The sequence below is a fragment of the Calonectris borealis genome, chromosome 22 (assembly GCF_964195595.1).
Source record: "Calonectris borealis chromosome 22, bCalBor7.hap1.2, whole genome shotgun sequence".
In the NCBI taxonomy this organism is placed as follows: domain Eukaryota; kingdom Metazoa; phylum Chordata; class Aves; order Procellariiformes; family Procellariidae; genus Calonectris; species Calonectris borealis.
Window position 1 is genome coordinate 2,890,465 of NC_134333.1, and position 71,655 is coordinate 2,962,119.

General features: G+C 46.4%; 3 protein-coding genes and 1 long non-coding RNA gene across 9 annotated transcripts in view; 3 read left to right on the forward strand and 1 right to left on the reverse strand.

Moving 5' to 3' along the window:
* The first annotated feature begins 2,643 nt into the window (after positions 1-2,643).
* On the forward strand, positions 2,644-3,479 carry LOC142091755 (olfactory receptor 10A4-like). Its single transcript, XM_075171129.1, is given in 2 exon segments — positions 2,644-2,920; positions 2,923-3,479. Coding segments are annotated over 2 exon segments (834 nt in total).
* A 13,612-nt stretch (positions 3,480-17,091) lies between these two features.
* On the forward strand, positions 17,092-18,900 carry LOC142092072 (olfactory receptor 6F1-like). The gene has a single exon (XM_075171809.1). It carries the CDS (start codon positions 17,930-17,932, stop codon positions 18,881-18,883), a length of 954 nt encoding a protein of 317 aa, XP_075027910.1. The 5' UTR covers positions 17,092-17,929; the 3' UTR covers positions 18,884-18,900.
* Positions 18,901-31,185: 12,285 nt separating this feature from the next.
* On the forward strand, positions 31,186-50,841 carry LOC142091604 (uncharacterized). 6 transcript variants are annotated; one of them, XR_012676862.1, is made up of 5 exons: positions 31,186-31,242; positions 39,710-41,207; positions 46,568-46,628; positions 47,921-48,108; positions 49,684-50,841. It is a non-coding gene; the product is annotated as an uncharacterized LOC142091604 (long non-coding RNA). The 6 variants fall into 6 exon arrangements; XR_012676865.1 differs by having other exon boundaries at positions 40,357-41,207; XR_012676864.1 differs by lacking the exon at positions 31,186-31,242 and having other exon boundaries at positions 38,564-40,422; positions 41,037-41,207.
* A 20,024-nt stretch (positions 50,842-70,865) lies between these two features.
* LOC142091756 (olfactory receptor 6C74-like) overlaps positions 70,866-71,655 on the reverse strand; it is a 960-nt gene continuing 170 nt past the window's right edge. The window contains exon 1 of the mRNA XM_075171130.1: positions 70,866-71,655. This exon is cut by the window's right edge and continues 170 nt beyond it. Within this exon, the coding sequence (XP_075027231.1) occupies positions 70,866-71,655 (790 nt within the window).

A 71,655-nucleotide genomic window follows, 5' to 3' on the forward strand; every position in this document is an offset into this window, starting at 1 on the left:
TGCACATGCAGCTTTTGTTTTACCTATTAAACTGTCTTTATCTCAACCCATGAGTTTTTGCACTTTTACCCTTCCGATTCTCTCCCCCATTCCACTGGGGTGAGTGAGCGAGCGCTGTGTGGTGCTTAGCTACCTACCAGGGTTAACCCACAAAAATTCTTTTTGGTGCCCAGCATTGAGCTCAAAGGGTTCAAGATAACATTGGATTTGGTTGGAGTGTGCTAGACCAAATGTATAGCTGTTCAGCTATTAATTGGCAGGCTCCCGTGCTTGTTAGTGGATTCTTTTGCTGTTTGCTGTACTGCTTATCATGTTACTCTGCTGTGCCTGGGAACATTTTGCTAACAGCCTGGCATGGCAGATAGCCAAGGCATCGCTGCTGTTCCTGTGCTGCTGTACTGGACAGGCTGGAACTCCAGTGTGAACTCGAGTCGAAGGGACTGTGACCTGTGGCTAAGTCCATGTTGGAGCAAGTACACCTTGAAGTGTCTGTGGCCATGGATAAGTCCATGCCGGAGCAAGTACACCTCAAAGCGTCTGTGGCTGTGGGTAAGTCCAAGCTGCAGCAGGTGTGCCCCTGAAGAGACTGTGGCCCATCTAAAAGGCCACACTGGAGAAGGCAGACCCCTAAGGGACTGTATTCCGTGGATAAGCCCACGCCAGAGCAGGGGCAAGGGGAGGAGTTCATTGCAATGATAAACCCTGTGGCCTGGTCCAAAGGGGGCAGGGCTGGAAATTGTAACGGATATACTTTTAAGTTGTAACCCATGATTTGAGTTGCATGTTACAGGAAGTACCATAGCAGGAACCACCCAATAGAACAGACGACTAGCCTCACAAGAAGCAGGGCAAGTGCAGCAGTGACCCAATCTGAGCTGGCTTTGGTGACTAACAAGTCCACAGAACACACCGACTCTCTGACCTGAGCAACTGTCATAACACACAGAATTCAAGCCGTGGACTAAATGAACTCAGTGGCCAATTTATGGACATGTTACGGACATTTTACAGGGGTGGCCGATAGACTAAGGGAATGATATCTATGTATAAATCAACGGACAGGAAAGGGGGTGGTGATTAATGAGGGTGTATTGGATAATGTGGGTCCTGAGTATGATGTAAATGGTATGGAATAAGGGGTGGAGACTGCAGTCGGTTTGACTGGGGTGGAGTTAATTTTTTTTCATAGCAGTTCGTATGGTACTGCCTTTTATGACCAAAACAGTATTGATAACACACAATGTTTTAGCTATTGCTGAACAGTGCTTCCACAGCATCAAAGCCTTTTCTTTTTCTCACATTGCCCTGCCAGCGAGTAGGCTGGGGGTGCACAAGAAGCTGGGAGGGGACTGTCCTGGTTCCGGCTGCGTGGTGTTTAATTTCTGGCTGGGGTTAAACCACGACAGGGACACAACGAGGACAGCTGACCTCAATTGACCAAAGGGATGTTCCATACCATATGATGTCACGCTCAGCAATAAAAGCTGGGGGAAAGAAGGAGGAAGGGGAGGATGTTTGGAGTTATGATGTTTGTTTTCCCAAGTAACTGTCGTGCATAATGAAGCCCTGTTTTCCTGGAAAGGTCTAAATGCCTGCCTGCTAATGGGAAGTAGTGAAACAATTCCTTATTTTGCTTTGCTTGCATGTGCAGCTTTTGCTTTACCTGTTAAACTGTCTTTCTCTCAACCCACAGGTTTTTGCACTTTTACCCTTCCGATTCTCTCCCCCGTCCCACTGAGGGGGAAGTCAGCGAGCAGCTGCGTGGTGCTTAGCTGCCTGTTGGGATTAACCCATAACACACTGCCTGAGCAGAGGAGGTTGGTCTAGATGATAGCAAGAGGTCCCTTCAAATATCAATGATTCTGTGTGATTATGTGCTACCAAACTGCTAACTCAGCAAGAGCATTCTGTGGAAAACGCTATTTCCTTAAACCCAGAATAATGCCTTTTGAATGCTGATACTCATGTTGGAATTCCAGCTGGAATTCAAGGATCTTGGTTGTGGGCACTGGATGTGCTGAAGCTACTACTTCATGGACCCTGGCTCTAGCATATTTGCCATACCTGTGGTGTGGAGTGCCAAAGCACCATGAAAAAAATGTTTTCATGACAAAGAGCTGTCATTACACACACAGACTGGCAGAGTTGTGCGGCTTGCCACAAGAAGATAGAAACATTTTACAAATGTTTTTGCATTTGATAACTGACATGCTAAACATCCTCTGTGCTGTTTTCCAAAGGAACTGCATATTCACTACATGTTCACTGATTTTGTGCTCTACTGCGTGTTCACTGATATTGTTGGGCCAAGAACAAAAGGACTTGTACCTCTGCCACACACACCAGCAAAGAAAAACGCCTCCTTTAATTTCATTTTTCACCTACAGCCACAATTCAAGGCAACCACACTGTCAGTGTGTAAGTCCACACTTTAGGATATCTTCATATGAATTCGTCACAGCAAACAATTAATCAGGGAAAAAACACTTATTTGCCAATGAAGATGAGAAACAGCTGAGTGCACTGACTTATGCGCTTTCCCTGACCAGAGCGTTTACCTTCTTTATAGCTAAATCAGGTGCAAATGGATGTGGTTTAAAAGGAGTTGCAAAGTGTGGGTGTCTCTTTTGTCTGGTACTGCTCATGTACCTCAGTACTTTGGTGGGAAACATCCTCATCATTATGATCACTATGGTAGATGCTGCCCTTCACTCCCCCATGTATCTTTTCCTCAAGAACTTGTCCTTCCTGGAGATTGGCTACACTACATCCAGAGTCCCCAAGATGCTGGTGAACTTCGTCACACAAAGGAAGGGCATATCCTTTCTGGGCTGTGCCACACAGATGTACGCCTTCACCCTCTTAGGGATCACAGAATGTCGTCTGCTGTCTGCCATGGCCTACGATTGCTATGTGGCCATATGGATCCCCTGCGGTACACGACCATGATGAGCTGGAATAAGTGCTTCCTGCTGTCAGCTGTATCTTGGCTTATTGGGGTCTTGGTGGCCTCAGGACAGACAACTTTCATCTTTACCCTCCCATATTGTGGGCCCAACAGAATCAATCACTTCTTCTGCGATCTGCTGCCTCTGCTGAAGTTGGCTTGTGTGGACACCTACAAGAATGAAATCACCACCTACATAATAGCTGTCCTCTTCATCATGGTCCCCTTCTTACTCATAGTTGTGTCATATGTCCAGATACTGCACACCACCTTCAAGATGCCGTCAGCTGGGGGCAAGAGAAAAACATTCTCTACCTGCTCATCTCATCTGGTGGTGGTCACTCTGTTTTACGGATCTGGCATTGTGACCTACTTGAGACCCAAAGCTTTTTATTCAAGCAGCAGTAACAAACTGCTTTCTCTGTCTTACACACTGATGTCTCCAATGATGAACCCCTTGATTTACAGCTTGAGGAACAAAGAGGTGAAACAAGCCTTGAAAAGGCTGATAGCCAAAGATATAAATATGTGACATGTTTATGAAGTATATGAAATTAAACCTAGCAGTAGCTTTGATATTGTGTGCATTACTGCAAGGACAACATGACTTGCCATCACTTACCAAAAATTCATATCTACCTTGTAGCTCTGAGTCAATCCTCCAGATAATTTCATTTTTATTTTGGGGTTTGTTTGGTTGGTTTTTTTAAGAGGTATTTTCCAGATTATTTTTCATGTCATTTTAAGGTAGGTTTGGCATACAGATCAAGTGAATTCCATGCTACTGTATCCTTTATGTTCTGTCCGTCCACACAGAAATTGTTCTGTACTTTGCAGATCTGCCTACCTATGGTAAGATGAAAGTCACAATATTCTCTGAATATTGTGAAAACATTTCTGTGGAGCTTATCTAAAAATAATTACACAGTGATGAGGGCAAGAAATTATCAGAGAAGAGGATAGTGGACCTAGTAAGAAGCACCCCACAAATATCTAAGACATTAGTCTTCTGGTGAGGTCTGATTAAGATATTTCCCAGATGAGCTCTTCAGCTCTATTCTGTGAAGAAAGCTTATGTGAAGGCCTGAAGGCATAATGATTTGCTTTCCTTCAAATATCTTGAACGTAAAGAACTATGGCTGGGCTGATAACCCTATTCTCCACTGGTATTGAATGGAGTGAAACAGGCAAAGTAAAAACAGAGTTTACATGTTCTAAACTAGATTTCTGCTGTAGTAAGAGACAAACTATCACTTAGACATCTCCATTGCTGTATGCTGTTTGTGTGTGAAGTCAAAACAATAAGGTTATGTAAACATATCTAAGGCTTCTGAACTGAGAGCAGATGAAAACAATGTCCCTTTTTGTGCAACTAAAAGGTTGATTGTGGAATGGAAGAAGCTACTTGAGTGTTAAGGAAATGGGTGGTCATAGGAAGTTGGTTTGAGATCTGTCATTTTAAAAAGGAAGGTTAAAACTTCATTTATTTTTCCTTTTTTCCTCTGGTTGTGGTATGTACCCATCTGGAGGATTCATGGGATCCTAGTTTACCTCTTCACTCTTCTCGTTTTCTTTGCTACACTAAGGTAGTGGATGTGAAATTAGTCATTAAGCTGGGAGAAGCATAGGAGGTTGTTTTGCACCAGGAGTTGCTAGGTCATCATGATCCCAGTAAGACGGACACACAGACTGTGTCAAGTATCATTTAAGAAGCTATTTATTAGAGCTAACACTAGAGAGGAGAGGATAGTATAGATAAAGCTGCATCACTTCAGATACCGGGAGCCCCAGGTTGTGAAGCATCAAATGGGCGTCTGATCAACACACAGCATGCCATGTATGTCCCGTCAATGGGAGGGCTGCTCCATTTTGGTCATTTGCGTTAGTATAGGATTTTTTAAAAAGAAAACAATTATATTCATCATTTCTACTGACCAACAGAAAGGATTTTCACATGAGAACTTCTTGCTGCTCTGTTAGATAAAGGCAAGGCCACGGAGGTGGTGTAAGCGCCCGTACAAGTGGGAGCTGCCCACAGGCTCCTCCGTTAAAATGAGCTGCTGAGTTTATCCTGCAGCCAGGGGATTTCTGCAGCACAACACGCACCTGAAGACCACACTGGATGTGCCACGTAGCACAGCGCTACAGCCTGCGCTAACTCCTTGATGTGCAATGGTCTGCAGTCAAGATGAGTGCAGAGGTTGTAAAGGGGTATTAGGAGTGGCCGCCGCCTCCAGCAGCCCAGCCCAGTTCCCAGGGACCCGGGATCTCTGACCAGTCTGAGGGACGCAGCCGCCACTTTCCCCTCCGCAGGTTCAGCCAGAGGCGAAGGCGAGCACCTATCCCGGAGACACACGGACATGCCCAGACAGACACACGCAGAGGAGGCTGACACGGCCAGTCACACAGACTGCCACAGCCAAGGCTCTGCTGTCAAAAGCAGCCACACACAGGACCCACACCACACGCAAGCACAGGCAGCCCTGTCTCCTCCTCCTCCGGGGCTCGCAGAGACAGGAGGTCACTAGTGCAGGCACACAGGTGACATTCGCTGGGTTCACAAGCACACGCACACTCGCGGATCCCCCAAGCATCAGCACGGCACCTCTGCCTGCCTGGTACCCCGACTGGATCCTGGCCTCTGATCCCACCCCACGGTCCCTTACGTGCTGGCTGGTCCAGCTTGATGCGCTAAAAGTCCATGGGGGCCTCTCCAAAGCTGTGCCTGGAGTTTCTTAATGGCCCGTTAATTAGCTGCTGGCGACTTGCGGTCTCTGCCATTGTCTCCGTTACCTCTTGTCCACCAGGGTTGTGTCTCTGTCTTCTTGTTTATCTCTTCTCCCGCTACTTATTGTCGCCTTTTGCATTGAAAAGGTCCTTGATCAGATAACCCTAATGAAGCAGATGCTCTCACCTCCCACCTACCCTTAGAAGCATCATATTATCAGGTTGTGTTCTGGCAGGCTGCGGTGCAGAGGTATGACTATGGGGGGCAATTCAGACAGGAACAAATGCAAACCCAGCTCTCGCTTGTTTATTTGTGTCTGAATTACAGCAGTATCACATCTGTCTGCAATTCGGTTTGGGATTAAGATGCCTATATCCAGGCACTGAAACGTGACTCTGCATGAACTAATAATCTGAACTCCTGTTACAGACAGAACATACCTCCTTTTTTTCCCCAGAGATATCGGAGGTAAGTGTTATGCAGGGGGTGTGCCCACTCTATGCTAGCGAATGACAGACTGACGCATGGACTCCAACAGTAATCTGCAAAGACTGCAGAGAACTAGTTTGTGATATATGATGAACAGAACTTATGCAGGGTACCATTATTTTCAGTAGGTTTTCTACAGAAGACACCAAGACAATGGTGGTCCAAAATATGAAGTATGTTGAAAAAGTGGGTTACAGACCACATGCCGAGAAAAAAATACTCTCTACGTCATAAGTAATATAATTCTTGTGATCTCCTCCTCTGAAACAGATTGTAACAATGTTAATCCATTTTATTTATCTGACATATACTTGTCAGACATATACTGTGCCTTTTTGTGTGCTCTTCTTTTTCAAAATGCAATAGACAAGCATTATAAGGCTCATCCAGCAGGGGGACAATGACAGAGGGTTGGGTTGTTTTTAAATGTTTATTCTCAGTTCTCTTTTGCTCTTTTTTACATCTTTAAAAAGTACATGTCGCACAATTCCGGGGAAGGGAAGCGGGAGGGGGGCACACAGAAAGAAACAGTAAAATAGCATGGAAACATTTTGTAATGTTTTTGACCTTGGATTCTGAAAGACTTATGGTTGTGTGAAAACTATTTATACTATTAACTGTGTTGTGACTCCATATGAAACTGAGTGTAACACTCATCTGCCTAACTCTACATCTAATTTCAGATTTAGAAATCTAAATTTATCTCGAGACATTATACAGAAATGAGAACATGCAGAGAGCTAGTTATGTGGCCTCTCTTAACTGCAAATTTTTGAATTAAAATAATGGCTCCCTAAGGGACCTCTCTTCACTACCTATAAAAGAAGACTTGAGAAACATGTACATTGTAGCTATCCTATATTAGATGACATGAATCCTGCTTTACTTGTATAAATTCTGCATCTTCCATGCAGTCCAGACACTGGTGAGCCCCTTTCCTAGGCAGACACAAAATTTCAGTAAAATAAAATTTTACTTCAACTTTGTAACAGGCTATTGATTTCATAAGCAAAAGTGATACTTTCAAGCTAACAATTAATTTTGTCTTTTTGATTGTGGTATTTGGAGATGACACATATTTTAAATCATCAGACTAAGTGAGGCATGTGATTCTTCTTCATCAGATGAACAACGTTTCATTCTTGCAAGGCCAAGAAAACTTGACAGGACTTCAGAACACTAACTACTAAACCTTGGCAGAGAAGAAATCTTTCTTTTCTCATCCATCAAGGTTGATGCAGACATTTTGCCTTGTAGGGAATTTTGTCAATTAGGTGAGAATATTACATGGATGGCATTAATCTGATCAAATGCAACTACCTATAGGCAGACATCTGCAGCTGAGTTAAAATCTCCTCATAGGCAGCAGAGAGGAAAAGAACTTCTAGGACATCATTTGACTGACACATGTCATAGACATAACATCTAAACTATGATTCTATAATTATCTGATTCCATGAGGATGATGTTTGAACTGTCCAATGACCCACATTCTACAAATGACTGTTTATTTTCATGAACTGCCCATGTTCATGGTCTAGGCAGCCTAGTATAGATATACATGCACACATTGCTGACGTCTGTTTTACATTAGATTAACACTCTTCCCTCTCACAAGTGTGTAAATCATGGAATCATAGAATCATAGAATCATTAAGGTTGGAAAAGACCTCTAAGATCATCAAGTCCAACCGTCAACCCAACACCACCATCCCCACTAAACCATGTCCCTAAGCGCCTCATCTACATGTCTTTTAAATACTTCCAGGGATGGTGACTCAACCACTTCCCTGGGCAGCCTGTTCCAAGGCCTGACCACTCTTTCAGTAAAGAAATTTCTCCTAATGTCCAATCTAAACCTCCCTTGGCGCAACTTGAGGCCATTTCCTCTCGTCCTATCGCTTGTTACTTGGGAGAAGAGACCGACCCCCACCTCGCTACAACCTCCTTTCAGGCAGTTGTAGAGCGCAATGAGGTCTCCCCTCAGCCTCCTCTTCTCCAGGCTAAACAACCCCAGTTCCCTCAGCCGCTCCTCATCAGACTTGTGCTGCAGACCCTTCACCAGCTTCATTGCCCTTCTCTGGACACGCTCCAGCACCTCCATGTCCTTCTTGTAGTGAGGGGTCCAGAACTGAACACAGGATTCGAGGTGCGGCCTCACCAGTGCCGAGTACAGGGGCACGATCACCTCCCTACTCCTGCTGGCCACACTAGTTCTGATACAGGCCAGGATGCCGTTGGCCTTCTTGGCTACCTGGGCACACTGCCAGCTCATGTTCAGCCGGCTGTCAATCAGCACCCCCAGGTCCTTTTCCTCCGGGCAGCTTTCCAGCCACTCTTCCCCAAGCCTGTAGCGTTGCATGGGGTTGTTGTGGCCGAAGTGCAGGACCCGGCACTTGGCCTTGTTGAATCTCATACAGTTGGCCTCGGCCCATCGATCCAGCCTGTCCAGGTCCCTCTGCAGAGCCTTCCTACCCTCGAGCAGATCAACACTCCCGCCCAACTTGGTGTCATCTGCAAACTTCTTGAGGGAGCACTCGATCCCCTCGCCCAGATCATTGATAAAGATATTGAACAAGACCGGCCCCAAAACTGTGAGCCCTGGGGAACACCGCTCGTGACCGGCCGCCAACTGGTTTTAACTCCATTCACCACAACTCTCTGGGCTCGGCCGTCCAGCCAGTTTTTTACCCAGCGAAGAGTGTACCTGTCTAGGCCGTGAGCCGCCAGCTTCTCTAGGAGAATGCTGTGGGAGACAGTGTCAAAGCCTTTACTGAAGCCCAGGTAGACCACATCCACAGCCTTTCCCTCATCCACGAGGCGGGTCACCTGGTCATAGAAGGAGATCAGGTTGGTGAAGCAGGACCTGCCTTCCATGAACCCGTGCTGGCTGGGCCTGATCCCCTGGTTGTCCCGCACATGGCTTGTGAGCGCCCTCAAAACGCACTGCTCCATAATCTTCCCCTGCACTGAGGTCAGGCTGACCCGCCTGTAGTTCCCTGGATCCTCCTTCCAGCCCTTCTTGTATTTGGGCGTCACATTGGCAAGCCTCTTGTCGTCTGACACCTCCCCTGCTAACCAGGACTGCTGGTAAATGATGGAAAGCAGCTCGGCAAGCTCCTCCGCCAGCTCCCTCAGCACCCTTGGGTGGATCCCATCCAGCCCCATAGACTTGTGATCGTCCAGGTGGCGTAGCAGGTCGTTAACTGTTTCCTCTTGGATTATGGGGGGTTTATCCTGCTCGCCGTCCCTGTCTTCCAGCTCAGGGGGCTGAGTACCCTGAGGATAACTGCTCTGACTACTAAAGACTGAGACAAAGAAGGCATTAAGTACCTCAGCCTTTTCCTCGTCCTCGGTAGCAACGTTTCCCCCTGCATCCAATAAAGGATGGAGATTCTCCTTGGCTCTCTTTTTGTCACTAATATACTTGTAAAAACATTTTTTGTTGCCTGTCACGACAGTGGCCAGGTTGAGTTCTAGCTGGGCTTTTGCCTTTCTAATTTCCTCTCTGCATGACCTAACGAGATCCCTGTACTCTTCTTGAGTTGCCTGCCCCTTCTTCCACAGGTGATAAACTCTCCTTTTTTTCCTGAGTCCCAGCCAGAGCTCCCCGTTCAGCCAGGCTGGTCGCCTTCCCTGCCTGTTCTTCTTGCGGCACATGGGGACAGCCCGCTCCTGCGCCTTTAAGACTTCCTTCTTGAAGAACGTCCAGCCTTCCTGGACCCCTTTGCCCTTCAGGACTGTCTCCCAAGGGACCCTCTCGACCAGTGTCCTGAGCAGCCCAAAGTCTGCCCTCTGGAAGTCCATGGTAGCGGTTTTGCTGACCCCCCTCCTTACTTCACTAAGTATCGAGAATTCTGTCATTTCATGGTCGCCAAGCCCAAGACGGCCTCCGACCACCACATCTCCCACCAGTCCTTCTCTGTTCGTGAACAGCAGGTCAAGCGAGGCACCTCCCCTGTTGTATTTCTGTGTTGTATTTCCAGCAGACATCCGGAAAGTTGAAGTCCCCCATGAGAACAAGGGCTAGCGACTGGGAGACTTCTGCCAGCCTCTGATAGAATACTTCATCTGCCTCCTCATCCTGGCTAGGTGGTCTATAACAGACTCCCAGCAGGATATTTGCCTTGTTGGCCTTCCCCCTCATCCTTATCCACAAGCACTCGACCTCGTCATCACTACCATCGAGCTCTAGACAGTCGAAGCACTCCCTAACATACAGGGCTACCCCACCGCCTCTCCTTCCTCGCCTGTCCCTTCTGAAGAGCTTATAGCCATCCATGGCAGCACTCCAACCTTGAGACTCATCCCACCATGTTTCCATGATGACGACTAAGTCATAGCTACCCCGCTGCACAATGGCTTCCAGCTCCTCCTCTTTGCTGCCCATGCTGCCTGCATTGGTGTAGATGCACTTGAGCTGGGCTGCCGATTTCTCCCCCGACATTGGCGTGCGGTCCCTAGGCTCTTCTCTAGTGAGCCTGGTTTTTATCCCCTTCTCCCTTCGAACCTAGTTTAAAGCCCTCTCGATGAGCCCCGCCAACTCATACGCGAGAATCCTTTTCCCCCTGTGAGACAGCTGAACTCCGTCCGTCGCCAGCAGGCCCGGTGCCGTGTAAACCTCCCCGTGGTCAAAGAAGCCAAAATTTCGCCAATGGCACCAGCCCTTGAGCCACGTGTTGATCCGATGAGTTTTCCTGTTCCCTTCAGTGTTCCGCCCTGCCACTGAAGGGATTGAGGAAAACACTACTTGTGCTCCTGATCTTAATATAAAATCCTGATCCTAATAACATCTAAGAAACTCATTTTATATTGTACTTCTTTAAGAGTCAATAATCAGCCAATGGAAAAGATCTATTGACAGAAACAGACAATGTAGTATTCCCTGTTTGTACATTTTCCCCACTAGACATTAATTAATTAAACAAACAAATAAAACTCTGTCAAAAAGAGATAACACACGTCTTTCTGTCGCGAATGAGTGGTTGAGAGGCTGCTCATAGAATCACTGTCGAAAGTGTTAGCAGAAAGTGATTTTAACAGAAATTTATAAAAGCGCGACAACAGAGTTCGATGGCAAGGTTCACTCTTATCACTTACTACACGGATGAAGGATACAAAAGGAAAGAGCATGGAAGCTGAAAAGTCCTTGACTAGTGTATACACTATTTAGCAACAACTAAAACATCAGTGTGTTATCAACCTTATCCTCATACTAAATCCAAAGCACAGCACTGTACCAGCTACTAGGAAGAAAATTAACTTTATCCCCGCTGAAACCAGCACATCGTGTTAGAATTGCATAGGAATGATTTATACGGAGACCGAGGACAAAAAGGTTAAGGGACACCCTCCCATTGAGTCCACGGGGTTCAGAGCAGGCCCAGCTGGATCTACCCCTAGTCCCAGACTTGGTCAGTGGTTTATGTTTAAGGGATTATATGTGTTTAGCAGCAGTTCTAAGGTTCTAAGGTTCATTCCCAATCTTAAGATAGATCATGAGATTTTAGCAGACTATATTTGCTAGCGGATACCTCCATCAATTCACACACACACAAAAATAGATAAATATACAAAGGGTACCTGTTAAAAATGCCCTTCAAGTTCAGTGAAATACTCACATCAAATGTCTTGGCATTTCTCAACGGGCGAAGGGTTGAGCCTCAAGGAGTGTTGCAGGCCAGGTCCCATTGGACGACAGTCCTCCGAATGTCACAGACTCGAGAGTTCACGAACTCTGAGAAGCATTCCACTCAGAGGGAGATTCTGGGCACAGCCCGCTGCGGTCCAGGAGAGCTCAAAGCTCCCCTCACTTGGGACCGCTGTTTATAGGGTCGCAAGAGGATTGACTTCAGTCATCCGTCAAAACTCTCAAGGTTTCAGAAACAATAGTACCGTTCCACTTGAGCTACCACTCAGATAAGGGTACCAGGGGATGGCAATTATCCCCGCACTCGTCCTCCACTTGGGCCAGGCAGTGGAAGTTTCTGGTACGATCGGTACATTCCCCAATCTCAGCTATGCAAGAGTTCCTGATACGGTAAAGGGACGCTTCACTGCCTGACTCGTTACACCAAGACCAAGGTTTAATGGGAGTTTCTGAGATCGTGGAGCAGTCCAGGAAGGGGGGGAGATGCATCACCACACACTCAAAATAGAAGCAGCTAAATAGACATTTAAATTTCGTATGGGTGAAGTAAGGTGCACTGTTTCCCTCTTAGAGCAATCAGGACCACCAAGACTTTGGGTAAATTTTGTCTTTTTTCCTGACCTTTATCATCCCAACGGTGGGACCTGTTTCTGACAACAAGCACTGTCATCATCCGCCTTTGAAATATTGGTGCTGGCTGCTAGCTGTTAGATAGAGAAAACCAAAGAACAACAACAACAAAAAAAATCCTCAGAGAAAATAAAACATAATTTTCTGAAGGACTTTCAGTGAAGAGAACATGTTGTGCAATGAGGGTATCACCATTCCCCTGATATCAAGTGCTCTGTCTTTCTGACTAGCAGTGCAATGTGTAAGGACTGTGGTAATTGATAAACTGTTGTTGATAGGAAGCCCATGGGGCAACTGGAGGGGGATGTGAAATAGGCCTCTTGGATGAAGGATTCACTTGTACTTCACAAACAAGGGATGCATCTTCCAGTAAATGTGAAGCTCTACAATGCAGTCCTAAAAGAGATCAAGATGGCATTATTGCTAATCACAATTTGCAAAAGATGGAGTGTGGTTTTTCAGTATAGTGGAATTCTACAGCTGGCAGAACTGGGTGTGGATTGATGAGGGTGTTTGTTTTGTGAAGTCTAATGATACTTAGAATTTCCTCTGTTTGAAGCCAAATGACCAATGATTTCAGTAGGAACTGACACATATAAATACAAGTTACGCACCTGAATGCCTCTAACTTCTTTAAAATGACTCCTGTGGCTGCTGAATCACACACAGGTGGTGAATTCACTCACTGAAATCCACTTCATCATAAAACAGACTTCTAAGAGAAGTCCTGTTGAGCTGCCTGTGTATCTCCACTGATGGGAAGGGGAGCTCACATTTACATAAATGATTCAAAGTAGGTAAAATAAGATGAAAAAAATCTCTGTTTAGAGGTATTTATGTTTTGAAAGTGTGGTGGTGCGTTCCTCTCCCCGTCCTGGGCCGCCCCACGATCTCAGAAACTCCTGTTAAACCTTGGCCTTGCTGTAACAAGTCAGGCGGTGAAGCGTCCCTTCACCGTATCAGGAACTCTTGCATGGCTGAGGTTGGGGAATGTACTGATCGTACATCGTCCCAAGTGAGGCTCTTTGAGCTCTCCTGGACCGCAGCATGCTGCGCCCAGAATCTCCCTCTGAGTGGAATGCTTCTCAGAGTTCGTGAACTCTCGAGTCTGCAATATTCGGAGGCCCGTCTTCTGATGGGACCTGGGCTGAAACTCTTCACTCCTTGAGGCTCAACTCTCGCCTGGTGAGAAATGCCGAGACATTTTACGTGAATATTTCATCACTGATCTCGAGGGGGATTTTTAACGGGCACTTTTTATACATTTATATATATGTATTTCTGTCCCTGTGTGTGTGTGTGAACTAATAGTAAGCATAATTTGTAATTAAGTCATGATTGTAGTAGACTGCTAACTTACTTTGTAAATGTTAAATTAGTTGATGATTAAGTGCTGCAAAATTTTATGATCTACCTTAAACTGTGAATGAACCTTAGACTGCTGCTAAACACATAGAATCGCTTACCCTTTTATACCCGACATAAACTGTTGTCCAAGTGTGAGACTAGGGGTAGATCCAGACAGACCTAGACTCTTCTCTGAGAAGGAGTTTAGAAAGCAAAGGGGTCTACTCTGAACCTCGTGACTCATTGGGAGGGTCCTCCTTATCCTTTTCATCCTCGGTCTCTGTACAAAACATTCTAGCTCAATTATAACATGATTTCCCTTTGTACACTTCATCCACGTAGTAAGTGATAGAGTGAACATTGCCATCGAACTCTGTTAAGTTGCATTTTTATAAATCTCTATTTCTGCTAATAACTTTGACCTTTAAACCACTCATTCGCAACACAGTGGAACAGAAGTCTTTCCATTTAATGGACAGTTTGTACTAACTCTTTAGATATCCATCTTAGTGTGTCACCTATACTCCCTTAGGGTTACCAATCACTGAAGTGATTAATGAAAGTAACTAAAAATACTTAGTGGTAAAGTAGCATTTGGAAGAGTAAAGCTAAGAGAGCTGGCAAAACCATCCGTTTTCTGAAGATGTTTTGTCACTCATTGAGTAGATCCAAGAGCAGTCTGGGTTAGTAAAGATTATGGCACAATCTGGGGCAGAGGAATTTGGTTGCTGTAAGTGTGCCGAATCGTGATTGGATTAGGAGTTGTCCAGATGGAGATGTACCTGAGGTGATTTGTAGTGTTTGAAGGCTTAAACATTTGTAAAGCCAGCCATGAGAAAACTGGGATGGAATGGTAAGATGATTTGTTTGTTGAGCTAAATTATTCATAAATTCAGATTTTAGAGAACCTATATGAGAATGCCTTTCTTTAGTTAGATGAATTGGTTCCCTTGTGCTTGTGTATTGAGTAAACCATTGGTGACTCAAGTTTAATTGCTCAAAATTTCTCAGAACCGTTGAAAATGAATGCAATTATTTAGATGATTAAAGAAGAATTAATTCCCTTTCCCAGCATAATCATTTTTCCATTTGTCTTATTTTTTACAGACTGCATTTCATGGAACTATGAAGGTGAATGAACTCAAAATATGTTAAACAAACAGCAAAGGAAGGAAAAAATACCTTTATTTTGTAAAACTTTGTGTTCACTTTGGAAATATTAGGTGGTCTATATTGAAAAAATACAGTTATTGATAAAAAGAGTAGAAATTGCAGCTTCACACTTCATCTGTCAACAAAATTTATGTCAACACTTTGTCGGAGGGCTCTATAAGAGAAAGAGCTCTATCCCTCAGGTTAACGGACACAATAACTGCATTGATTCTGAACAATAGTTGATCCATGATATTATACTATGACTTGTGCATTGCAAAGTGGACAAAATAAAGGACTGAAACATCTGGCTGAAGAATTAGTAGATGCCTCCTCAGTATTAAGCAACACATATTAAGCAGTGCATAAAATTCTATAAAAACCCAATGATATTACGAATGGATCCAAAATGAACGTGCTAGAAAGCAGGCCTCACAGCTAGGCAAGAGAATAAGGGCAATGACACTCCGTCTTGAGATGCTGAAATAAAGTCAAAGCAATGGAAGGAAGGAGCTAGCTACAAATCCTCTGAAACGTTCAGATCCTCTACAATCTGGATGGTCATCCACCTCACAGAATGTTGTCCTTACCAAGTTGCACAGGACAGGAGTTGGATGGCCTGATCGTTTCACAGCTTTGATTCAGTCTCGGACAGGCACATGTTTTACTCACAGAAGTCTTATTGCTCAATAAACTGGCAACTTTCATCTAAAAACTATAGGCTTATGGGACTTAAGGTATCAAGATTTTAACAATAAGGATAGATGACACTTCTTCCTAAGAAGTGTTTTGCATTGGTTCAACAGAAGTCTTCAGAGGAGGTTATGACGCTCAAAAGAGCCCAAGATAAAGAGGCACCAAACTCCTTTACACGATAGAAAATACCAGCTAGGTACATTACAGTATTTTCAGTCAAGCTGAAATGTATTTACCTCAGTTTTCTTCAGCAAGTGCTCAAAATTTAAACCACAGATGGAATTCATCCCATTTAATTTTTGCTACCTAGACGTCAGACATATCATGGTAGGCATTGGCTCCACTGTTAATCAATGAAGTAATTCCCCAGATTGTTCTGGAGAATGATTAACTACCAAGGTAAATTTCTAAAGAGGTCAAATGAAACGTTCTCAAAGTTCTTGTTTTTTCCAATAATTCTAGAGAACCACATGTAACTGTATCAGATATGGGCAAGCAAGGTTTAGATGGCTAAAAATAGGTGAGAATAACTTAAACCCTCACATTTAAGGATACTACCAAATCCAGGTCAACTGTATACATTTATAAAAGATCACATACTGATTATTGCTTTAGTCATATTTGCTGCAAATCAGAACTTAAAGTAGAAATAATGTTAAACCTTGAAGATAAATATTAAATTTAATTTGGTCAGCACTATTTTTGAATATATGTTCTACTTATGTACAATACTAGAGTTTATTTTACCTTTCTTTTTTTTTCTCTGTACCAAAAATATATTTTGAATTTTTATTGAAAATATCCTGAAATTATATTTTAGTTCCTCACAAAAGTTAGTGAAAGGTTCATCTAGACATTCAACAGCTCTCTGATTATGGGAAACAAGAGCAAAACAATGTACAAAATCAAATTTACTTTCATGATTCAAAGTTGAGTGGAAATATTTTTCTTAATTGAGCAGTAATTGCATGTTTTCACAGCAACTGACTGTGAAAACCCTGGGGACTTTAATTCCTTGGGGAGGGGCCAGTCCAGAAAATATTTGTACCTTGGAGCTATGCTAGAGTCATGCTTTTTCTCCCAAGGTAAGTGGCTGAAAAGTGGGCTTCAGAAAAGCTCTGCTTTTTCACAGAGATATTTGTGATTTCAGAAGAACAATACTGGTTTGGCACTTATCGTTGTCTCTCACCATGATGTAGAGCTTTTTAATACTATGAAAATGAAAGCTGAATGCTCTCTAATTCTGTTTGCCTCTGTTTTGTCTCTCTGTCACTGTATATACGTTCATTTTTCTCTTCCTTTATCCATCCCTGTGCATGTAAAGCCCTGGAATTGTAGCTGACCTTTCTTCAAGCAGGCGGTCCTCCTGAGATCTCTTCCAATCTGAATTTTTCTCATTTTATGTGTATATACTACCTCTTTACCTTTCTATTTATCTCTTCATTCTGATGCAAGGTTTTGTGTGCATGTGTGTGTGTGCATTACACCCATCTTTATTCTTTGCTGTCTGTTCTCCATTTATTTCTGAGCTTATGTGTCTATTCTGTCTATATAACTGTTCATCCATCCTGTATATCCTGCAGTTCCTCTCTTTCTTCTTCCCTCCTCTGTATATACTTCATTATCATACAATTCTCCACTCAGTTGATTGACTCGATTTCTAGATGTCAATCTTTCTGCCATTATTCCTTGCTTTGCCTGTCCAGGGACACAAGCTGGGATTCATCCGTCCAGCCTGGCCTCCATCTGTCAGAAACATACAGATCTTGCTTGTTTTCTGTGTCATATTGAAATATGCCAGACTTAAAATTATGTCAGGGGGAAAAAAGTTATCTATGTATAGACAACTGAATAAAACATCAGATGCCTTATTTTCAGAAGTCTGAAGTGGATGCAGATGAATCCCAGTTTAAAATATTGAGCATTTTTCAAAAATCAGACTTTTAAAATGCGTATCAAGTTAATTGACTCAAAGAATGAAGTGACGGGATGGACCCTTCATTTCTTTTGGAATTCTCTTCCTTTTTAGTACTGTGAATATTGGTGGCCATGCTCATAGCAGTCTATTTATGAGAGAGAAAAACTTTGCCTTGGAATAGTTTAAAAAGCAAAAAAGAAAAAATGAAAAAAAAAAAAATTAAAAAGCTTGACTTTCCTTGCACATTATAAGGAATATTTTTTTCGGTATATTTTTGGGCAATCTGGGTAATGAATTCTGGTATGTAAGGCAGCAAATAAGTAGCAATGCAGTGAACAAAGCTCTGTTCTTTTATTGTCTTTTGTTACTTAGATGAGTCTTTCGTCTGATGTTCAGAGAGGAAACCATAGTGGCACACATGTATTCATCCTCCTGGGTTTTCCTGGCCATCAGTATCTGAAAATGTCTTTGTTCATGCTTTTTTTCGTCATGTACATCTTGGCACTCTTGGGAAACTTTTCCATCATGGTCTTAGTGAGAAGCAATCCACAACTTCATACCCCCATGTACATTTTCCTCTGCAACCTCTCCTTCCTGGAGATCTGGTACACCACAGCTTGTGTCCCCAAAGCTCTAGTAGTCCTCTCGGGTGGAGACCCAACCATTTCCTTTGCCAGTTGCCTTCTACAGATGTATTTTGTTTTCGCTTTGGCCTGCACAGAGTATTTTCTCCTGGCTGCCATGGCATATGACCGTTGTTTGGCAATCTGTTTCCCTTTACATTATAACTCCATCATGACTCGCACCCTTTTAACTCAACTTGTCTTTGGATCATGGCTTTGTGGTTTCTCGTCCATAACTGTACCTATATATATGATTAGCACATTTTCTTTTTGTGGCCCTAATGTTATTAATCACTTTTTTTGTGACGTAGGCCCATTGATCATTCTCTCTTGCACAGACACCAGCCTCTTTGAGTTAGTGGCCTTCATAATCGCAGTCATTTTCATCCTTGGCTCATGCATAGTAACCCTGCTCTCTTATATTTACATCATCTCTACCATACTGAGAATCCCATCAGCTATAGACCAACAAAGGGCCTTTTCCACTTGCTCTTCCCATCTCACTGTTGTGATTATTTGGTATGGTTCCACCATTTTTCTCCACATCAGACATTCCCTAAAGGACAAAGTAAATTTGACTAAAATTGTCCGTGTACTTAACACTATTGTCACACCTTTGCTGAATCCTTTCATTTATTCTCTGAGGAACAAAGAGATGAAAAAAGCTTTTAAGAGAACAGTGCAGTTCAAGTCCTGGGCTTGAGCTGGGATTGTCACTCAAAAGACGATACTATGTTTCGGGGATTTTTTTGTTGCTTTAAATACTGAGTTTATCTTGGAGAGATGAGTGAGGTTGGAGCACATATTACAGAAAACTATGTGGACAAAGTGTGGACCTGGGAGTCATGGATTTCATCGCCAGCTGTATCATAGACTTTCTTGCCTTGCACCTCCACTTCCTGTATTTGTAAAATGTGGACATCACACAAACCACTGTTGTCTGGTTCTCTGAGAATTAGGTGTGAAAATGTGTAGATAAGTCCTTGGAATTATTATTTGTTCCACCAATTTCAGAAATCTGTATGAGGAATTTCACCATCTGAGACTTCTTTAATAGCTGTAAGTAAGTGACAGGCACCTCCAAAAACCCATCTGAGACTTAAGAGTTCATTCATCTTAGAGGTGGACCCTTGGATGACCCACATGACCAAGATGCTAATTTTGATGTGTCTACTTTGATGTCTCTACAAAGACTACATGCGGGCCTTCATGTCCACTTTTATTCCAGATATGGGGATTGGTTCTACTTGGGCATAGAACATATAGCGTTCATTTAAAATTCCTTGGGCTTCTAAGGATATACCCATGCTATGTAACTAAACAGTGCCAGGGAGTAGCCCTGGGCACAGGAACGTGATCTTCTATGTTGCAGAATCGTTAGAAAGGTTCCTGTCATAGCATTGGGTTATGCCACCTGCTATTATTGCAAACATTCTTTGTTATTTTCAAGGAGTTTTTATCAGCCAGAGACTATTTCTGTGGATGGCTTGCATGTGTCTTCTATGACTTGCTTCCTCTCTCTCTCTCTCTTTCTTCTCCTCTCTCAGTTCTTTTCATTTGGTTGGTTGTTTTTTTCCCTACGTCGATATCTGCAATGACAGCCTCTTACCTGCAAAATTTTAAGTGTTTTTAAAGGAAAGGTTAAAAAAACCTGCCTTGTTCTGTGCTCATTAAAAGGATCTCGTCTTCATGATCCATATGACATGGTTAGTAAAACACACTTGTTTGAAGAAGCAATTATTGAAGAGAAAACATTGTCTGTCATTATGTGCTTTCTCACTAGCACACTTGCCATAAAATGAAATGTTCGACTGTCCATTTAATACCTGCAGTTCTATGAAGAATTATGGAAAACTCATTTTGACTCCCTGTGATTCTACAACCACTCAAAGAACTGGTGCTGACTCACCAAGACCAGAAAATCTGTGGGAGAACGGGCAAGCTGCTCAATGGATTAAGGATAACAGCAGAACCACATGACTTTTCGTGTAAATTGATCTCATCATGAGCTACTACAATGGAAGATAAGCAGGAAACAGACTTCAGCAGTTATCTCAGTGTGGGAAATTATTCAGAAATTCAGTAAGTCATGGGAACAGAATGAACAGGTCTTGTATCAAATCTACATCACAGATGAGGTAAGAGAAGTGCAATAGCACCCTAGCTTTTAGGTGGTCCTCTCTGTCATACAATTCCTGGTAGACAAAATGTTAGGGAGGGGCAGAAGGAAAGACAGGAGAGGCAACAGTGAGCAGCCATTAACTGCTAGGCCTCAGTGACAAAGAACATCACTCCTAGCCTACCCATGACCTACTCCATCCAGTACTGGAGCCACGGCACCATCACATGTTCACATATTGGTGCAGGCCTGGCTTTCTGCCCCCATCTCACACTACAACCAATCTCCTTGTTTCCTTGTTTCCTTCCTCCCTCCCTTCCTTCCTTCCTCTCTCTCTCTTGTTCTTTCTTCCTTTCCTCTATAACCTAAAATCATCTGTGGCTCCATCTCCCACTATTTTCACTTCTCTGTTCAGGTCAGAAACCCGGTGGCCAAAAATAGATACCAAGTAATTTAAGACATCCCAGTAAGGGAAGCTGAACTCCTACTGATGAACTGACTGCACCACAGTGAAAGAAAAGGAACATTCAGTGTTTGATTCACCACATCACCTGTAAAAGGGGTGAGAGAAGTCGTAGTATAGGTGTGCTTCTGTCTCTTCAGAAGAGATTTCTGAAGAAAGAAGAGAGAAATCCCATAGCACACTTGGTGGGGTGGGGGTGAGGGCATCTGACTTAAAAAGTGACAACAACATCTCTGCAAAAGGCATCTCAAGTAAATGCAAAGAACTAATGAATAAATATGAGCCTTTGCACCCTGCAACCACATTCTATGTATTCCCTGTTGTTGGAGAAGAAACTGCTGGAGACATCCTCAAGTCCTTCCCCAAGAGACCTCCAGAACAGTGCAAGCAATGGTGCTGAATGTGAGAATTAGGCCCTAGGATTAAGTCAGGAGAACAAATGGATGTCTCACAACAGGCCTGTATGTGCTGCTCTTGCTTTGATGATGTGTCTTTCTCTATGTGCTGTGATCTGTTGACCAGGTTCCATGTGCATACAGTGGAAAAGGTGCTTCCCTCCTCTGTCCCCATATATGGACACATTTCTGCTGGCAAAATGCATTCTGTGCCTTGAGATTTACTACTGTAGTCCAGGGGTTGGTTGCTTCTTTGGTAAGACAATAGAACGCAACCTGGCCACTGTCATAAGAGACAACAAAAAGTGTTTTTACAAATATATTAATGACAAAAAGAGCGCCAAAGAGAATCTCCATCCTCTATTGGATGCGGGGAGGAACGTTGCCACCAAGGACGAGGATAAGGCTGAGGTACTTAATGCCTTCTTTGCCTCAGTCTTTAATAGCCAGACCAGTTATCCTCAGGGTACTCAGCCCCCTGAGCTGGAAGACAGGGACGGCGAGCAGGATAAACCCCACCGTAATCCAAGAGGAAGCAGTTAACGACCTGCTACGCCACCTGGACGATCACAAGTTTATGGGGCCGGACAGGATCCACCCGAGGGTACTGAGGGAGCTGGCGGAGGAGCTTGCCAAGCCACTCTCCAGCATTTACCAGCAGTCCTGGTTAACCAGGGAGGTCCTGGACGACAGGAGGCTTGCCAATGTGATACCCATCTACAAGAAGGCCTGGAAGAAGAACCTGGGGAACTACAGGCCGGTCAGCCTGACCTCGGTGCTGGGAAGGTTATGGAGCAGTTTGTCTTCAGGGCGCTCACAAGCCATGTGCGGGACAACCAGGGGATCAGGCCCAGCCAGCACGGGTTCATGGAAGGAGGTCCTGTTTGACCAACCTGATCTCCTTCTATGACCAGGTGACCTGCCTCGTGGATGAGAGAAAGGCTGTGGATGTGGTCTACCTGGGCTTCAGTAAAGGCTTTGACACTGTCTCCCACAGCATTCTCCTAGAGAAGCTGGCGGCTCACGGCCTAGACAGGTACACTCTTCGCTGGGTAAAAAACTGGCTGGATGGCCGAGCCCAGAGAGTTGTGGTGAACGGAGTTAAATCCAGTTGGCGGCCGGTCACGAGCGGTGTTCCCCAGGGCTCACAGTTTTGGGGCCGGTCTTGTTCAATATCTTCATCAATGATCTGGGCGAGGGGATCGAGTGCTCCCTCAGGAAGTTTGCAGATGACACCAAGTTGGGCGCGAGTGTTGATCTGCTCGAGGGTAGGAAGGCTCTGCAGAGGGACCTGGACAGGCTGGATCGATGGGCCGAGGCCAACTGTATGAGATTCAACAAGGCCAAGTGCCAGGTCCTGCACTTGGGCCACAACAACCCCATGCAACGCTACAGGCTTGGGGAAGAGTGGCTGGAAAGCTGCCCGGAGGAAAAGGACCTGGGGGTGCTGATTGACAGCTGGCTGAACATGAGCTGGCAGTGTGCCCAGGTAGCCAAGAAGGCCAACGGCATCCTGGCCTGTATCAGGAATAGTGTGGCCAGCAGGAGTAGGGAGGTGATCATGCCCCTGTACTCGGCACTGGTGAGGCCGCACCTCGAATACTGTGTTCAGTGTTGGGCCCCTCACTACAAGAAGGACACTGAGGTGCTGGAGCGTGTCCAGAGGAGGGCAACGAAGCTGGTGAAGGGTCTGCAGCACAAGTCTGATGAGGAGTGGCTGAGGGAACTGGGGGTGTTTAGTCTGGAGAAGAGGAGGCTGAGTGGAGACCTCATCGCTAAAGGAGGTTGTAGCGAGGTGGGGGTTGGTCTCTTCTGCCAAGTAACTACCGATAGGACAAGAGGAAATGGCCTCAAGTTGCACCAGGGGAGGTTTAGATTGGACATTAGGAGAAATTTCTTTACTGAAAGAGTGGTCAGGCCTTGGAACAGGCTGCCCAGGGAAGTGGTTGAGGCACCATCCCTGGAAGTATTTAAAAGATGTGTAGATGAGGCGCTTAGGGACATGGTTTAGTGGGGATGGTGGTGTTGGGTTGACGGTTGGACACGATGATCTTAGAGGTCTTTTCCAACCTTAATGATTCTATGAAATGCTGTGAGGGCTGGAACACTTGTCCTAAGTTGGGGTTGTTCAGCCTGGAGAAGGGAAGGCTCTGGGGAGACCTTACTGCGGCCTTTCACTATAGTTAGGGGGCTACAAGCAAGACAGAAAGACTCTTTAACAGCGTCTGTAGTGACAGGACAAGGGGCAACAGTTTTAAACCATGCTCACTCTCCTGGTGAATAACAAATCCAGGTCCCATGTGCCTATAAACAAAGAGATTTAGGGTGTATTTCATCCCTAAATTTAGACTACTAAACACAGATATCTAAGCCTGAGTAACTTGTCTGACTCCCTTACGGTGAAGGAAAGATCTCAAGACAGCATTTCATCTAACCCTAGTCATTTCCGTTAGAATGAGATTAATCAGTCTTTGGAAGTGTTTCTTCTATATTTTGAATATCTCGGAAATACAGGACTATTTTGTTTTGTCCAGCAAAGCTGGGATTATCTGACGGAGTCACTTTCACCTCTCTTAGTAGACAATGTAGAAAAATAGATTCTTCCAGAGGAGAAGCTGGAGTGCCCTACTTTAAATGTAACCTTAGGGTGGGGTGAATCACATCTATTGCTCTCCAGAGACAGGGGACGCATTTACTTTGTAGTAATGCGTATGCATTTACTTTGTAGTCATTTAAATTTTGTGAGATTAGCTCTGCTGTGGACATCTCAGAAAGGATTCATCAGCCCAGACTGAGCATCCACATTTTGTCACTGACCACCAAGCCTGTCCAAAGTCACATGAGATTACTTTCATTGCTTCTCATGACTTTTAAGCCTCAGTCCAGGCATGGACAAGATGAGGATGGTAGACAGGGATGCATTTTGGTCATGGAAAGGAGTGGTTTCATGACCCTATCTCAAGACGCTACAGAGATCCTTGTGTCTTCTACAGAGATCTTTAAAGAAATGTAAGGTCCCAACGATGCTGCATTCGAGCAGCTCGGAAAATAAAGAAATTTTCATGGAGTTAATAATCTGGAGTCCCCGCCATTTCCCAGGATCATTGGAAGCCTTGCAGCTGAATGATATGAAAGGTCACAGCAGTGGCAGCAAAAGAAAAGATACTGCTTTGGATGTTAACAAGGATAAGCATCTGGGGTAGGAAGGTATGTCTGAAGCTGAGCCATGACTGAGCACTGACCCACCAGAGTGAACATGTGTAATTCAAGAGATGTAAGATAGCAGATATGAAGAATATGATAGATGATTGCACTAACAGAATCACAGAATACTTGAAGCTGGAAGGGACCTCTGGAGATGGTCTAGTCCAACCTCCGTGCTCAAAGCAGGGTCAGCTAGAGCAGGTTGCCCAGGACTGTGTCCAGTTGGGTTTTGAAGAACTCCAAGGATAGAAGCTCTCTGGTCAACCTGCTACAGTGTTTACCACCCTCATAGTAAAAAACAAAACCAAACCAAAACCCAAGTTTTTTCTTATGTTCAGATGGAGCCTCCTGTGTTTCAGTTTGTGCCCATTGCCTCTTGTCCTGGCAGCGGGCTGCTAGGCCAAAGGAGCATCCCACACCCAGAGCAAAGCTGCAGCAGAGGACTGAGGGATGGCGGAGAGCAATGCAGCTCAGTGTGAACGTGGTGAAGGCTGCAGCTGCACCCTGCTGCTCCCTTCAGCTTCCATCACTACACTCAAAGGGGCTGAAAGCATCAGATTGCACGCGCAGAGGGACATGGCATGGAAGACGAATCCCTCTTCTGCAATCACTTGCCCAGGTTGACAACTTCTCTCACAACCAGGTGGATTTTGCACAGATTCTTGTAGCAAAAAGCCAAAAGTTTCTTCTCAGTAGCAGCACACAGACGTAAGCAAGGGGAGTCACTTGTGTCCTGAGATTTTTTCCAGGATAAGAGTGACTTTGATGCTGGCTTTTTGCCCTCCTCAAGCTTGAATGCACTGGGGGATATTTTTATCTTTGCCAACACTGTGTGTTGCTTTTTATTCTCTGGTTGTAAATCCGTGTTATGTGTTTTACACATGTGGGATACTTGTTCTTTGTTCCCTTTGCCACCTCTAAAACTGGTTCTACAAGGCTGCATTTCTTTAGTGAACAGTAATTGACCAATGGTTCCATGGCCTGCAGTGTGGGTATCTGCTCCACCGTGGTCCTCCACGGGCCACAGGGGGACAACACGTTTCACCATGGGCTTCTCCATGGGCTGCAAGGGAATCTCTGCTCCGGTGCCTGGAGCACCTCCTCTCCCTCATTCTTCACTGACTTTTCCTGTCTGCAGTTTCTCTCACCCCTCTCTCGCGCAGCTGCTGCGCAGTGTTTTTACCCTTTCTGAAATATGTTATCACAGAGGTGCCACCAGCTTCACTGATGGGCGCAGGTTTGGGCAGTGGTGCGTCTGTTTTGAAGCTGGCTGAAACTGGCTCTGTCTGACATGGGGGCAGCCCCTGGTCTCTTCTCACAAAGGCCTCCCTGCAGCCCCTTGCCACATAAACCTTGCCAAAAAACACAAACCAAGCCAAAACCTTGCCACATAAACCAAATACACTCCTCTTCATTTCTTTTTTATTCCAGGGTCATAGATAATTCAGTCTACACAAAATAATAACTAGTTATTATTATTTACTCATTACAGAAATGTATCAACATTATTACAAGCATCACTCCATTGCCCAAAGCAGAGCCAATTCTAAAAACAGGCTAGGTAATAATCACCGAGTCATTCTCCAAGCAGAACAAGACAAGTCCCAAGGCTTGCAGTGCTAACACAAAGTCTATGGCTTGCCAATTGCAATGCCAAGACCATACTTCTTCAGCTGCAGCACTGTGCCAACCACTCCCCACGTCAGGACTTGCAGTATAATTGTGGTCTGCACAAAACTAGCTTGGCTGCCTGCAGGCAGGACCAATTACCTCTACCTTGGAAATACTTATTTATGGAGACTGAAGAACTGGCATTTGCTTTCACACCACAGTAAATCCAGAGGCTCCCCCGACAAGAAGCAACCAGGGATGGATTCTCAACTTTCTCCTCTTGTGTAAATCCAGACTCATGCTCGGATCATAAGGGGTCTGGAAATGGGCTGGCTTCCAGCCCCAAGGGTGTCCCCAGCACAGCTGTCCTGAGGCAACTGGAGATGGGGTAGCCGCAAGCACGGAACACCACCACTCAGTGGCATACGTTTTAGGTCCTATTTACCAAGCAGGATGGCTATAGCAGGTGGACACTGATTTTTATTCATACAAACACATGTCTGTGCAGAGCATGCACCACTCAAGGCTTCTGGTCCAAGCCCCCTGTGCGAACGTGCTGGTTTTGGCTAGGATAGAGTTAATTTTCTTCATGGTAGCTAGAATGGGGCTATATTTTGGATTTGTGCTGAAAACAGTGTTGATGACACAGGGATGTTTTAGTTATTGCTGAGTGGTGTTTACACAGCGTCAAGGCCTTTTCTGCTCCTCACACCGCCCCACCAGCGAGTAGGCTGGGGGAGCACAAGGAGTTGGGAGGGGACACAGCTGGGACAGATGACCCCAACTGACCAAAGGGATATTCCATAGCATAGGATGTCACGCTCAGCAATAAAACTAGGGGGAAGGCTGGCCACTGCTCAGGGACTGGCTGGGCATCGGTAAGTTGGTGGTGAGCAATTGCTTTCATTTGCGTCACTTGTCTTTCTTGGGTTTTATTTCTCTCTCTTTGTTATTTTCCTTTTCATTACAATTTTTTATTATTATTATTATTTTATTTCAATTATTAAACTGTTTTTATCTCAAGCCATGAGTTTTGTCACTTTTACCCTTCCCATTCTCTCCCCCCATCCCGATGCGGGGCAGTGAGCGAGCAGCTGTGCGGTGCTTAGTTGCCAGGTGGGGTTAAACCACCACAGTCCTTTTTGGTGCCCAATGTGGGGCTTGAAGCCGCAGCCCTGAGATTAAGAGTCTCATGCTCTACTGACTGAGCTAGCTGGGGAACGGGACAGGGGCCGCAGCTGTTGGAGGTGTCCAGACCTGGCTGGTGAGCTGGCCTTTACATGTAGCGGTTCCACTGCGAGGACAGGCCTGGGCACAGTGCTGGGTGTAGGCGGGCGGTTCCCCAGCAGGTTATTGTTTCCACTATTTAAAACCTTCTAACAGAGACATGCAACATAAGCTGTCAATGGCTTCATTGGTTGCATCACCTCAGGTCAACCGCTGAGAGTTTCTTCACGTCCAAAGCTGCCATTACCTGGGTTATTATCACAGCCTGGTCTCCCTCTCCAAGTGTGCTAGAGAGGTGTGAAGTTGTGAAGAGTTCATCTGTGCTTCCTCGTTTCTTTTCTGCTCACTCAGGGCCTTGCAGCATGTCAGGTACAGCCCAGAGCTTTCAGGTAACCCTGTCCTGTAGCATGGATCTGTGCTTGGTTTGTCTACCTAGCACTTAACAGAATCATCTGGTGAGCGAGAGCTGGGCACATGAAGTTCAAAACGGCCAAGCCAAGGTCCTGCACCTGGGTTGGGGCAATCTCCAGTATCAATACAGGGGATGAACGGGTTGAGAGCAGCCCTGCGGAGAAGAACTTGGGGATACTGGTGGATGAAAAACTGAGCAGGCAATGTGCACTTACAGACCAGAAAGTCAGCCGTATCCTGGGCTGCATCAAAAGCAGCGTGGCTGGCAGGTCGAGGGAGGTGATTCTGCCCCTCTACTCCGCTCTGGTGAGACCCCACCTGGAGTACTGCATCCAGCTCTGGGGCCCCCAGTACAAGAAAGACATGGACCTGCTGGAGTGGGTCCAGAGGAGGGCCATGGAAATGATCAGGGGGCTGGAACACCTCTCCTATGAAGACAGGCTGAGAGAGTTGGGGTTGTTCAGCATGGAGAAGGGAAGGCTCTGGGGAGACCTTACTGCGGCCTTTCACTATACACAGGGGGCTATAGGCAAGACAGAAAGACTCTTTAACAGGGTCTGTAGTGACAGGACAAGGGGCAACAGTTTTAAACTGAAAGAAGGTAGATTTAAACTAGACATAAGGAAGACATTCTTTACAAAGAGGGTGGTGAGACACTGGAAGAGGTTGCCCAGAGAAGTTGTGGATGCCCCATGTTTGGAAAGGTTCAAGGTCAGGTTGGACGGGGCCTTGAGCAACCTGATCTAGTGAAAGATGTCCCTGCCCAAGGCAGGGGGTTGAAAAACGTGATCTTTGAAGGTCCCTTCCAACCCAAACCATTCTGGGATTCTATGATTGTCACGTACCCAAGCAGCGTTTTTGGGCAGGCTTTGCCCCGTGACAGAAGCAGAAGTGTGGGGCTCCGTCAGGTGCTGGCGCTGGGGGTCTGTTACGGGTTGGCACTGACTGCTGGCATGTTTCTTTTCCCATCACATCTTGTTAGATGGACACAGTGTGGTTGTGAGGAGGACGTGAGAAAGGGCTTGCTGGATTTTGTCTTTCTAGGAAGTTCGACCCAGTGAAATACCATGAGACAGAGGGAAGTGGGAGGAAAACACAAGTTTGAGACATATCCCAAGGTCCCTTGCAGCTGCCTTGTTCCGACAGTTTGCAATGAAGGACCGACCAGGCTGCACCCAGGTACTCCTCTGCCCTTTATGGAGGAGTTAAAAGGAGAACGCGTGTACAGCCTGCCAGCACCTCCAGCTGACATCGCCACCGTGACCCGTCCAGCCGACGGAGGCTGAGCAGACCACACTGCGTATGGAGAGTAGCTCCAGCTCACCCACCCTCCTGCCAGCACAGGCCAACAGAAACCAGCTGTTCATCTCCACCTTCCACCCTGTGAACCACAGGGATGCCTCTTCCTGTGCAAATAATTCCCGCTCTTTCAGATTTCCAGCCAGCTCCTCCCAGAAACCCAGCTCCTTCCTTGCTTAACCACAGGACTTGCCAAACGCTTCTATGCGCCCGATGGCAGGGGGTAAGAACACACCGAGCGGGGCATGGGGGAAGGAGGACAGATGGGCGGACGGGTGGAGCGATGGCTCCGGGTGTATGCGCAGACAGGATGGATGAGCCGGTGGACTGAACTGCCGGCAGGTGGGTAGAAATACCTCCAGCGTTTGTCCCTGCTTCGGAACAGCCACCGGCGCGCAGAGGTCCTGCCTGCAGGCTGGTGCCACCCTCTGCTCTGCAGACACAAGGCGGCAGCAGCCGGCAGCACAGGCAGCTCGGCGCGAAGCGAAGGCTGCCCCAGCTGCCTGCGGGCGGGCACTCTCGCCTCTCAACGCGCCCTCCGCCGCCTCTCGGGAGAGACGCCTCCAGTCCCGGGGCAGCGCCGCGTCCCCGGGGCAGCTGCTTCTCCCGCGCCCTGAGGAGACGCGCAAGAAGGTCTCCAGAGGGAGGGGAGGCTCCGGGTGGCGAGAACAGCCCCGGCCTAATTCCCACCGGCAGAATCCTTCGTTTTCGGTCAGAAGTCCTGCAGGCCGCGTCGCTGGCATTTGTTTCAGCTCCGTTAGCGACTGACTAACGGACCGCCCCCACGAGTTCCTCCGAGCCGCCTCCCCACCCCTCCGGGCAGAGGCGACCCGCGCCCCCCTCAGCGTTCGCACCGGAGCTGCCCGCCCCGGCCTCCCGCGGCCCTCGCCCGGCGGGTTCCCGCCCCGCTGTGCAGCTCCTCGGGCTGTGCTCCTTCCGCTCCTTCTCCTCTGCGTTTCGGGCGGTTTTCCAGCACGTTTCTAAGCGGCCGCCCGCGCCCGCCGGAGCCGCCACCGCCTCCTCCTGCCGCCCGCCCGCCCTGGCCCTGCGCGCTGGCGCGGGAGGGGTTAATGCGCTGGGGCGCGCGGGCCCTTTCAGCGCCCGCCGCGAGGGGGCGCTGCCTGGCGCGTGCGCAACCGGCGCCGCTGGCGCGTGCGCGGTCGGGGCTGCCTGGCGCGTGCGCGGTCGGTGCCGCCTGGCGCGTGCGCGGTCGGTGCCGCCTGGCGCGTGCGCAGTCGGTGCCGCCTGGCGCGTGCGCAACCGGCGCCGCTGGCGCAGGCGCCGCCGGCCCAGCGATGCGGGCGCTGGTGGGTGAGTGCGGGCCGGCGGTGCCCCGCGGGTCGGTGCGCGGAGGCCGCTCGGCAGGCCGCGGCGGGGCGCGGCGTCGCTCAGGGGCGCTGGTGCGGGTGGGGGGCTTCAGCCAGGCCGCTGCCGGCAGCGGGGCGGGTGCGGGAGGCCGCCCGGCGGAGGGGGCTGGTCCTGAGTGGCGGCCCCAGGGCGCCGTGGGGCGCTGCGCACGGCAGCTGCGTGCGGGGCTCTGTGAGGGGGACGTAGTTTTGGGGGGGGCGGGCCTGGGTTGAGGGTGCTGCGGGGAGAGTCCGAAGCAGCCCCCCTCTCCGCCGCCCCCCGGGGCTGGGGGGTAGGACGTGGTGCGTGGCGGCCGGGCCCGGGGGGTGGAGGCCCTCGGGGCTGGGGTGCCGTGCGGGGGAGCTGGGCGGCGGGGGGCTCTGGGCCCAGAGTAACGTACCCGGGAAGCTGGCCGTGGTAATGGGGACGCCTGTGCAGGCCTCGGGATGCCGGTCCGGGTAGCAAATCTGCAACGTCCTGTCTTTCTCCTAGGTGGTGGGACTGGCTTTGTGGGCAGAGCCCTGACCCAGCTGCTGCGGAGCCGTGGGCATGAAGTGACCCACGTCTCTCGACAAGGGGGCAAGGGTCGGATCCGCTAGGTATGAGCTGAGAGCGGTCACAGGAGGGAGAACGTGTCAGGGCTGAGGAACAAGCCCGCTTGCCCTGGCCTGCCACGGCATACAGGGGATCTGCAGTCTGGCTCCTGTGGACGTGCTCTTGGGCTGCTGGGTGCTCCATGGGCCATGGTCATTGGGATGGGTACTGCTGTAGCTCCAAGGAGCAAAACCTTCTCCATTCACGCTTGTGCTCCAGGCAGTGTCGGGAAGGAGCTGGCTGGGGTTCTGAGGAGCCCGCCCTTGGTTGTTGGGAGGGCTCGAGCAGAGGGGAGGCTGGGTGTGTGGTGCCTCTGTTACCCCTGCCTGGACTGGCCTGTGCGACGCCGTGGTGAACTTGGCTGGTGAAAATGTCCTCAACCCTTTCCGCAGGTAACTTGATCTCCCATAGTGCTGTTGGGACAAGGTGAAGGCAAGACAGCCCAGTGTCGTCAGAGAATGTGGAAGGGATCTGGGGAGGAAACAGGGTGTCCGGCAACCACTTCGGTTCCCTAACTGTTGACATCAGGATTGTCTCCTGGTTGTAGGTCTGGGGGTGAAGGGGTCTTTTGTCCTTTGGGGAGGCGGTCCTGGTCTCACTGTGTTCTCCCCACAGGGGTAGTGCTGGGCTGAGGTGGTGGTGCAATCTCTCAAATGCTCTGGCCTTTCCGTCTGGGACTAGGAGGCCGCTTGGGCTCTGGGTTCCAGCCCTTCCCATGGGTCCACATTCGGGACCTGGCTGGGATCGTGTGTCACGCCCTGGAGAGTGAGAGCCTGCAAGGCGTCCTCAACGGTGTCTCCCCGTCCTCCCCTGACACCTCCAATGGCACCTTTGCTCAGGAGCTTGCTGCCGCCCTGGGGCGCCCAGCCCTGCTGCCAGTGCCTGCTTGGGCAGTGCGGGCTGTCTTTGGGGCAGAGCGGGCCGTCATGCTGTTGGAGGACCAGAGGGTGGTGCCAAAACACACCCTGGAGAGCGGCTACCGTTTCGTCTTCCCTGACCTGTCTGGAGCTCTGAAGGACATTGTGGCTTGAGGACTCCTCGGTTGAGCTGGGTTGGGCCCTGTTTTCTGTGAGCTCCCTGGCTCACATGCCTTCCCCTGGGTGAAAGAGGGTAGCCCTGCCCATTCTTGACACTTCCCCATCCCCATACGGAGAGGGTGAGCAATCTTTTCCCCTTCTGTGTCCCTTTGTGCATCCCCCATTTAGGAGTCATCCCTCTCATTGCCATCTGCAGTCTCCACATTACCTGCTTTTGGCGAAGGGCACAAGCCCCTCTAAGGATTGTGACTGCTGAATCTGCCATCTTCCCTTTTCCACAGTGTGCACGTGAGCTGCTTGCAGAGCAGCTGCGGGGTGTAATGTCTCCTCCCCTGAGAGACAGGGGTGGCAGCAGAAAGGGGTGTTCAGGTGTTGTAATTCGCCTGCATGTTACTGGAAGTCCCTCTTCCTGTTTGTCCCCACGTCTTTCCCCCATGGTCACATAGAGACCTAGTTACGCTCTTCTGCTTTGCCTTTCTCAGTCTCATAGGCGATGGAGTTGTGCTTCTGGGAGGAGATCCATGTTGAGGGGGCGCAAAGGGTGCTGGATACGGATGGCTTGGAGACTTTGCCGTCTCCTTTCTTGTGGTGGCTCTGTGCCGGTCCCAAGCTGCTGTGTCAGAACCTCCAGCTGAGTCTAGGCCCAAGAGTCGCACCCCTCCAGGGCTGCGTAACCCTGATGCTGTGGTGGGGATGAAGGAAAACGCTGCTTTGCCAGCCTGTAGGGACAAGGGTGGCGGTGGGACTGTTGCCCCTGGACTGCTCTTGAGGCCTTTGGTAAGTGTCGACTACATCTGAGCTTGTGCTGGGGAGAAACTGGGTGGTTCATCTTGGTGTGAGGTGGTGCAGGGCACTGCTTTAGTCCAAAGAGAGCACTTCAGCGATTGCCTTTGTTGTAGTTATCTAATCCCAGACACGGTGGTTTTCCCTTATCCGTCCCGTGAGGTGGCACTTGTGTTCAGGGGTTCCCACTGACTGGGCAGTGAGAATGTCCAGGCTGCCTGGGCTGCCTTGGGAAGCAGTACCTCTTCTCTTGTGGAGAACACTGCAATTTCATCATCTCATACCGTAAGGGGATGTATCCACATGCTTCCCTTAACCCATTTTCACATGCCAAAGTGGGTTGCGGGATGTCAAATCTACAGAGCAGCTAAGTTCATTATAGCACTGCTTCTGGAGAAATATTCCTCGTTTGATGTAATTTTGGGCTAGAAAAATATATTAAAAACCGCTTCAGGCAGTTAAAAAGACCTGCTCCATTCCTGAAATAAGAAACCATCCAGAACAAGGAGCGGTGCATGTACTTCTGGTCAATGTAGTCACAGCAGCTGAAGGGTCGATCTTGGTGGAGTCTAGACTCCCCACGCACCGGCCTCTTTGCTCAGTCCATACTGGAGACAGAATGGCAATCTGCTGACTTTCCGGGCAGGAGATGTAGAGTGGGACTGTCCAGCTGGAACTGGAGATAGTCCTTGCAGTCAGTGTGAGCACAGCCAGGTGAGCTGGGACTTTGGGAATAGCTGTGAAAGCAACATCGACTGAGGTAAATGTGGCTTGCTTGGATTGTGTCTGTGCTGCCTGTAAGTTAGCTGCAGATTCCTTCCTCTTCCCATGTGCCTCAGTTTCCAGTCCTCGAGAGCGGGCTTACCCACTCTGAGTTACAGGCCCAGTTCATTGTGGGGCAATACAGCGGGGACAATCAGCAGTGCTTCGTCTTTGGTTACTCCAGCTACCTTTTTAGAGCCTCAGACTTCGGTCTGCTTCCCCGGATGTTGTGGGCTACAGCATCCTTCTGTCAGGCAAGTTGGTTAGCCAGCCCCGTTAGGTTGTTTCTGTACCTGCATGTACTTTGACGATTGCAACAGCTTTGGGTTGCGATTGGAAATAAAGACAAGTACAGCTGGAGAAGCACCGGCAACCTGCAGGTCTTCTGAAAGAGGGTTGCATGTCCCATGAAAGACCGCCCCTAAGCAGAGTTTCCAGGCCTCGGACTCCCTGCCTGGATGTGTAACTCACTCAGGATTTTGAAGGGTTGCCTCTGCGTGATGTGTGGCTTAAACACATGTCACAGGACTTAAATGAGCTTCTGACACCTGAATCCTAGTGTGGGATCTGAAAACACTGGCTGCTGGGTGCAATTAGGACTTTCCGTCATGACAAATTCACACAGGCACCATGCCCCTTTGTCTACTGTGGAGCCAGAAAACATGCGTATTAGGGTGACAGCAAGCCGAGATCTAGATTGGATTTTGGACCAGTGTCTGTTTTTGATGACCACAAGGAAACCCCGGCCCCCAGGCTGCAAGACTTTGTGATCCTAAGTACAGGTCTTGTGGTATCCCAAGGCTGGCACAGCCAGCCCTGTAGTGCTCAGCGTCGGCAGAGTGTTTCTGCAAGCGTGTCTGAGCCAGCTGCAGTGCCCCAGATGTGCTCTGAAGATTTCCTCTGACTTGGGGCAAGTCTCTCTGTTCTTTTAGAGGTGAATGCTTATGATTGTTCAGACATGTCAAGAGTGGCAGCCCCTGCCCAGGACCCTCCTGCCTGGCCACTGGCCTCCCAGCCTGGTGCCCAGGTACCCAGGCTCTCTGCCCAAGCTGCGGACGCAGCTGCTGCTTTCCTCTTTGCAGGTTCAATCAGCCCTGAAGCTGAGCACCTATCAGAGGCATGTCCACACAGACAGACACACACAGAGACAAACGACACACGGACAGATGACACTGGCATGGCTGGTCACGCAGATGCCCCAGCCAAGACGCTGCTGTCAGCAGCACCTGTGCATGGGACCCGTGTAACACAAGCCCAGCCAGCCATGTCCCTCCCACTCTGGGGCTGGCAGACTCACGTGACACCCTCGGGGTTCACAAGCACGTGCACTTCTGAGTCCTCAAGCACCAGCACGACCCCTCTGTCCGTCCAGCACCCCTACCTGGACCCCAGCCCTCTGACCCATCCCACAGGTCCCCTACTCGCCGGCTGGTCCAGCTTGATGCACCGAACGTGCAGCACTCACACACTTGCAGGTACCCCCAGGTACCAGCGTGGACCCCCTGCCCACCTGATACCCCTGCCTAGACCTGGGGCCTCCTACTTGCCAGCTGGTCCAGCTTGAAGTTTGCTGGTGGATGCACATGCACACCCCATGCACACCCGGTTTGTGGGGGATACAGATCCTCACCTCCCCCAGCATCCAGCACCAGGCACACAAGCTGTGAGCTGCTGTCCCACTCCAGCTGCTGGCACGGAGCCCCTCACTCATGCTGGTCCCCCCAGTATCTGGTTTTGTGGACACTCAGTTAACTGCTGCAGTGGCTGTAGGGAGAGCCCCCCCTGGCTCCAGTAGCTGACACCACAGGCCAGGGGTGCCTGCTCCCCCAGTCTGACTTCAGTAGCTGGCACCAAATCCACTCACGCTGATCCCCCGGTAGCTGGCACTTAGTCCCTGCAGCACACGTACACACGGGGTAGAGTGAGATTGTGCAGAGTTATGAAAAGGTTTAATAAGAAGACAGGACAGGCTGTGCTGGTGAAGTGCAGAGCTCAGCCAGACCAGCAGTGACTGGCCCAGGTTGACACCCGACCAGCCTCTTCTATACCCCTTTCCTGCCTACCCCCCTCTTTGTTGCTCCCAGCTCCCCTGCACATCCCCTCAACAGCTGGCACGGTCCCACCCACTCCATCCAACATCCTGGACACTCAGGTTTGCATTCACCAGTTGCAAAGTCCTGGTTGCCTATAGCTTCTTGGGAGCTCATCAATTAGTGTGACTGACGATGTCTGTTTCTGGGTATTGTCTTTGTTAATGCTAATTGGTCAGGTTTTATGACTCTGTGTGTTTGTCTCCGTCCCTTTCCTCATCTTGCCAACTGTAAAAATAAATGTTCTCAGACTCGCTCCACACATCCTTACCAATCAGGGTGACTGATCAGATGTGTTCTCATCACAACCTCCCTTATCATGTGTCAGGTTTATCTCTGTATGTTCTTGTTTGTGGCTCCTTTGACCAGATGTCCTTAAAAGAGCGGACACGCTCCTGCCACATCCCCTGACACTCCCCCGCTGCCCGGTGATATCAGCAGAAGCTGCCCCACTCCTCACTCCCATAGAGCCTGAATGGGCCCCGCTCTGGGCTGCACACATTGGGGCAGGAGCCTGACTCCTCTGGGCATTAAGCGGGGGCAGGGGTGTGCGTGTGCAAGGGCTGCGGTTGCTGGCCGCCCCCTCAGAGGTGTTAGACATGAACATATTGAGGCACTTGAGATCAGTAACAGCTCGGTAAGCGTTGCGATTCGTATAGGCAAGTCCAGTTGTTTGGCTTTGATAGCTGCATCTCTCCAGGCACCAGGTCATGGGATGTCTGTGTCCAGGTGGATCCCGCAGTTTCGGTCTCGTTCCAGCAGAGCTGAGTGATCTGCACTGGTGACCTGCCTCGGGGTTAGCTCTGTGCCGACTGCTGAGTCGCATCGCAGTATCAAAGGCAGCTAGGCTTAATTCTTAGTTTTTGGAACCAGTGGTAGTTCTGCACCATTTGTAACGCTAGTCCATGTTACACATTCTTTCACACATTGTAAGACATTGCCGTTCTCCTAATTAAGGTTGGCATTTCCCTTCCCGTACCCCTTCATTTCCAGTGAACCATGGCTCAGACTTGACTGGGGCAATGTTCTGAGATTTTAGGGGCATGTTGTGACTACCGCTCCTATAGATTTCCCGGTCTAATCCAAATGTCCCTTCTCACAGCTTAAATTGTAAATCAGAAGCTGGAATCCAAGACGAGCAAGTACTTCCCAAATTCCCCAATGTAGTCTCCAACCACATACACACAGCCTCCTCCCCTAGACCTGCACGTAGGGAGCATGCATTGGTTCAACACACGCACACACACACACACAGAGGTTTTTCATACTTGGTAACATGCTTATCTGCACTCATGGTTCATGGGTATTTGGTGAAGGTTAGCGTGGACAGGTGTATATGTTGTTCCTCTTTCTGGACTCCCAGAGCCATTTTACCTGCAACTTACGCCCAACCGTCCCCTTTTATACCCCTTTCTGTCAACACCCCGTCTCCCCTTCCCCTGTACATCCCTCATGGGTTTGTACAGCTCTATTCCCACAGCCCTTCCAGCCCGTGTCTGCATCCAGGGTCTCCCCCGTTTCACAATCTTAACAGTTGCAAAGTCCGTGTTGATCTTCCTGGAAGTGGCGCCTGTGGTTTCGTGGTAGCCCATCAGTTAGTGAGTGGTGAGGTTTGTTTCTTGTCATTGTCTCCATGTTTGTTTTGTCAGGTTTGTGTCTGTATTTTGGCTTATTGTCTCCATTTTTCTTATCATCCCATTTGAGGAGGTCCCAGGTCAGATAAACTCGCTGGACTAAACATTCTCACACTCCTACATGCCCTCATCAATTAGTGTGACTGACCAAGTTTGGTTCTCATCACTGCCCGCCTTATTTGTCAGTCAGGTTTGTATCCCTGTATGTTCTTGTTTATGGCTTTCTCCATGTCTTATTATCTCTTTTTTTGCATTGAGAAGGTCCTTGACGAGATACCCTTAAAGCAGCAGACACTCTCCTTCCACGTAGCCTTACAGAAGGGACCTGTGTGAGTGAGGCAAGTGAGGGGCTCAGCGCTGGCAGTTGGAGCAGAACCGTGGGTCACAGCCTGTGTGCCTGGTGCTGGATGCTGGGGGGGCGAGTGTCTCTATCCCCCACAAACCGGGTGTGCCCTCCTAGTCCAAGGACAGCTCCCATGCTTACTGACTGAGCTAGGTACACAAGATGGGAGGGAACATAATCAGGACAGCCAGCCCAGCTGGCCAATGGGGTATTCCATACCATGTGACGTCATGCTCAGTATATAAATGGTAGGCGTGGTCCAGGAAGTAGCGATTGCTCCTTGGTTATCGGTCAGCGCGGGTGGTGAGCAATTGCATTGTGCATCACTCATTTTGTATGTTTTATCATTGTCATTATTATTTTCCCTTTTCCGTTCTATTAAACTGTCTTTATCTCAACCCACGAGTTTTTCTCACTCTTACCCTTCCGATTCTCTCCCCGTCCCACGGCGGGGCGGGGGGCGGGGGGGGAGTGAGCAAGCGGTTGCGTGGTATTTGGCTGCCTGCCAGGTTAAACCACGACACAGGCAAAACAGACTTGACTTGGGGAAAACTAATTTAATTTATTACCAATCAAATCAGAGTATGATAATGAGAAATAAACCCAAATCTTAAAAACACCTTTCCCCCACCCCTCCCTTCTTCCTGGGCTCAGCGTCACTTCTGATTTTCTCTACCTCCTTCCCCCTGAGCGGCACGGGGGGATGGGGAATGGGGGTTGCGGTCAGTTCATCACACGTTGTTTCTGCTGCTCCTTCCTCCTCACGGGAGGACTCTTCACCCTCTTCTTCTGCTCCAGCGTGGGGTCCCTCCCACAGGAGACAGTCCTCCACGAACTGCTCCAGCGTGGGTCCTTTCCATGGGGTGCAGTCCTTCAGGAACAGACTGCTCCAGCGTGGGTTCCTCACGAGGTCATAAGTCCTGCTCCAGCCTGGGCTCCTCTCTGCACAGGTCCACAGGTCCTGCCAGGAGCCTGCTCCAGCGTGAGCTTCCCACGGGATCACAGCCTCCTTCGGGTGCATCCACCTGCTCCAGCATGGGGTCCTCCACGGGCTGCAGGTGGATATCTGCTCCACCGTTAACCTCCATGTGCTGCAGGGGGACAGCCTGCCTCACCATGGTCTTCACCACGGGCTGCAGGGGAATCTCTGCTCCGGTGCCCGGAGCACCTCCTCCCACTCCTTCCCTGACCTTGGTGTCTGCAGAGTTGTTTCTCTCACATATTCTCACTCCTCTCTCCAGCTGCAATTGCTGTTGCGCAGCAACTTTTTTCTCCTTCTTAAATATGTTATCACAGAGGCGCTACCACCATCGCTGATGGGCTCGGCCTTGGCCAGTGGCGGGTCCATCTTGGAGCCGGCTGGCATTGGCTCTATCGGACATGGGGGAAGCTTCTAGCAGCTTCTCGCAGAAGCCACCCCTGTAGCCCCCCTGCTACCAAAACCTTGCCATACAGACCCAATACAATGGAATCAATCAGCAGTAAATAATAGCAGCAAGCAATCATGTAGCAGCAATCAATATAACAGCAACAACCAATAACTGCAACAGCCGAGCAGGTATATACTATGACAGGTTACTACAAACTTACCGTTAGTGAAGCAACTTACCAACAATAGAACAACAGATATGACACATTACTTATATGGATATATATCGGTATCAAGTGAAGCAGACAGATCTCAGAAGGGGCCAAACTGTCCCAAACGGAAGGACAAACCGATCCCAGAAGGGGACCAACCATCCCAGAGGTGGGAGGACAAACTGAACCAATCCCAAAACTGGGCCCAAAGTGAGACCAATAAAACAACAGAGTCTCACTTCAAAGATGACCCATGTCAGAGTCTGGTGTCGGCCAGGTGTCCCCGGTGAGAGTCCAAGATCTCGTAGAAAGGTCATGTGGAGAATTCAACCTGTTTAGGAAAGAAGTACGTGCAGCACTTCTCAGTGAGTTCTTAGTGAGAGAGGCTCCATTTTGGATAAAAATTAAGTCCTTTTTATATCATAGAGACATAAGAGAGCATAGGACACCTTCACTTTGAGCAGCCAATAGATGCTGTCGATTTCTGGTTTTCACCTGTAGCAGTCAATAGGTGGTGATGTTTTCTGTTCTTGCAGACCAGTTTTATTTTCCCAGACTGTTTCCACTTTTTCAGACAGTAAGTTGTTGTTACCGTTTCTTGGTTTTTGTGCTTACCGATTTTATCTCAGGATGTCTCCAGTTTCTTGGTACCCAGCTGTACTTCGAAGAGGCCAGCTGCAGTTCCAAGGATGTTTCTGCTTCCCAGGCCTAGTTCCCAGGCTCACAGTTCCAGGCTGGTAGGCATTTTCTTTTGGTCAGTGATTTTACCCCTCTAACCAGGTTGCCTTTCCGGCTGCTTACATCCCTCCATTCCTCCGTCTACAACCACTTATGGATCGCTAGGAGTGAGACTACACCGTATCTGATACATCTCCCTTGCTTCCTGATGTGTGAGGTGGAGGAGACTCATGTCTGATCAGGTCCAATGTTCTGACTTCTGGGAGGATTTGTCTGTTGGCACACAAGTATACAGAACCAGCCTGGATGAAAGAGGCACACAGAGTGATTTGATATGAGATATCGTAAAGGAAATAAGTTTTGTAATATTGGTGTCTCCATGTGAGTTACACCTCTACACTTCAAATATACTCGCTGGAGAGCAAGAAAATGAAAGGACGTGAGGGAGACTTTCAGGTCCCCCTAGCAAGAACACCTATATTTGATCAGCTGAATCATTCCTTTGGCTCCACTGATGGTTCTGACTTTTGGAGGCCTGACTCACCAATAAATACCAGGATTTGGGTGCCCAGACGTAGGTCTGTTAATCTCTCCTCAGGTCAGCTGTGAGGAGTCCCACCCAAGAACATCCGCAGAAGGTCAGACTGAAGCCTTGCCTTGCTCGGTAACTTGATTCTTTAGATAACCGTGAGTGAGCGTGTCAGCAAGACTATAGGAATAAGTCAACATATTTTGCTAGGGCGATGGAATATTTTACTAGGCTCCAGAAACTTGTGCAGGGGTATATGCTGTCGTTCTTAGACACCATTTAATTTAATTTAATTTAATTTAATTTAATTAATTTTATTTAATTAATTTAATTCCTGTGGCTGTATAACTGGACCTGCATGGATAATAATGAAGATTTAAATGCCCAATTTACATCTTCATTTGGATACCTAGAGTTAAGTATCCTCGTCTTCACCTGATTCTTGCCTGTGCTGACTACACTGAATCATGCTGTCCCCTGTAATGAAGAGTTCTTCACTGACTATAAAGTCACTGCAGGTATTTTGAACACATGAAGACACCTACACTGGGGTGTCTTCACCAGCAAATGGAAGCTAAGCATTGGGTTTTTTAACTAAAAGAACCAGAAAAGGAAAATGTGTTTTGTCTTACTCCCCCATTCTGGTGAAAATAGGTTCTTTCCTACAAATTCTCCTGGGGTTTGTCTTTCCCAGAAAGAAATGGATTTTCTGTAGTGCTGTCAAATAACACTCCTTTTCACCCTTGGAGCCAGGTCCCCTGAATATCCACAGAATAGAATTGACTGTTGATTACTTGTCTCCATCTTCACTCTGGAGTGAAACAAAAGCATGTTTATAGAGTAGATCCCTTTCAAGAGGCAACATGAATAAGATTGGAACGGGTTCTGTTCTTTCTATGCAGTCATCCAACACTACCTAGGTAAGCTCTGCAGTGTCAAAGACCTGCAGTGGCTCTCAAGAAATAGCCCTGGTGCTACAATGCAGACCCTCAGATCCATGCTTTAGAAGTTTGGGGGTTTGTTGGTTGGTTGGTTTTCTATGGTGGTTGGGTTTGGTTTTGTGTTGCTGGGTGGGGGTTTTGGGGGTGTTTTGGGTTTTTTTTGTGGGTTTTTTGCGACTAAACATAGCCCTCATAATAGTTCAGGATTTTTGAACAGGGGAAAAAAAAAGGCCTACACAGGCACACACATAAATGTAGGGCCACAGACACACTATGTGATACTCAGAATAGATGCTCAAACAAGTGCTACACAGTTTGGACACATCAATCTTTACTCTGAGAAGAGATGGTGTCCCACCATGCATGTCTTAGCGGGTGGGTCATTCCTTCCTGGGAACTGTTTTGTCAGTTTGAAGAAGGTATTAGCTTTGCTACAGTGAGAGCCCATTTAATACAATAGGAGTAGGTGGGTGGGTCAAAACAGTGTGTGCTCTGCTACTCGAGAGGAGATGCCACTGTACAAAGTGAATGTGCAAAGGGTTCGTACAAAGTGAAACAGTTCATGTCCATCTAAGCTGTTCCATAAGCTGAAATAATACAGTTAGAGGGGATAATTTAGAGATTCTCTTCTGAATCACACCCCTACCCCAAAGCAAACCAGGACAGGTAGACACTGCCACTGCCTGTGCTGGGAGAAGTCCACCACAGTAGCTTATCTTTAGTCATCCATCTTCAGCGAAAAGAACATGACCAAGCATCTTTTCTATTTACAAAGACAGAAATGAGGGAAGACTGGAAAAAGTGAGTGCAACAGAGGTGTTGGAGCTGAAGTTTCTCCACTTCTTCAGCTGTATAAACACAACCTGGTTTCCTGCACAACAGGAAAAGGATTGTTACTAACCATTCCTATCCACAAGATAGGAATCTGGGTTGCACTAGGAGAATGAGTCAGGTGACAAAATGTAGGTATCTAGGGCCACTGGACTTGCCTTGGGATAGCCAAGTGGGCCTCTACGTGTCACTCCAGAAGAACAAAAGTCCTCTTTCTGCTCCTTCTGGCCCGGCCCCATTGGGTTGTCATCAGGTATCCTGAGACATCACAAAGGGTATCAGGCACCTCTCTGTAGGAAACCTACCTAGGTCTCTTCTCCCAAGTAACAAGCGGTAGGACGAGAGGAAATGGCCTCAAGTTGCACCAAGGGAGGTTTAGATTGGACATTAGGAAAAATTTCTTTACTGAAAGAATGGTCAGGCCTTGGAACAGGCTGCCCAGGGAAGTGGTTGAGTCACCATCCCTGGAAGTATTTAAAAGATGTGTAGATGAGGCGCTTAGGGACATGGTTTAATGGGCATGGGGGGATTGGGTTGACGGTTGGACTCAATGATCTTAGAGGTCTTTTCCAACCTTTATGATTCTATGATTCTATGAAAAATCTCACGTAGAACCTAGATAGCTGTCTCTGAAGTAGAAAACTACCTGCCAGTCAGAAAAACCATGCCTGGAACTCAGATGGCTCTATTGGCTGGACCTCCAATGACTATTGGGAAATGTGCTTATAGATGCCTTAATGTAGATTTCTTCTTTCTGAAGTAAATCCTGCCCTTGAAGTTCTAATCTGATGAATTCCACCCTTTCTGAACTTCAAACAATGCTGTAGGTCCCCAAATGCAGTTTAAACATTGTGCCTGTCAAAGGCATCAGTGTAGGTCCTAAGAAACGAGCATTGGGTCCAAAACAAAACCAGAGAATGAACACAGACAATGGAAAATACAACTTCCCTGGTTGTCCCCCAACAATCGACAAGTGGCATTTCAGCATAAAGCAGGCAGTTTCTAATTATCTTGTGTGATATACAGTCTGCCTTCATCATCTGAAGTGCACACTGCTGAGACAGGTTCAACACCTCGTTCACCAGGCCTCCAGCCTGTCCTCGGGAGGGGGCTTATTTTGTCCCAGGCGCAGGACTTTGCAAATGACTAGCTATACTGAAATTACAACAGGCTCTCGTATTATGTGAACACTGTAAGAAAGGCTTTTGGTGGATTTCAGCTAGATCCACTAAATTCACTCAAAATACACTCAAGTCCAAGCTGCCTGTGTAGGCTCTCTCAAAAGTCAGTCTGCTGAGAACATCAACTGGAGTCTTGTGCACTTTTCTAGAAATGTCGGAACATGCAAGGCTTGGAGAAGAAAGCTACTTTCGTCCAGCCCTGAAATAAGTACTGATACCCAAAAGTGAAATGTTATGAATGCTTTAATAATAAAAGCAAGAAACGAGCAATAAACTTCAGAAGGAAATACTACTTCACCAAAAGATTTTTTTTTTATAATCCATACATTTTTAACTGTAAGAAATGTTGCTATTTACCTCTTTCCCATCTGTCTATTGTTTTGCTCGTGATTATATTTTTGGTTTGTTTAGCTGACAATGGTTCTTAACATTCTTTTGGCTATAAATAGTATATGAATTTTAAACAAACAGTTCCAACAATTAGTTTGACATTTCTAAAAAAATTCATCCCTCTATTCCAGCTGAATCCATTGTTCACGTCTGAAATTTCTTTGTTATAACTTCCCATGTTCCCATCATGGAAATGTTGAAAATGGTGTTAACTTTAGAGAAGAAAAGCCATGCCAAGCAAATGCTCCTATCCGTAGCTCTACCTCATTAACTCTATAATTCCTGAACCAGTCAATCAAGTCGATACCCGGATGTCCTGTCCATCTGCTAAGTTATCTGGCAAGCCAATGACATCCTCTTCTGCATGTGCATTCAGTTTTTCATAATGTATTTCTGTTCATTCCATTGTTTAAACATTCCTTAGTCTAATTGTCCCTGAAAATTTCTATCACCTGTCCATCTCTCCACTGAGCCAGCTCTTTTCAGGGTTCACGTCCTGAGGAAACTGAAGTTCAGTGGGACCAGAGTAAAAGACAGGACTTTTTTTTAATTAAGATTTTTTCTTTCATTAAAAAAGGCCTTGAAATTCTTTTGCAATGGTGATGAATATTCTTCCTGTTTCTGTGCATAGTTAGTACAACAGGTAAAGACAGTGCTAATTAGAGCAGACAAAGGCTTTGCAAATAAAGCCTTTGACACTGCTGTGGGCTGCAGTGACAAGAGAATAGACTGTAATGAGAACTGTCTTACTCCCAGAGCATGAATCAAAGTTTAACTCTGGCCACTCGTTGCTTGACCACAAAGATACTTCTCCTCTCTCTGCTGATTCCCACTAGGATATAAGCCGGACTAATTTCCTTTCAAAATGTCTTAATTTCCATTCTTCTTGTCATACATAATTAAAACAAATGACAAACAGAAATTATGCTGTACTTATTCATTGAAACACATCTGAGAGCTCCCTAATTAGCTACACAATGCTTACAACTCTCCAGGGAGCGGCAGAAAACCAAACGCAGAGCTCATTATGGCTGTCAGCATTTTAACGAGCCCCTTGAGGAATGTGGTACTACCTCCCCGTCACTTTGTAGCTGTGGCAAAATCTGGCAAGGTGCCTTGAAGAAATGACAGGCAGAAGCAGAAAGAAAAGTTACTTGGAGTTTTAATGGAGCCCAGTGTGAGATGCGAGACCAGAAACCTACTTGGACAATGTGTTCCCACCGGGGCTTATTAGAGCAGAAACTCACAGACTTCGATTACAGGCAGCACAGAAAGCCATAGACTTCTCCTGTATCAAACTTCCCTTACAGAAGTCAAACAGCAAACCCCAGGTACCGGGAAGGTGGTCCTTTCAGTCAGCGATCCCCACACACGGCATGTGGAAAGGAAATGCCATGGACCCACCTCTCCAAACCTGCTCTTCCAAGGCACTGGCAGATGCACAGGTCCTGCTCTCCAGGTTTCAGTTATAGTGATCAGCCAAGACACTGTGACTGCAACACACACTGCTGACACATTCATGAACCACAAGCCTGCTGACAGGCTCCATCCTAACTCACAGCTCCCTCCTTCCATCCCGATCTGGGTCATCTCTGGATTCAAACACCTACGGGCTTAAATGTTGCACCTCAGCCCCCACCCTCTGTTACATTAGGCCTTGAGCACCTCCTTCTCTGCTCCATGAGATCAAAACCATGAGCTTAATGGCTTCTCTTGATGTCCATGTATCCCACTACCTCTTGCCAGAGCTCTGGTAATGCTCCAAATAAGGAACTACAATAGCCTACCTTGTGACTGATGTAAGAACAAATTCCAGCAATGTTCATTATCTCCTTCTTACAGTGGAGATACAAAACCAGACTGAACAAAGGACCCTTTGGCACTGCCCCTCTGCTTCCCAAGTTCTGCTCCTTGCCACTCACGGAGTACACTCACACAAGATCCCCTCTCACCATCGCTGAATCAGCATTTGTTTACTCTTTTGGAGTGAAACACCAGATCTACCTCAAAAAATCTGCCTCATCAAATCTACATCAAATCTACCTCAAAAGCAGAATACGGGCTTGCAAACAGTTTGAGATGCCCTGGAGTATCCCACCTGGCATCCAACTGCCTGTTCAGAAGAGTGTGGTTTTCGTGTAGTTTCTACATCATATTTAGTGGCCTGATGAGAATGTCCAGGTACCCCAGGGCACCTCAAATGTTTGGACAGGTGAACTGAGCTCTGTACAGCTGTATTAGGCAACCCAAAGACGGGTATAATGATTTACATGAATTCTAGAAGCTGAACAGAGTTCATTCCATCCTGGCTGCCGGAATGGTCACAACTAGACCACAAGAACTGGCCTAAGGATTTTCTTTTCAATCTGTGCTACAGCAAAGATGATACATAAGTCTGAAGTAGTCATGTTGACTCTAGCTACAGTCCTGGAGCGAGAGGAACACCTCCAGAAGACAGCTCTTTCCACAGCTCCTTGAGACATCCCTTGCCACCACACTCATCAGGCACGCTTTTCTCTGCTACATGTCTAGATTTGCAGCATTGTTATTTTTTAGCTGCACTGTGGCTGACCTTTACTTGTCACATTCCAGAGTCCCTCTAGATGCACGGGGTGCAACCAGGGCGTGAATCACGTAAGTTTTCACTCCATTCCTGAATTCCAAGTTCCGACTGTCCACAACGAGGCAAACTTCATTCACTTCTGGGCTCCCATAAATCCACAAATTCCCTCTGTGTTGTGGTGGGACGCTCCAGCCTGTTTGTTCCGGGGACCACAACCGCAGACAACAGGAACAAAACCGCATCATTTGGCTCCCTCTACAGTTCTCCATCAGTACCGCAGACAGTCTTGCAAATCCAGACACCGCTGTTCACATTTACACATATCATAATTGTTAAAACAGTTTCCCACATTTTCCTTTTTCTTCCTTTTACAGCTAATGTAGCAATAGAAGTTCTTCTTGCGCCCTTGACATCCCTTGCAAAGCTGAACTTGAGGTGAGCGCTGGCTTTCCTAACACCGTCCTTACATGCCCTGGCAATGTTCCTAAATCTTATTTGTAGCCTGTTCCTGCTGGCCACATCCATTTTCCCAAACTCTGCTAGCCGCCAAAATTGAGATGCCCCACCCAAATTGCCTGCTGGGAGTAGACTTTGGCTCATGCTAAATTCTGACTTGTTCCTGGGGGTTTCCCTGGGCCACTTACCAGACTGCTGACAGTTTAGGAGTGCAGACCCTTGTGTTCCAGCGCATGGGAGTGTGGAGTTACCACTGCAGCAGCAACTTCCGAGGTGAATTCTTTTTCACCCTGGTCCTAGGGCCATCATTAAGATATTGCCTTAATTACGTCTATTTACACAAGTGAAAGTATGGGTCTTAAACATGCAGTGGGAAAGACAGGAAAGCAAGAGAAAAAGCAAAGAATTCAGGCAGTATTCATTTGGTCTACAGCTACCAGCACTCCAGAAGGGCACGTTTCCTCTAGATCATATGTCATAGCTGCCAGCCCCATGCAGATGTCTTCAATACCCTAAAATATTGTTCAAGACCTGTGTTTAGGGGCTAAAATGGCACTCTAGGTATGCCTAATGTGGTGTGGGTGCCTAAACTCCCCTTCTAGTCATGGGAGAGCTTCCAAACACAGTCACTGCAGTTGAGGGTTGTTCAGCACTGCCCAAGCAGACAACGTCTGGCTGGATGAACTGTTCTCTGAACTCAGCCATGGCAGTGACTAAATCCCCATGGACAACACTCTGAATTCAGATTCCGTGGCTGCCATGGAGATTCTCTCATGAAATGTGCGCATTGGATGTCCTTACACGGTGCTAAATGCTACCGAAGACACTGCCGTGTCCTTGTTGGAAGGAACCTTGGGATTGTGACTCACTCAATAGTTATGAGATGGAAAAGGCTTCCTGCTGAAGGCAACTGGGTTTCCTCTGGTACTCTCAGGTTCTCTGGGCGTTGGAGACATGGTCCTGATTCCTGATGCAGGGTTGTAGGATTCCTTCCCAAAGTCCTTCTGGAACTCTGGGTACCGCCCAATGTCCTTAAATGTCCCTAGTTACAGGATTGGGTAGGGAATACCTTGTGGATGAGTAGCCCATTCCAACCGCACTGCCATTTTCTGATTTGCCGTCACCATTTTTGGCACTCTCAATGACCTTGATATGGACACAGAACATGGAATTATGAAGCTTCTTGTGGCATCTTAGACACAGGGAGACATTATTGTATTTTTTTTATTGTTTTCTCTTATGCAAATTTTGTAACAAAATTGTTTCCTTAGGTTTGGAAAGTATCACACAGAACTGCAGCAGGATGTTTCGATGACCTAGACCATACCAGACCAATACAACCAGTGGAAAACTGTAATATTCATTTTCTAAGAACAGGACAGATTGACGAGTGTTTGTGGGTACTGAACTTGATAAAAAACTGAAATATCCAGAAGAATATTGAGGAAGATGTTGAAAGGTATGGTTTATCTCACTTGGCAATATTTTTGGAAACCTGCAGGGTCAGAAAGTGATATTCCAGCCTACAGAAACAAGCAATGATTTAGAAACCCCCAGTCAAAAGAAGAAAGGAAAAGAGAGGAATTCTTTGAATGACCATTTCATCACCCAAGATGACAAATACCCGACCTAGGAAGTATAAGAGATACTGAAGGAAATCATGAGAAGAAATGTATTTTTTATTTGAATGATGCACTGATAGTTATTAAAACAATCAATTTCTTTTCCTTCCCTCCCTCTCTTCTCTCCTCTCCCCTTTTTTTCCTTTCTTTCTGTTTTTAGGGGTTGGGGTTTTTTTGTTCTTTTTTGTTTGGGTTTTTTTTGGGGGGGTTCTATCTGTTAAAGAGTTCCTTCAGAAGCTAAAAGAACACAAGGCTGAGGAACAAGAAAGTGATCTGCCAGGGACCTGGTGTTACTTGTTAAATTAAATATTGTTGCACACACAATTGACCTCAGTGTAGACACACATATCTGGACACATTAATCCCACAGTCAGGGTTCAAAGTAATTGAGATGAACTATAATGTAAGAGGATTTCTCTCTCTCTCTCTCTCGACCACAGACTACTGTCTCAGTTCTGGACAATCGTACTGAAATATCTTTATTTCATTCAGATAGAATATCCAAAAGAGTAACACTTCAAAAGAGAATAAAAATTATTCCTGTTTCACAAACCATATTTCAATAGAAAAGATCAGGGAAATTTTCCCACCTACCTTGCTGCAGGACAGTTTGCATTTGTAATTCTTACAGGCAAACTGCTAAGGCTATCAGTAGAATTTCTGTCCCTCTTATCCCAAAATATACTGTACGAATGGAAAGTAAAAAAATACCTAAGGAAATTTGGTATCCAGTTACACTACAGTGAATATCTAACAGACTGACAGCACCCCTGTTTGTCTACCTATTCATCCTGCCTGCTGTAATTTTCTTCATATCCTTTGTGCATTAATGTCCATCCTAGTATCTTCATCCTGGACCAATCTTAGAGGATAGAAGAGAGTTATAAAATAATCTTTTCTATTTTGACCAAAATGAATCTGATTTACCTCTTAGAAATTGATTTCAGCCTTCCCTGATATCAAAGGGGAAATTCTAATTGTAACTGCTCAGCAGTGGTAATTTGTGACCAGGGAAGGATCTGGCACAGAGGGCAAGAAGACTCAGCTACAAGAAGGGGTTAAACTGGCTGGAAGCAGGGATGCCGGAGACAGAACAGACTCCTTGCCGGGGAGTGAAGTTTCCCCTGGTGATGAGATAAGAAACAGCCTCAGCCTTGTCTTGTAGCCATCCTGGAATGGGAGGGCTCAGGGGCCCAAGCTCGGGGGCCACCTTTGGGCAGCAGAGCTGGGCTGGGGGATGGACCCGTGGCTGGGCTGAGGTGCCCCATGCAACCGCTCACAGGATCGGTGCTGGTGCAAGTGGATATAAGAATCTGCTTGTGACGCATCTTGGCAGACTCCATGTAGAACTGCGTATTGCGGTGGGACTCTGCCCAATGCATTGTTCATTAATTTTTTCTTTTGTATTTAAGCACAAATGTGTTTAATTCGACTCGAGGGGTACCACAAAAATTCCTCAACAATATGATGCACCCCCACTTGAAGCGCTTTCGCTCTGTAGCTGAATCAGGTCTTCCAGTGCATAAACCTTCTCCAGATGGTTGTGCCTCTGCTCTGCCTGCCCGTGTACTGCTGAAAGATGAACCTCCATCTGGAACTGATATGAGATGAGTCAGTTGTCCCACTGTTTACTTTTCCTGCTGGAATAACAAGTGTCCCTTGGCACTACTGCATTTGGGAATTTACCATTAACAACCCACAATACCTCATATGTTTTGCAGATTTTCAGCTATGACACAACTAGAACAGAGTGAAAACAAAATGTCATGGTTTAACCCCAATCGGCAACTAAGCACCACACCACCGCTGGCTCGGCCTCCCGCCCTGCCCCTGGTGGGATGGGGGAGAGAATCTGAAGAGCAAAAGTAAGAAAATCCGTGGGTTGAGATAAGAACAGTTTAATACTTGAAATATAATACAATAAAATAATAATAATAATAATAATAATGATGATGATGATGATGATGATGATGATGATGATGATGATGATGATGATGATGATGATGTAATGAAAAGTAAAAAATGAGGGGGGGAAGGGAACAAAACCCAGGGAAAAAGAACAAGTGATGCAACCATCCGCTGACCAACGCCCAGCCACTCCCCAAGCAGCGATCACTGCCCCCCCCGGCCAACTCCCCCCCAGCTTATATACTAAGCATGATGTCATGTGGTATGGAATATTCCCTTTGGCCAGTTGGGTCAGCTGTCCTGGCTGTGCCCCCTCCCAACTCCTTGTGCATCTGGCAGAGCATGGGAAGCTGAAAAGTCCTTGAGTAGCGTAAGCACTACTCAGCAACAACGAAAACATCAGTGTGTGATCAACGTTCTTCTCGTAATAAATCCAAAACACAGCACTATACCAGCTGCTAGGAAGAAAATTAACTCTATCGCAGCAGAAACCAGGACACAGAATTTTCAGTCTGAAATAAGATCTTTACAAGTAGTTTTCCTATTCATCTTTATAATTTATTTTCTCTGTTACTTTGTTTCCCATTATCAGTCAAAATGGCAAGAAGCTGCTTATTTTTGTGTGACTATTATTTACATTAAAATGATTATTTTTTCCTAAACTCTGTTCTATGGATGTCTATGCTTTGACTGTATAAATACATGTATTTTACACATTGGCAACTGAATTTTACATCTTAAAACAGACTGGAACAGGCTAGAGCCTTCAAACTCACATCAATCATGTTTAAACTTTAGTTAATTACTGAAACTCCATGCACGCTCTTACTTCATGAACATTTGTGTGCATTGTTATTGAAAGCAGAAAAAATAAGAATGGTCGTGGGTGGAATAACATTATAAAAAGAATCTTTTAGAAAGAAAATACGTAGACATGTTTTTACACATTGCAAAAAAAGGGGACCAAATTTTGGCAATACAAGAAGTTCCTCAAATTTTGCTGAAGAAATAAACAACCTTTACTGCTCAAGTAACCCTGAGGATACTGTAGGTCTTGTGATCCAGTTAATGTCAAAAGACCTGCTGGGTCTGTGACGAACCCTAAGAGGGCCCTGCAAGGAGTACAGGGAGTACAGCTGAAGTAGTGTTCAAGTGCAGTTACAGACCAAAGGGTGGCGTCATCTCTTGAGGTGGAGTTGTTGAAAGATTTGTTGCCAGAGGCATTCCTGTTTCTGACCAGTGACTCTATTAGTTGAGACGTACTCTGGAATACCAGATGTTGGGGTGATGAGTCCCACCCACTGTATACTTTGGTTTTCATTGTCCAGGTCTGGTGCTGATGCTGAGTTGTTAGAAGAAATTGTACACTGTGCCATTAGGTGTTCTCTGAACTGCAGAGATGCTTTTCTTACCCATTACCCTGCTTTTTTTCTTTCCATTCACAGCTCTGGAGTTTGAATGCTTCAGCTGTCTTAGGCAGGGATTTAGTCATCTCGTATGGTTTTCTAACATACTTGGCACTATAGGGTATTTCAGACAACCCTCAGCTGATGCTCCAGAAGGCTTTGCTACCTGCCAAGCTTGTCTGGATGGCTGGAGCATCCCAGATGGTAAAAAGCACCGAAGTTGAGGCAACTGAATTTCCCAACCTTTATCTCAAACTGAAGCCCGTCCCTAACCTTGCAATATTTGATATCTACCTACGCAGGTAACCCATCTGTGGCCAGGCTTCAGTTCTGTTGCAGTGTTTAGGCCTCCCCTTAGCCTTGGTGCTCTACCATGGCTTGGCTAGTCCTTGGCATGGCTGCAGTCTAATCTAGCTCTGGAACTCTACAGAGATTCTGGTTAAAGTTTCAAAGCCCACTTGTTATCTCCAGAGAGAGTCTGAGACTTTTAGTTGGCCTGTGATTACTAGTAAATCATGTTTCGGGCTTGACGTGTCCTTAAAAAGTTTACATCCCTTATTTACAAGCTGAACAAGGTTCACCAGACTCCATATGATCTTTTGATCTACTCCCGGAAGTTAATCCTGCCCTCCGAGAACAACTCTCTGGGCATGGATGACCATGCGTTCACACTGATGAGATACTTTGGAGAGCACTGGCCATATCCACACATGTAGGACTTGTCCAGAGATTTCTTCTGAGATCCACACGGCATCTCTTTGGTTCAAATACACACTAGTGCCCCAAATAATGGAAAGGCTTGTTCAAATGATAAAATGAAAAGAACTTGAAAATTGGGCTTCCTGTTTGTTCTCACCTTTACACAGATCTGATAATAAAGACCACTGTAGAGTGAAATGTGTTTACCACTGCATGCTGTCTGTGGTTGGAAACTCCGCAGACCTCAACTCATAAGGACATACCTCCTTTTTACTTTCTCTTGCTGGGTAGTTTATTCTGCTTGCCATCCTGGCTCCCTGACAACTCTCAGCCCTTTACTTCACATAGTCAGGGTGATTCAGGTGTCTGTGCAATGGGACCTAGAGCCATTTGAGACAACCTTAGGTGCCCCAGCTGGCCGCCAGCCCCTGTCACAAAGGATGCAAGATTCTTCCAGTTGCATACAACAGTCCTATACAGCTGACTTGAACATTCTGCAGCACCAAAAGTCACCAGATAAGCAAGATTAAGCAACTGGTTTGTGTCCCTGAGCTCATGTAGAGCTGAGTGCCACGGTTTCTTTCCTTTGTTGGGCTGAGTCCTGTACATGTTCACGACACCTCAGTGGAAGTGACATGAATGGAGATGACAGGGCTGCAGGAAGGAGGCTTCTTGAATAGGTGCCACAGTGACCAGGACAAGGAGTAAGAGGCCTGAAGGAAGATGTGATCTGGGGGTGTTTGGAGAGAGGTTGTCTCCCCTAACACAAACCCTGTAGTTGTTAAACCTTTATGTCTGCAAGCTGGAGTCCTTGAACAAGGCATGGGGAGCATGAGGGGCAGGGAGGAGGGTCCTCGCTAACATATGGTGCAGCAGTGCGCTGCGGTGAGCATTAAGCCCTTTCAAATCAGTGGGATTTGCTCCACTGTAGGATCTCTTTAACCTGTAGAAAGGCCCTGCAAGGCTTGCTCCCAGCTGTGTTTTCCTCCTGCCAGAGTGATCTTGCCTGGAAGGGAGAGAGAAGGGGAAATCAGTTCTCCCTAGTTTGCCTCCTTCCCTTTCCCTACGCATTTCAATGGAAACTCTTACACTCCTAAAGCTTCTGAAAACTTGGAAGTGGAAAGTCTTAAAGAAAATGAGCCTACTCCAGGTACCCTCTGCCCCCAGCTGAGGGAAGAGGCACGTCTGGAAGCTTATTCACGCCAGAATAGATCTGGGTGGATGGCACAAGTTTGCACATGAGCTTGATCACAAAAGTAGCGTGAGAATACAGAGCTTGTACGGTACGCCAGACCACAGGATGCAGACACTCAAAGCCTGGAGCGTGTGCCCCTACCGGTGTTCAGCTGCCTGAGTTAAGCAGTTTAGATGGTCGAGTCCAAGGTCAGCTCCCTTGCTGATAAGAGCTGTGACCTTATCAGCTCCCTTGCTGGAGGTCAGCTCCCTTGCTGATAAGAGCTTTCACAGGCCAAGGCTGTGACCTGGCTGTGCAGCCAAGCTGGTGAGTCTTGAGGGTCCTTTTCCTGCTGATCCCCACAGCACAGCCTCCTCCCTTCTCTCTCCAGTGGGACCTGCCTCACCCCTTCACAGGACCACAATTTCCTGGGGGCAGTTGAAGGAGTCCTGTGTCCCCTTTCTCCTTTCCATCTGTGGACTCTCCCTCCTGCCTGACTCCCCTAGTGCCCCTGTCTCTCCCTGATTGCAGTGTCCCAGCTGGACAAGTGCCTGGAGGCAGCCAACACCCTCCTTGGGAGCAGCGTGGAGCCAAGTGTCTTCAGGCTCTGAGCTCATCACATGCTTTGTGCTAGAGACCAGCAGCACGTGCAGAGCTAAAAAGGCCCAGAAAGTAGAGCCTAAATTCACCTACCATGCTGGGATACCACTCCTGCTACCGGCTGGGGTCTTACGTTACAGATGAATTCTCACTGCTTATGTCTTCTACTAGTTGGGCTGAACCTGTGCCATGCTGAGCTCCTCAAGAGAAAAGCTCTAGTTCAGAGCCTCCAGCGTGTCTGGTTTGGGCAGGGGTAGGAATGGGAAGGAAGCATCACATTCCCCAGTGGCTGCCCTTCCCAAATTAGGCTTTGGCAAAATGGGCTACTGGCGTCCACAAAGATGGCGCTTAGGGACATCGTTTAGTGGTGGACTTGGTAGTGTTAGGTTAACGGTTGGACTCGGTGATCTCAAGGGTCTTTTCCAACCCAAATGATTCTATGATTCTATGGTTTCTGTCTTGACAAGAGAGTGCTGTGCACACCAGAGAAGATGAGTGTTTAGAGGTGTCAACAGCAGGCACAACAGCAGTGGCTCCCAGTGAATATTTTGTCATTATGCCGTCACCATTTGTAAAACAGAGTAACATATGAAAATTAATATATGACTGAAATGTAAGTTAACATCAGACAGTAGTGCTGGTATACCCATTTGTTAAAATCAATGTGTATTAGCATCCTGAAAGTATCAGTAACAGCCCTGAGAAGACATTACAGATAATCTGAAAAAGCAAAGGCAGAGCATGACCACATATTACTCTGTGACTTGGGGAATCTGCTAGGTATCTGTTAGGGGCAAGTCAATTTAGATACTGAATTCTTCCTTGAATGCTGGCATACTGATATGCCATGCTCGCTGGATTTCAGTCCTGTTCAGGAAGCATCAGAATACTTCTCTGTTTTCTTTGTCTTCAGCCCCCTCCCCTGACAGCTTCTGCCCAGCTAAGTGGCTTGAGGGAACTGATACTTCCTCTGATTCACAGCTAGTAAATCGGCTTCCTGGGCTTGTAGCAGTTATCTGAATACACTTACAGAACATGTCTTTTTAATCCTTCCTCCAAATTTGGAGAAGGAAAAACTGCACACACTAAAGAGTCAATTAGCAATAATTAGGAAAATTACAGGATTGCTTGAAAAGCTACTTATCTGAGAGATCTCCATTAATCTCTACAGCATGGTGAATTCAAATGCTTGGAGTTAGCAAGAAACAGAGAGGTTGCGGACCATGTTCTTCAACCTTCACATGTTCAAAAACCAGTGTATTTGTTGGCTTTACTGGCCACATACCATTTTATAAAGCAAAAGGAGAATTTTGAGGTATCTTTCTGTTAACTGACTTTGAAGAAATTACTCTGTGTGCTAATGCATTCATTGGCTTTTTGATCCTTTCTTTGCACAGAGACAGAATACATACACAGCCTGCTGCACCCCACTTGCTGACCTCTTTGCTTTACCCCGAAAGACCAGGCTGTGTCAGGAACTCCCATACCTGCATTGCTGTGTAAAACAATGGTTTTGGAAGTAAAACTCTCATCTACATCAGAACCAGCCCACCATAATGTCCAAGAGAGCTCATGTGGGGCGAGGTTGATTTGAAAACTGCCAGCATGTTGGAGGTAGAACTGCAGGAGCTGTGATCAGCAAACCAGTCATGCAAGGTACTCCCTCCTGCCCCAGGGCCCTGAATTCATGGGTCTCAGCCCATGTTGGCAAAGTCTCTGATTCATTTTCCAATAAACGGTGAATCTTCTGTAAGCCAAAAGGTGTGACATAGCCTTTATTTCAGTTGGGCCCATGATCCTTCCTTGCAGGGGAGTCACCAGGAGGGGCATGAAAGGACGTCGCTTCCCAGAGAGCTGTGGATTGCAATACAGTACATAAGGTGCTGCCATTGCTCTTGGGAGAGCACAGACCTGTTCTAGGTTAGCAAGACAAGAGCTGAGGACTTGCCAGGCTTTTTCTAGACTTCTTTTAGCTTGAACTTATTTCAGCTTGATCTTAGCAGTAGCGGCTGTAGCAACACTTCACCCAGCAGATAGATGGCTGATGTCTAACTTATCCCAGCTGCAACAGAAAAGGTGTCAGGTGATTAATGTCCAACTTGGTTTTAGCTTTAACTTTTTAACTCCGTTGGAGCATGCGACTCTGAAAATAAATGCTGTTCTCCCTTTAAGCTTCACCTCTGCTGTCTGGAGCAGACACAGCACAATGTCTGTGTGCACTGGCCACCCTCTCCTGCCCTGGAGGTCAGTGGGGAGACAGTGTCACCAACAGTGACAGAGGGGTCACCTTCCCCAGAGATGCAGATGGGATGGGACTGAGCGGAATGTGCCGTCCCACTCTCCTTGGGGTGTAGAAGGAGGAAAGAAGGGCATTGGGGACCTCACATTTTGGAGAGGTGAATCACGACTGTGAGGAAAATACCGGTAGCTCAGCTTACTTCAGCCACCAACAAATGCATTGTTGATCCAGGGAGAGGTTTTGGCTTCTTCCCTCCAAGAGACTCCCAAGGGTGACTCATCTGATCATACTTTGTTGGTCTCCATGGCCTGGAGGGGATACCAGACTCTGCTTCTTTCTCCCCGTTGACCATTGGCAGAGGCTGAAAAGGCAACCTCAGTCACCCACAGCTGCCCAATTCTGAAGGAGTCAATCCCATTATGGTCTTCTGCAGGATGTGAGCTGAATCCCCTTTCCGGAGCCTCACCAGGCTCTGCTGCATCAGCTTGGAAAAGCCTGTGCTTGTTGCCCCACCTCAGTTTCTCTTTTTCTCAGAGCAGGCTGAAATGCTTTGGAGGTCTGGGGAGGGACAGCCATTGCCTGAGGTGTTGAAACAGTTTGCACCAGCTCAGAGCTTTCATCCTCCACAGGGATACCCTTATGCAGTGCTCCCTCCCTGAAATCCCAAGGGAGACACCCTCCAGGACACTGATTATTTCCATAACACTAGGAAATGGCAGTCGGGTGCTTCAGGCCCAGAGCTCCAGCTATGGAAGGAAGAGTGAAAGAGCTGAACGTTCTGTTGGCCTTCCTGTGAGATAAGGGTTTTCAGAGAGAACAGGGAGGGAAGTGATATGGGGCAGAACAGGCGACACCCAGACCTGAGTCTTCCTTCCCAGGCACCACCACAGGAAAAGTCATCACTTTATGCTGAAGATTAGAGGGAAGTGCCATGTTTGCTGAGGCACATCTGGACTCTTCTGATTTAATCAGTGGTCTTTACATAGTGAAAACAAGAGGCAAAGATGTGTGGTTTAGTTCTGCCCTTTCCTGGATGTCTTCCTCCTGCTTACCCCTTGTGAAATTCTAGAGAGCATGGCTCTGGGACTTGAGTTACAGCTGTGCTGTTGTGGTGTTGGACCCAGCCCTGGGACACTTACACACCTCAGGTGAGATGCTGGAGCAGCTTGGCAAGAGTATAGGTCAGGGTGGCCAATACTTCTCACTTAATCTCCCACTGGGCTGTTCCATAAGACACTCCCTCTCTCATTGTAACCTGGGTTTTCACCTCACTCCTTCAGGTTTTTAACACTTAACTCTCATCCATTTGCCCAGGAGATTTGGAAACTCTTCATTCACAGTGTTCAGTGGGGGAATCTTTCCTAATTCCACATGTCATCAGCATTTCCAGACACAATTCATCCCAGCCTGGGAGAAAGGTGTATTAGAGTTTGAGTGCATCACTTTTTTGAGCAGCCTATTCATCCCAGGATTTCTATGGACCACCTAGGTGCTTTCATTCACCATCTCCATCTCCCTGTAAAGGCTCGAAAGTCATGGGGAGGAAATCAGCAGGGACATCATTGTGCTTATCCACAGTGTTGGGAAAACCCTAGGATGCAGAGGGTTCTGTTCCTCAAGTGTGGACTTGCCCTGAGCACGCACTCAGGCTCGTAATGGGTGCTTACCACAAGCATGCACTGGATGATGCTCCTTCCCCACTTCACCCTCTGTTCACTCAGCCTCTTACTGGCAACACTGAGCACAGAGCCCCAAAACCACAGCTGAAAGCTCAGAGGTACTCAATACCTGCAGTGCCTATTCTTCTACTGACAGGAGAGAGGGCATCTGATGTGATATGACATCAGTTGTGTGATTTCCTCGGTTATTGGGGAGGAAAGTGTAAAGCTGTATGTCATGGTTTAATCCCAGCCAGCAAATAAACCCCAGGCAGCCGCTCACTCACACCCCCACCCCCACCCCCCCCCGGTAGGATGGGGGAGAGAATCAGGAGGGCACAAGTAGGAAAACTCACGGGTTGAGATAAAAACAGTTTAATAATTGAAATAAAATGAAGTATAACAGTAAGAATAACAATGAGTACAACAATAGCAGAATATACAAAGCAGGCAATGCACAATGCAACTGCTCACCGACCGCCAACTGCGTGTCACGAATGGGGGCGAACCCCCCCGCCCTGTTTTTATACTGAGCATGATGTCACATGGTATAGAATACCCCATTGGCCAGCTGGGTCAACCACCCCAGCTGTGCTCCCTCCCCACAGCTTCCCCTGCACGTGGCAGGGCATGGGAGGCTGAAAAGAGGAACAAAAAGTCCCCAGTGCAGGCACCACCCAGCAACAACCAAAGCATCAACGGGCCATCAAGGCTCCGCTCACACCAAACCCAAACCACAGCACCCACCCCAAGCTACTGGGAAGAAATTTAACTCTGTCCCAGCCGGAACCAGGACACTGTATTAGCCAGTGAGGAAAGAAACTGTGACTATAAGAAGTATATGTGTAGAGATCTGTGATACCTGACATAGATTGTGGCATGTGGTTATGATAATCACAGCAACAGCAGGTGCATTTATATCAGTTATGTTTGTTTAAATTTGCCGATCTGTGTCTACAATGTAGCTGCGATATGATTAACTCTGACAACTGGCGGTGGATACCTATCAAAAACGGAGCCAGCCAGCCATGGTCACTATTAGCAGTGTAGTGCTGTAGTTATGCAGGCACTTTCAGATGCCTTAGGACAAGCACTCTCAGATCCCTGAGAGCTACCAACCTGCTGAGGTCCACAAGACCTGTGTACTGGCCCTTAGAGTCCATGCTCAGGACACAGGGGTTTCAAGATCATCCCACCCGACGTGTTGAGGTGGCCTGGAGAAGACCTTTGCCTCCTAGTCTGCACTAGGAGGTGCTGATTTGCTATGATCCCAGTAAGACAAGCACTCTGGCCCTGTAAGCTATCTTTTAAAATGCTATTTATCAAAGCTAACTCTATGAAGAAAGAGAGGATCATACAGAAAATGTTATGTCCCTTCAGATGCTGGGAACACCAAGCTGTAAAGCATCAGCTGGGTCTCCAACCAGGGTGCAGCACACCGCACAGATCCCGTGCGTGGAAGGGTCACTCAAGCTACTGGAGTGAGGAAAACAACGGTATTCATCATTTCTACTGTCAAACAGAAAGGACGTTCACATGTTCACATGAGAACTTCTTGCTGCACTTTCAGACACAGGCAAGGACAGGCAGGAGCCGTAATCGCCAGCACCGAGCACGCGCTGCCTGTGGGCTCCTCCGTTAGAAGGAGCTGCTGAGGTTGTCCTGCGGCCGGGGCATTTGTGCAGCGCAGCCCAGCCTGACGGTCACGCCCTGCGTGCAGCACGGCACGGCACGGCACGGCACGGCATGGCACGGCACAGGCCTGAGCCTCCTCCGGCTAACTGTTATGTGGGCCACTAACTCCTCGACGTGCAACCGTCTTCGGTCAGGATCACTACACCTCTACAGCAGTTTGTTAGATGGTGGGGTCTTCACTGATGCCTTTCCTGCTAATCTCACCCCTCGACCTTTCAGCTGGCCTTTTATCCCCCCTAAATTCAATGTGGCTTTCTGGACTTCCTCAGTTTCTCCAGACAGATTGTTGTTTATTGTGCCAGTTAAGTCAGTTCTGTCTTCCTGAAGAGTCAGCTCTGAGACTGACCCCGAGTCACTTTGTTCTTGTTCTGCAGCTGTCCTATCAGTGATGTTATTGAAGTAGCCATCCTATGACGTAATAATTAGCTAGATACGCTCATGCAGCAATTCAGCAAGCAATGCTAGCTTCTGTCTCACCATACACACAGCTCAGTATACTTGTGCTGGCCCCTCTTCCACTTACTGTGGATCTGAGATTTAAATCTCCTCTTAGACACTAAGTTGTCTTTCTCCTGCTGATAGCAAAAGGAACTCTGTCCTTGACACCTGTGAAGGACATATTGGGGATAAGTTGAGGCATAGTCATTGGGCTGTTGAAGTCTGAGCAAATGCCCATTCCCTTTTTATTCCATTGAGAGTAGTAGGTACCTTCCTGGGGCAACTCATCTGTGTGGTGGAAAGGAGTGCTCCTAGGACGAGCTCTCTCCAAGAACCCGTTCCTCTTCTTGCACTGGGCATGGAGCCCCTAAAGGGAACATGAATACAGCCTGATGTGCGCAAAACACTGCTTGCTCTCTGGTAACATTTTCTTTCACAAACATTCCCTCTCTCATAGGTGCCCTTTCTGACAAGAGGGGAAAAGAAAGACCAAGGACACTGCATGGAGAAAGGGGAAAGGGAAAAACAGACGACACCGAGAGAGTTTTTCCTGATGGGATTCGGGAAAGCACCTGATTCCAGGTGCCTCTCTTCCTCCTCTCTCTCATTGTCTGTGCAGAGACTGTGCTTGGGAACATCTTCATTGTTCTGCTGGTGGCAACACGCCAGCATCTCCACAGCCCAATGCATTTATTTCCAGCGAATTTGAGCAGGTTGAAGACCTGCTATACTTCCATCAACCTGCCCAGGCTGCTGGCCAACTTCCTGACTGGGGACGGACCCACCTCTGCTCAGGACTGTATGGCTCAGCTCTATTTCTTTAGATCTCTTGCAGTGTCCAAGTGTTACCTGCTGGCCACCATGTCCTCCAATCTGTACCTGGCCATATGTCATCACATGCTCTATACAAGCATGATGAACTGGAAGGTGGTTTTCCCACTGGCAGCTGGCTCGTGGTTTGGGGAATGACTAGTTCCACCACCATCACATACCTCTCAAGCCAATTGAAGTTTTGTGGCCCCAGCCCAATTGACCACTTCTGTGATTTGACCTCTTTGCTGGAGCTCTCCTGTAGTGACACCAGGCTGCTGCAATGTCTATCCGAGATGTAGTCTTGCCATTTTTGTTCACTCACGCACCCTATGTCTGCATTACAGATGCCATCCTGAGGCTCCCATCGAGCATGGGGGGCAGAAGGCCTTCTCCACCATGTGTAAGAAGTGAAAGCCTTCTCACACATCACTGTGGTCAGCATTTTCTAAGGGACACTTCTTCCTGTCCATTTGCTGCCTGGGACACCCCCACTGAGAAACCTGAACAAAATCTTCTCCTCTTTCTACACCATCCTCCCACCCCTGGTGAACCCACTGTAAGCCTGAGGAACAGAGAGGTCAAGCAAGCCTTGAGAAAAGCTGTCAGGAAAGCTGTGGCCTGCACCGAGAGTGCACACTAGCTGTGCACCACCGGCTACACAGCACTCCTAGTTCTCCTCAAAAGTGTAGGGGTGATGTGGAGGGAATATATTATGTACCAGGCATATCTCTGGAGGTGTCTGGCTTTCAGGACACTTTTAGAAAGGCCGTGGGGGAGAGGGAAGAATTCCTTTCAGAAACATGACTCTTCCCTAAAAGGTAGTGGAAGAAAATGTCTTTGCCTTATTCCTTTGAGGTAAAGAGAACATTCTTGCGTGTGGGAACTGTGTACACAGGAACTATAATCTTCCTGCATAAGATGCCAATAAAGACCATCCAGAAAGCTACTGGGGGTAATCAGGCGTGTGCATCTTGAAAACCAGCAGTTTCAGCAATCTGGCAGTGCTCCTTGTAGAGACTCCTGCTCCAGATGTGTGCTCTGAACTACAGGTTTTGGGGTTGTGCTGGCTGTGGTGGGGCTAGCCATGAAAAATGAGCTAGGCATGAGAACAAGGGGTCAGAAAAGGAAAAGGATACTTGGGAAAGATTTCACCCTTCCCCAAGTAGAAGTTCACAGTTCAGTTACTGAAACTTCTTCATCTCTTCTGTTCTTTTTGTTTTGTTTTGTTCGGTTGTTTGGTTTGTTGGGGTTTTTTTCACAGTCATTAACCTTTACTGTTCTTGTTTCCTTAGCATTTGCCACAGAACCACATCGGTCTGCAAATTTGTGTCTTCCGGGTGTTTAACACCTTTCTCTGAAAACCAGCCTATTCCGCTAAGGAAAGGTACGTGCTTGTGTTGTTGCCCGCAGTCAGAACCTGCAAGGAGCTCTGGCTGCAGGGAGATATCTCGGGAGCTCCGGCTTTTTAGTGCGAGCAAGGTCTGATTCATTGCTGGAAGGCTTATGGACAGTGGTGAACAGCATGTTTCTCAGGGATGCGTAACACTTTCTTCTGGCCTCAGGTTATTCGCTTGCAAATAGGATGTGCTGATATTATCATTCATGCTCACCATGATCCTCCTTTTAAGACTTTCAGGGCAGAACCTTTTTAAATTATCCACCACGATGCATGCAGCCCACTGCAGCTGATTCCCAGGAGGCTGTCGATCCCAGTACCGTGGGATAATTCATGCATGGGCCTTTTTGCTTCCACTTCAGACGGGACAAACCATATTTCAGATCATATTCCTGTTGAAAAACCAAATGCCCTAAGGGCCCGAAGAAATGGGACAGGGGTTACCTTCCAGGAGACCGGGGTCTTCCTGGATGCACTGAAAACGACGATCGTGGTTTAACCCGGCAGGCAGCCAAACCCCGCGCAGCCGCTCGCTCACGCCTCCTGGTGGGGCGGGAGGGAATCGGAAGGGTAAGAGCGAGAAAAACGCGTGGGTTGAGATAGGCGGTTTAATAGAACAGGAAAAGAAGGGGAAATAGTAATAATAATAACAACAACAACAATAATAATAACAACAACAACTATGATAGAATATACAAAATGAGTGATGCACAATGCAATTGCTCACCACCCACGCTGACCGATAACCAAGTAGCGATCGCTACTTCCTGGAACACGCCTACCATTCATATACTGGGCATGACATTGTTGTCTGAAAAGTGGATTCATGCCTGGCATGCGAGTAACCAATTCCACACGCTCAGGAGAGATATTGTTTTATTCAGGCCTGGGTGCTCGGTGGACTTGCCACAAATCAAGCACACCTGGTCTAGTCACCTTGCTGTTTATATCCATGCTTCTCATACATAGTTTAAGTTTCTTCTCACATATTCATTAAATTTCTGAGAACTAATTATAATATTACATCATCCTAGACCCATGCACACTAAAGTCTTCAGAGTCTTCTTGAGGGTCTCGAGTGGTCTCTGGTGGTCGGTAGGGTAGTGAACTCTTCATGAACCTGTTCCTTTCTTTCCTTATAAGGTCGAGGTTTATCTCCAAGCCATGTCTGGACCACGTTCATTTATGGTTCTTAATTTCAAGGTTAATCATTACTAGGGTCTAACAATGTTACACACCTGCAAACGCAACACCTGCTAGTTACCTAACTCCTAAGCAACAACTCTTCATTGTTTAGAATTAAAGCAGCGAGCAGTATGGAATAATATGTACTGTAACAGACTGTATCTACTACATCAACGTCACATGGTATGGAATACCCCATTGGCCAGCTGGGCCAGCTGTCCCGGCTATGCTCCCTCCCATTCCCTTCCAGAGCATGGAAGCTGAATGTCCTTGACTAATAGGGTACATAGCAACAACTGAAAACATCGGTGTGTTATCAACATTCATCTCATACTGAATCCAAAACACAGCACTAGGAAGAAATTTAACTCTATCCCAGCTGAAACCAGGACACCAAGGTAACGACAATGTCCCGCTGAGCTGGCTGGCAGCAAGACAAAGCTGAAGACCGAACTGGTGATGGGTCTCGCCAAACGCCAACTCCCTGTCTAGCCTGTCGAACTTTCAGGAGTACCAAGTACTGGAGGGGCACATATCTCATTTGCATACAGATAACGCAGGGCTACTAAAGGTCCTTGAGGTGGGAAGGGGAGGCTGCATTTTTCACTGTTCTGCTGTCTCACGCTCTTTGATTTACTGACATGTTCCATGGATGGGAAAATTGCTGATAACAGATCTATTTAGGTCTGAGACCTGTTGAAACTAAACCATTAGTGGGAGCAATGGGGAGGGACAAAAAGGCTGATTAATCGTCCCAGAGTGCTTATGTGTTCTGTTGGCAATCCAACTATCAGCTGGTCATCTCTCCTGGTGCTGATAACAGTACTTGTAAAAAGTGCCTGTTAGGCTGTGATTGTCTTTATGCACCTTGCATATCAAGAAGAGAGGAAAAGCAGCAACCTTAATATAAATGCAGCTGGTAGGAGCAGGGGTTCATCATCCAACCCTTTGTCTGGGTCTGAGGTAAATGTTGAGTCTTCGTTGGTGTTTTTGAGGGCTGTCTCTCTGCTGTGGGCTGACTGTGGTCAGAGCTGAGGACTTTCTCCTGTGTGAAGAAGAAAAAGGGGCTGCTTTAAAACCCTGGGTGTTTGGGACAGGAAGAAGGATTTCAAGCATGTGACCCAAGGGCAGTGAGACAAACATCTGAGAAAAACCTGATCAAATGGTTTGTGAAACTCTTTGACAACAAAATTAATGGGATCAGGGTTGGGGGTGGGAAGGAAAACCTTGAAGGAGCCAGAACTCTTTGGAATTCTGTTCTTGCAGATGGAAATGTTCGGAACTTCAGATGGAAGCTGCTGTAGCTGAGCTAGAGCAAAACCAAAACGAGAAAAACTTCTGCATGAAAGCTCTTATTTCAGTTTGAACCAGGATCATTCTGTTGTAACAAAAATCCCTAGTTCTGTGCTAAATTGAAACAAGCTGTTGCTTTTTGTTATGAACATGGGTGGTTTGCTTAATAAGCACCTGAAGGCTGATTCAATCTTTATCATATCATTAATGCTCCCCTCCCTTGCATATGTCTGTATGCAGCTATCTTCCTTTGTTTCTGCATATCTGTGCAGTTATGTACATGAAACACCCTCCTGGCCCATCCTGTCTGCTGCTCAGCTGTGTTCTCTGTTCATAATCACCCAACAACCGCCACTTGTCCCCAGTGAAAATAGCTTCATTATTTTCTTTCTCTTAGCAGTGAAGGAATATAATTTTTTAACTCCCAGTGGAAGCTTTCAACTTTGGTGTCAAACAAATTTCAGAACATTTACTGAGCCCGTCACCCATGCCCTCCCATTCAGATCAAGTGGATGTGCTCCTTCCTTGTCAAAGGACTTCCTTAGCGAGAGTTAGGGTGAGATAGAGAGGCATGTGGGACAGAGAGCTTCATTGGTGATAAAAACAGCCTAAAGTTTGTTGAGTTAATTCAGGAATGAAGCTGCCATTATGGTATGGCAGTATGCTTCAGAAAGAGTTCTCAGACAGTTAGTTCTGGGTGTTCTGTTCGCACAAGTCTTCTGCAGTCACTCTACTATCTTATCAGCAGTTGTTACCAAACCCATCTTACCCAGAGGAGGCTGTGTAGACTTGCTCACAAATTTTAATCATCATTGCCATCCAAAATGAAAAGAAACGCAGGGGAACAAAATATGGATCCTTATATTCATTGAATCCATAGAGCTGACATACTCTGCAACAGCTGATTCATCAGGTCTGTCTGAGAATTTGGGGCTCTTTTCATGACTCTTTACAAGAGTTTAATTTTTGTTACTGGTTAAGATACTCTGGTTTTCCATGCTGATTTATCCATTAGGCTGCTTTTCAAAGTTCTGCAGGCCCTTTACACCGTTTAAGTGATCCATTTTCCCCCTGAAGATTTAATGTTGGATGAGCTGAGTTAATTGCTCCTTCCCAGCCAATAGTCTTTGCACAGTAATGGGCTTTATTAAATGCCTCTGAATGTGCAATGGAACTACCTGAATATCTTCCCTCGGTCTGGGGCTACTCAGCTTGCTTAACAACAGCACATAGAGAGGTTTAATTATATGCTGAGTATAGACATTGCTGACAGGTATTTATCTCCCTTCCCTCCTCAGAAGATATTTGGGTTTTGGGATGATGATTTTAACATTGGTGGCTTTTTCACAAATGTGAATATCTTCCTTCCATTTTTGTGTTTTCATTATTCAGAGAACCATTGGTGGCTACTGAAGGTAATCCAGGCCCTAAAGAGACCGAGGCATGTGAGTATTATACTCTAAGTGGTTTAGGACAAGAAAAAGAAAATATTTCAGAACAATCTGCTGTCCAAGAAATTTAGACTGTTTGCTCGTATGAGTAATTAGATTGCATGATAGAAATCAGGGTGAAGAGAGACACGATGTGTTGACAATAATGTATTAGTAAGATATTCCTATCCTAAAGCAGGGAGGGGCAGAAACTTGAATGATTTTTAAAATGTACTTAGCAAGGGAAGCTCATGATTTCTACTCCTAAGTCAACTTAATGCTTGCTTTGATAAGTAGGAATGAAAGGACAGTCCCAACATTTGTACTTTTTTTTTTTTGGTGCATGAGCAATTAATAGGTCTAAGATGTGACTCTCATGCTCTTTCTTTCATTTAGAACTGCTTGACAACAACCTGTGAGGATGAAAAAGACCAAGGTAACAAAAAACTGGTGACATAAATCTTCATAAAGCAGAGATTTAAAATATTTTCTGCATAGTCTATTTTTTAGCATGAAATATTTCCTTGGAAAGAGAGTGGATTCTTACAAAAAGCTACGGCCAAGACAGACTTATGAAGGCTTTGTATATACAAAAGGTGATATACATTTCACCTCTGTTCAAAAAATAACATTTTTGGAGACCTATTGCCATCTAGCTATCCTATCTGCTGCTATGGATGGAGAAACACCTATGGTAAGAGGTAATTCATGCTGCCTATGTCCGGATGGGGTTAATCACTCTTTGGAGGTACTTAGGGCTTCAGAGTAGGAGCCTAGATTAATTTTGACTAGACATCCACCTTTTAGAGGACATAAATTAGTGTAATGGCCCCTGTAGAAATGTAACTGGTAGAGGGAACATTACCAGTATATATCTCTGTCGATCATAAATTCTTGCAACTTTGAATGGTTCATCATGCTCCATGTTCACCTTAGCAGCTGAATGATGGCATCTCTACCTACACTTGGTGCCACCAACCTACTCTTCTGTGCCCAAGAAACTGGACATTTTTTCTGAACCATTACTTTTTTTTGCAGAGATCAGCCCATATATGCATCAGTTGCCTTGTGTTGCAACTAAGTACATGTGTATAAACATCAAAGAATTGCATGTGTGTGTCTATATATATATGAAGGAATTAGTCACCACTGTCATGGGAATGTTCAGATGACTGATAAATTAGACCGGTTTCAAACTTTAAACAGAACTTCACTAGGTTGACATTCATTATTAATACACATCGTCGGTGGTTAGTTTTTAATCATTATCATTCATTATCACCATCTATTCAAGTCTTAACAATGTTATTCTGTGCCTGTTAGTGTCTGACACAACCAAAGCTACTCCCTGCAATTCAGCAAAGTTACTGCTGCTTTGATGACACTGGTAATACCCTTCCTCAGGCCCCCCATCCACCATCTGAGGAGAAAATCCCCGAAGAAGCTTTCAGGAGGACTTTTTTTCCCCCAAAAGACAGACTCTTGATCCAATCTATGTATTTTCTTAAAAGGAAGGTAGGAAGAAGCCCATGAATTGTATATTTTCTTTTTCCAAGGACATTTGATTCATTTTTCCTGTAGGTAAGTTTAGATCTGCCCCTTTTCAACCTTTCCCAAAGATATTTCTGCTTTTGATATTTTTCTCTCTATATCTAGTTTTAAATAAAATGGCAAGACATTTCTTCTAAGTGTCATGTTATCTTTTATTTATTTCTTTCTTTTCAGGGTTGATTTTCCACATGAGAAAACTAGGAACAGTTATTAACTCTCTCCCACATCAGCATATTTGTGGAGCTAGTGAAGAACCGGTACAGAAGTAGAACTCTGTTGTGTTTCACACAGAAATATCTGAATTATTCATTACATTTTCTGCAAAATCAAGATTCAGAAATCCTTAAAATGATCCCAGTAATTTATACATGGACTTTACCCCTGAAAAGTAGGACTCCAGTTCCATGGCTAGACTCACAGTATACCAACATGACAGACATAATAGTCCTGAATCTTCTCCCACTTCTGTGGAGCAATGTGTTCAGACAAACAGTTAATGCCCTTTACTACATTTCTAGCCTTTCGGTGATCAGGAGACACACCTGTGATGGGCAAAGCTGTGACTGCTCACACTTGTTCACAGGCATTGCCAATGTGTGATACCCACCGGGATGCAACATCCCACGCTAGGTCATGGAGTTGGCAAGCAACATAAATAGGTTCAAGATTGTGCTTGATCCACGCAACAAAATTACACAAAAGAGCAGCTGGGTTCAATCACACAGAACTTCCCTTCTGAACCTACTACTTTGTACAGGGATGGCCTGATTTACCTCCCCCTCTACTTACTGTTGTAACACTACCCTGCCTGGCCACCCTACTTGCACATTTTACAACAACCATGAAACCTCCATGCCTCCCTCAGTAAGATTGGGTCCCTGCTAGAACATTAACAATGGGAAGACTGGCGAGTTTTTAAATCTACATTATAAGGTCTCCATTAAGCAAGTCCAGTCTTACTGAAAACCCCTTTTGTTGCCTTCACTAATACTGTCAGCTAAGATCTGCCAAAGATCATCTTTGATTTCTCCCAGTCCTGCATGTTCAGGAGCACATATCCTGTTATGTTTTACAAAGCTCTGAAAATGCTCTATTTAAAGTAGTAATCAGTTAAATGAAATCCCATTGCAGGTATTATGCTGAAGTCTAGAACAGAGACACACTTTGTAAATCTACTAATATTTCCAGTTTCTCTCTAGGAAAAAAAAAAAGAACTAATTAATGAATAAGTAAATATTTATGACCACACCCAAGCTTTAACTAGCAAGACTTAAAGGGAAAAAGGTAATGTCTGGTTTTGTAGTTTTCTTAACTGTACTGATGTGGAGATGTGAACTGCTCACTATAGAGAGTAACAGCAGCATTTTAATGCTTAGTTTGCACACATAAGACACACTCTTAGACTGATTTGTAGTTTACTCTATGACCTAAAAGTGTGTTCACAAAGACGCTAGCTAATGACTGAGTTCACGTTTTCAAGTGTTTGCTAAAATCCTGGCCTGCATCTGTTGCCAAAACAGCTGCAAGTAATTTTTTTTTTCTTCTTTCACTAGACACACTAAATGCTTCACTTCTGTGCAAGAAAAATAGTTTTGAACAATAACTGGAGAAACTTTTCAGGCTTTACTAGTTCTCAGACCATTCAATTAACTCCCTTTCCTGACTTTTCCCAAGCCTGGCAGCTCTAAAGAGAAATGATGATCCCACAGTAATTAAAACTTTTGTAGTTTTCATAATTAGCATCAGTGAAGAAACAGGTGATATGTTGAAATGATCCACTTTTATTTTGGTTTTGGACTTACATGATTATGACAGGCCTAAAATGACAAATGTATTTTTACATAGCCATTTTGAGAAACCAGAAAAGGGAGCTGTCTTTTGGGCAAAGATCAAAGGGTTATTTTCCTGAGTAAAAATAAATAAATACCAAAAAACCTGATTTTATTATAAAATAACATTTTTCTTTTATTCTTAAAATAAAATAGTCTTTTCAATTCAGACTCAAAAACGAAGGTGCTATAAACAATACTTGCAATTAACAGAGTCCACCACAGAGGTCAAGCAAAACAGTGAGGCTAGGAAAAAAAATTCATCTGGAAAAAGCTGGTTGTAAGAAAGTCAACATAACCTTCATGCCCAGAATCTTCTTAGACAAGCCCAACCAGGTATGGCCTCAGCTGCAGCTGATGATGTTAAAGAACAAAGAAGAACTGGAAAAGCATGAGGTTTTCTTCTTCTGAACTCCAGTTTCAGATTTTAAAAGTGGCCACCCTGAAAATCTTCCTAACAGCTTTGGAATTGCAAGGTGTTCCAAAACAAATTTGGAGTTTTTCATTTTCTTATATGTTTAAAGTTCAAGGGTTTTCCTACTAGATTAAGTTGAATGTATCTCCACCCAAGGCTCCCAAAAGTACAAATACTATCTCAACGCCTAGACTCTCAGTGTTCTTCCAGAAGGTGGATCTTAATATGCACTGACAGATTTTTAGAAGCTCTTCATTAATTAGTATTCAAAGTCCATACTTTCCACAGAAGGCAAAACCATAACACAACACAACCATTACAAGGCAAGGGTTCCGGCAGTAAGTAAATATATCTATCTCATCACCCATAAGGGTCCCTGACAGAATAACAATGGTTCTGTTTCTCCTAAATGGAAAGAAAAATTCCACTAGCACAGAAACAGAATAAACAGAACTTGTAAACTGAAGTTTGCAAATCCATAGCATTGACCACTCTGTAGATCAAATAAAAACTTCCTTCTTCTGTAACCTCACCCTGTGTACATACCTGTGGCAAGTTCAATTTGCTGCAGTCCAAATTCATACACCAATATGGCCTTTCTCCTCTTATACTTGCCCTCCTAAATCACTCTTGTATTTCCAGCATGGCGTATATCAGATGCCTGGTTACCTTTTCAGAATCAGCTGCTACATTGCTAACGTGTACTGGAGACTCATCTTCCACCAGTTCTTGTCATGTAGGCAAAAAGTGAGGGAGGGACAACAGATCAGAGACAATATCAAAGTTTCTGACACTCACTGCACAAATATATACTTTGAATATTTATACATCTTCAGCCTTTAAGGTGGTTCCCTGCAAAGTTTCTTTACTTTTCACTTCTCATCAGTCTCAGAATTGTTCTGTAAGAATTGCACATGGAGAAATATTTTTGCAAGGCTTCTTGAATCTGCCTGTTCCTCAGACTGAAGATGAATAGGTTGAGCAGAGGAGATACCACCGTGTTGAGAATAGCTACCCCTTTGCTGATGTCAAGCCCACCCACGTGTGTGGGTTTAATATACATGAAAATGCAACTCCCATAAGAGATGAAGACAACAATAAGGTGAGATGCACAAGTGGAAAAGGCTTTCTGCTTCCCTGAAGCAGATGAAATGTTCAATATAGTGGAAATTATATTGGCATAAGACAGGACTGTGATAATGAGAGTGCCCAGGAGAGAAAAAACAGCTATTGAGAAGTTAACAAGATCTAGAACAGGTGTTTCTGTACAAGAAAGTTTTATTAAAGGTGTACTGTCACAGAAGAAATGGTTAACGTTTTGGTTGCAAAAGGGTAACTGGAAGACAACAATTGATGGGCCAGTCAGAAGTGCAAAACTCAGCCCCCATGAACCAAGCACTAGTAAGCTACAAAGCCCATTGCTCATTATGGTGGAGTAAGACAAGGGGTAGCAGATGGCTACATACCTGTCAAATGACATTGCTGCCAAGAGAAGAAACTCTGTCATGCCAAAGATGAAATACAAAAAAGATTGAACAAAACAACCAATCACAGAAATTGTGTTTTCTCCTGATGCAAGGTTGAACAAGACCTTAGGAATGACAGAAGTAGTAAAACCAATTTCCAAGAGTGAAAAGTTCCAAATAAAGTAATAC

Bases quoted from the DNA above. Each gene is read 5' to 3' on its own strand.
- LOC142092072 (XM_075171809.1), top strand. From the start codon at position 17,930: ATGAGTCTTTCGTCTGATGTTCAGAGAGGAAACCATAGTGGCACACAT.